This window comes from Coregonus clupeaformis, chromosome 18 (genome assembly GCF_020615455.1).
Source record: "Coregonus clupeaformis isolate EN_2021a chromosome 18, ASM2061545v1, whole genome shotgun sequence".
Classification (NCBI taxonomy): domain Eukaryota; kingdom Metazoa; phylum Chordata; class Actinopteri; order Salmoniformes; family Salmonidae; genus Coregonus; species Coregonus clupeaformis.
In genome coordinates this window covers 55668349-55740437 of record NC_059209.1, presented here as the reverse complement: position 1 = coordinate 55740437, position 72089 = coordinate 55668349, and the positions used below count along the sequence as shown (strand labels likewise).

General features: G+C 41.8%; 2 protein-coding genes and 1 pseudogene across 4 annotated transcripts; 2 read left to right on the top strand and 1 right to left on the bottom strand.

The window, feature by feature from the left end:
- Positions 1-915, bottom strand: part of LOC123481157 — a 10064-nt pseudogene extending 9149 nt beyond the window's left edge.
- Positions 916-17774: 16859 nt separating this feature from the next.
- On the top strand, positions 17775-22741 carry LOC121551407 (aspartate beta-hydroxylase domain-containing protein 2-like). 3 transcript variants are annotated; one of them, XM_041864044.2, is made up of 4 exons: positions 17775-17972; positions 20830-22039; positions 22330-22443; positions 22601-22741. In XM_041864044.2, the coding sequence occupies exons 2-4, from the start codon at positions 21175-21177 to the stop codon at positions 22708-22710; spliced, it is 1089 nt and encodes a 362-aa protein (XP_041719978.1). In that variant the 5' UTR covers positions 17775-17972; positions 20830-21174; the 3' UTR covers positions 22711-22741. The 3 variants fall into 3 exon arrangements, with proteins under 3 accessions (XP_041719978.1, XP_041719979.1, XP_041719980.1); XM_041864045.2 differs by lacking the exon at positions 17775-17972 and adding an exon at positions 18268-18477; XM_041864046.2 differs by lacking the exon at positions 17775-17972 and adding an exon at positions 18268-18509.
- A 2737-nt stretch (positions 22742-25478) lies between these two features.
- LOC121550667 (calcium-binding protein 1-like) lies at positions 25479-50390 on the top strand. Its single transcript, XM_041863013.1, has 7 exons — positions 25479-26291; positions 47829-47859; positions 47975-48118; positions 49408-49517; positions 49638-49712; positions 49822-49894; positions 50365-50390. Exons 1-7 carry the CDS (start codon positions 25593-25595, stop codon positions 50388-50390), a joined length of 1158 nt encoding a protein of 385 aa, XP_041718947.1. The 5' UTR covers positions 25479-25592.
- Positions 50391-72089: the final 21699 nt, after the last annotated feature.

The window sequence follows — 72089 nt, the reverse complement described above, 5'->3', positions numbered from 1 at the left end:
CTGATTCAGGCAGTCTGTCAAGTGACAAGCACACTATGCTGGTTTATAAGCAAGGATTTTCATTCCTTGGTATAAAGTCATTATTTAATGATGACATTTAGAGCCACTACAGTCATATATATGATTGATTTCCATAAGTTACCATTCCTCTCCAGACCCCAAACTCCTGTTCAGACATGTGAAACTGCCCTGGTACCTCCTCCATGGGCTTGTTTCATGTCTGAAGCCTGCCTCCCTTCTGACAGGCTGTCTGCTAATGTCTGGCTGCTTCTGGTTCTCCTCTCACTGCAAGAGGCAGATGGTTTTGTGGCTTGCTTTTGACTTCTCCCCTTTTCAATAAAATATGATTATAAATGCACTAAACTGGACAAATGGCCAAGGGTCCCATGGATCTTTTAACAGGACGTTGCCATGTGCTGTGCTGGAGCCAAGACCACACACAGTGAACAGCTTTGTTTTTTATACCACTAATCAGGTTGTTATACATACTGTAAACCAACATCATCTTCATTTGTAAACATAAAAGGGAAAACTTCCACAGAAAACAAGATCAAAACAAGGAAAAACCTAATCTCCAAACTAACTGGCTCAACATGGGGTTACACTACCACCCTTCAGGTTGTGGTATCACAGCACTAGCACTCTCATTCTCAACAGCAAAATAGACTTTAAAACTGGAGGAGAGGGTATCACTTTTTGAGTTTAAAGCTCTGATAGAGGAAAATGTTGTTGACAATTGGGATTGTTTTTAATGTATTGTGTTCTTGTATGTACCAGAGGAATTAGGGTTAAGTGCCTTGCTAAAGGGCACAGGCAGCTTTTTCACCTAGTCGGCTCAGGGATTCAAACCAGCAACCTTTCGGTTACTGGCCCAACACTCTTAACTGCTAGGCTACCTGCCTCCCTCTTGGCCATGTCCCAGGAAATTAGCTTTAAAACTGTAACATGTTCTCTCAGCCTCGTGTATGTGCAAACTGGAAACCACATATCCGGAGGCCACATCTATTGTAGCTGGGGACTTTAACAAAGAAAATCTGAGGAAAAAGCCACCAAAATTGTATCAACATATCTCCTGTGCTCCATGCGCAACACGGAACCTGGATCATTGATACTATACCTTCTGGGATGGCTACAAGCCCTCCCTTCATCAAATCAGATCACACCTCCATTCTGCTCCTCCCCACTTATAGGCAGCAATTTTATAAAGGAAGCTCCTATGGTAAGGACTGTTCAATGTTGGTCTGACCAATCGGAATCTATGCTTCAAGATTGTTTTGATCACATGGACTGGGAAATGTTCCGGGTCGCCTCTGAGAATAGTATCGATGTATATACTGATTTGGTGACTGGGTTAATCAGGAAGTGCATAGAGGATGTTGTTCCCACTGTGATGATAAGATCTTATTGAGTGGTACAAAATCCCTCCTGAGATGTGTGCAAACCTGGTGGCCAACTACAAGAAACGTCTGACCTCTGTGATTGCCAACAAGGGTTTTGCCATCAAGTACTAAGTCATGTTTTGCAGAGGGATCAAATACTTATTTCCCTCATTAAAATTCAAATCAATTTATAACATTTTTGACATGCGTTTTTTCTGGATTTTTTTGTTGTTATTCTGTCTCTCACTGTTCAAATAAACCTACCATTAAAATTATAGACTGATCATGTCTTGTCAGTGGGCAAACGTACAAAATCAGCAGGGAATCAAAAAAAAAAATCCCTCACTGTATGTACATAGTTCAATGACTCTATGGTCACTTTAATAATGTTTACAAACTGTTTCACCCACTTTTTTATTTATTTTTATTTTATTTTACTGACAGCCAGGGGCACACTCCGACACTCAGACATCACAAACACAGTATTTGTTTTTAGTGAGTCCGCCAGATCAGAGGCAGTAGGGATGACAAAGCATTATATAGATAGGTGCGTAAATTGGACCATATTGCTGTCCTGCCTGAGTATTTGAAATGTAATGAGTACATTTGGGTGTCAGGGAAAATGTATAGGAGTAAAACGTACATTATTTTCTTGAGGAATGTAGTGGAGTAAACGTAAAAGTTGTCAAAAATATAAATAGTAAAGTATAGTACAGATACCCCCAAAAAACGACTTAAGTAGTACTTCAAAGTATTTTTACTTATTTACTTTACACCCCTGCCTTTCTAACTATTTTCTTCTGGATTATGTGTGCATAGTTTTTTTTATTGCTAGGTATTACTGCACTATTGGAACTAGAAACACAATCATTTCGCTGCACCTGCGATAAAGATTTGCAAATCTGTGTACACAACCAATAAACTTTGATTTGATTTGTTTGAAAATTGAGAAAGAGGAGCAGTTGGATAGTTTTTCGTGCCCGAAGTTGACCGTTAAAGGTAATTTCCTGCAATTCTACACATTTTGCCATTGCTTATGACATGTTCATATGCTATCTATATTATTGTATTTTTTTTAAAGACATTATTGGGGGGAACAAATCGTCCTGGTAATCTGAAGATCAATTAAACTGAGCAACTTTATTTTTATAGTTGAAAAAAAAAAGATTTTGTTGCATTACTTGAGCTTAAAATATTTAATGCTTAAACAATTCAAGTATTTGTTGTTCTAGACCTTCACTTTTTAAATGTTGTTTTATGTTCTAAATGTAGAGAGGATTATAGAGTAGGTGGGGAGCGACCAATGGGTGGGTTTCCCTGTGGATCCTGCTTTTTATTTTACATCCATTGGCTGGTTTATCAACACTAAAAATAACCATAAAAAAAACAAAAAAACAATGGCAACACTAGCTGCCTTGATATTCTAACAAGAAACCATATTGATATAGCAATGCTCCAAGAAACACACCTGCTCCAAAGGAACTCACATAGAACAGAGAACCATTTGTACAAACTGCCTGCTTTTTCATCAGCCCCAAACAAAACTAAGGGTGTAATCATAATGATACATAAGAAACTCAAAATCACCATCCTTGGTAAAGGCGAAGACCAAGAAGGCAGAATCACTTTCCTTAAATGTATCCATAATGGAAAGAAAAGTGTCTTTATTATTGTTTATGCTCCAAATTAAATTGTATTTGTCAAATGCGCCGAAAATTCTTACTTGCGAGCCCTTAATCAACAATGCAGAGTTTTTTTTTTTAATAAGTAAGAAATATTTGCTAAATAAACTAAAAGAAAAATAGAGTTGTGCAAAAAAACAAACAAAAAAAAACAAGGGGGTTTATGCAAATAGTCCGGATAGCCATTTGATTAAATGTTCAGCAGTCTTATGGCTTTGGGGTAGAAGCTGTTAAGGAGCCTTTTGGTCCCAGACTTGGCACTCTGGTACTGCTTGCCGTACGGTAGCAGAGAGAACAGTCTATGACCTGGGTGGCTGCAGTCTTTGACAATTTTTAGGGCCTTCGTCTGACACCTCAGGGGCACCCGTGTTGAGGGTCAGGGTGGCGGATGTGTTGTTGCCTACCCTCAACACCTGGGGGCGGCCCCCAGTCCTGTGTTCCAATGGCACGTTGTGTTTGCTAATCCAAGTTTATCATTTTAAAAGGCTAATTGATCATTAGAAAACCGTTTTGCAATTATGTTAGCACAGCTGAAAACGGTTGTGCTGATTAAAGAAGCAATAAAACTGGCCTTCTTGAGACTAGTTGAGTATCTGGAGCATCAGTAATTGTGGGTTTGATTACTGGCCAGAAACAAATAACTTTCTTCTGAAACTCGTCAGTCTATTCTTGTTCTGAGAAAGGAAGGCTATTCCATGCGAGAAATTGCCAAGAAACTGAAGATCTCGTACAACGCTGTGTACTACTCCCTTCACAGTACAGCGTAAACTGGCTCTAACCAGAAAAGAAAGAGGAGTGGGAGGCCCCGGTGCACAACTGAGCAAGAGGACAAATACATTAGAGTGTCTAGTTTGAGAAACAGACGCCTCACAGGTCCTCAACTGGCAGCTTCATTAAATAGTACCGACAAAACATCAGTCTCAACGTCAACAGTGAAGAGGCAACTCCGGGATGCTGACCTAGGCAGAGTTGCAAAGAAAAAGCCATATCTCAGACTGGCCAATAAAAATAAAATATATTGCTTTTTCTTTGCAACTCTGACTAGAAGGTCAGCATCCCGGAGTCGCCTCTTCACTGGTGACGTTGAGACTGGTGTTTTGTGGGTACTATTTAAGTGACCCCAAACTTTTGAACGGTAGTGTACATTTAGAATACATTTAAAAGATAATACATTTTTTAGCGGAGAATTAATCAAGGATTCTAATATTTTAACTAGGCAAGAAAGTTTAGAATAGGGCGATAATTATTTAGGTCACAAGGGTAACCACATCAAATCAATTTTTATTTGTCAAATGCTCCGAATGCAACAGGTGTAGACCTTACCGTGAAATGCTTACTTACGAGCCCTTAAACAACAACGCAGAGTTTTTAAAAAGTAAGTAAAGAAATGTGCTAAGTGAACTCATGGAAAAATAGTAACAAAATAAAAATAACAATACAGTGGCTTGCGAAAGTATTCACCCCCCTTGGCATTTTTCCTATTTTGTTGCCTTACAACCTGGAATTAAAATGGCTTTTTTTGGGGTTTGTATCATTTGATTTACACAACATGCCTACCACTTTGAAGATGCAAAATATTTTTTGGGGTGAAACAAACAAGAAATAAGACAAAAAAACAGAAAACTTGAGCGTGCATAACTATTCACCCCCCCAAAGTCAATACTTTGTAGAGCCACCTTTTGCAGCAATTACAGCTGCAAGTCTCTTGGGGTATGTCTCTATAAGCTTGGCACATCTAGCCACTGGGATTTATGCCCATTCTTCAAGGCAAAACTGCTCCAGCTCCTTCAAGTTGGATGAGTTCTGCTGGTGTATAGCAATCTTTAAATCATTCCACAGATTCTGAATTGGATTGAGGTCTGGGCTTTGACTAGGCCGTTCCAAGACATTTAAATGTTTCCCCTTAAACCACTCAAGTGTTGCTTTAGCAGTATGCTTAAGGTCATTGTCCTGCTGGAAGGTGAACCTCCGTCCCAGTCTCAAATCTCTGGAAGACTGAAACAGGTTTCCCTCAAGAATTTCCCTGTATTTAGTGCCATCCATCATTCCTTCAATTCTGACCAGTTTCCCAGTCCCTGCCGATGAAAAACATCCCCACAGCATGCTTCACTGTGGGGATGGCGTTCTTGGGGTGATGAGAGGTGTTGGGTTTGCGCCAGACATAGCTTTTTCCTTGATGGCCAAAAAGCTCAATTTTAATCTAATCTGACCAGAGTACCTTCTTCCATATGTTTGGGGAGTCTCCCATATGCCTTTTGGCTAACACAAAACGTGTTTGCTTATTTTTTTCTTTAAGCAATGGCTTTTTTCTGGCCACTCTTCCGTAAAGCCCAGCTCTGTGGAGTGTACGGCTTAAAGTGGTCCTATGGACATATACTCCAATCTCCGCTGTGGAGCTTTGCAGCTCCTTCAGGGTTATCTTTGGTCTCTTTGTTGCCTCTCTGATTAATGCCCTCCTTGCCTGGTCTGTGAGTTTTGGTGGGCGGCCCTCTCTTGGCAGGTTTGTTGTGGTGCCATATTCTTTCAATTTTTTAATTATGGATTTAATGATGCTCCGTGGGATGTTCAAAGTTTCAGATATTTTTTTATAACCCAACCCTGATCTGTACTTCTCCACAACTTTGTCCCTGACCTGTTTGGAGAGCTCCTTGGTCTTCATGGTGCCGCTTGCTTGGTGGTGCCCCTTGCTTAGTGGTGTTGCAGACTCTGGGCCCTTTCAGAACAGGTGTATATATACTGAGATCATGTGACACTTAGATTGCACACAGGTGGACTTTATTTAACAAATTATGTGACTTCTGAAGGTAATTGGTTTCACCAGATCTTATTTAGGGGCTTCATAGCAAAGGGGGTGAATACATATGCATGCTCCACTTTTACGTTATTTTTTTTTTTCATTTCACTATTTTGACTATTTTGTGTACAGTTGAAGTCGGAAGTTTACATACACTTAGGTTGGCGTCATTAAAACTCGTTTATCAACCACTCCACAAGTTTCTTGTTAACAAACTATAGTTTTGGCCAGTCGGTTAGGACATCTACTTTGTGCATGACACAAGTAATTTTTCCAACAATTGTTTACAGACAGATTATTTCACTTATAATTCACTGAATCACAATTCCATTGGGTCAGACGTTTACATACACTAAGTTGACTGTGCCTTTAAACAGCTTGGAAAATTGTGGATGTATTTCAAGGCCTACCTTCAAACTCAGTGCCTCTTTGCTTGACATCATGAGAAAATGAAAATAAATTAGCCAAGACCTCAGAAAACAAATTGTAGACCTCCACAAGTCTTGTTCATCCTTGGGAGCAATTTCCAAATGCCTGAAGGTACCACGTTCATCTGTACAAACAATAGTACGGAAGTATAAACACCATGGGACCACGCAGCCGTCATACCGCTCAGGAAGAAGACGCTTTCTGTCTCCTAGAGATGAACGTACTTTGATGCGAAAAGTGCAAATAAATCCCAGAACAACACCAAAGGACCTTGTGAAGATGCTGGAGGAAACAGGTACAAAAGTTTCTATATCCACAGTAAAACTAGTCCTATATCGACATAACCTCAAAGGCCGCTCAGCAAGGAAGAAGCCACTGCTCCAAAACTGCCATAAAAAAGCCAGACTACGGTTTGCAACTGCACATGGGGACAAAGATCGTACTTTTTGGAGAAATGTCCTCTGGTCTGATGAAACAAAAATAGAACTGTTTGGCCATAATGACCATCGTTATGTTTGGAGGAAAAAGGGGAATGCTTGCAAGCCGAAGAACACCATCCCAACCGTGAAGCACGGGGTGGCAGCATCATGCTGTGGAGGTGCTTTGCTGCAGGAGGGACTGGTGCACTTCACAAAATAGATGGCAACATGAGGAAGGAAAATCATGTGGTTATTTTAAAGCAACATCTCAAGACATCAGTCAGGAAGTTAAAGCTTGGTCGCAAATGGGTCTTCCAAATGGACAATGACCCCAATCATACTTCCAAAGTTGTGGCAAAATGGCTTAAGGACAATAAAGTAAAGGTATTGGAGTGGCCATCACAAAGCCCTGACCTCAATCCTATAGAAAATTTGTGGGCAGAACTGAAAAATCGTGTCCGAGCAAGGAGGCCTACAAACCTGACTCAGTTATACCAGCTCTGTCAGGAGGAATGGGCCAAAATTCACCCAACTTATTGTGGGAAGCTTGTGGAAGGCTACCTGAAAAGTAGACCCAAGTTAAACAATTTAAAGGCAATGCTACCTAATACTTATTGAGTGTATATAAACTTCTGACCCACTGGGAATGTGATGAAATAAATAAAAGCTGAAATAAATCATTCTCTCTACTATTATTCTGACATTTCACATTCTTAAAATAAAGTGTTGATCCTAACTGACCTAAAACAGGGAATTTTTACTAGGATTAAATGTCAGGAATTGTGAAAAACTGAGTTTAAATGCATTTGGCTAAGGTGTATGTAAACTTCCGACTTCAACTGTATGTCCATTACATGAAATCCAAATAAAAATCCATTTAAATTACAGGTTGTAATGCAACAAAATAGGAACAACGCCAAGGGGGATGAATACTTTTGCAAGGCACTGTAAAGAGGCTATATACAACGGGTGTGTGTGTGTGTGTGTGTGTGTGTGTGTGTGTGTGTGTGTGTGTGTGTGTGTGTGTGTGTGTGTGTGTGTGTGTGTGTGTGTGTGTGTGTGTGTGTGTGTGTGTGTGTGTGTGTGTGTGTGTGTGTGTGTGTGTGTGTGTGTGTGTGTTGGAGTGTCAGTGTAGTATGTGTGGGTGAGTGGTTAGAGTCCAGTGAGTGTACATCGAGCCTGTGCAAGAATGAATGACATTCTGGACATGCGGGACAAATCTAATAAGACCAATTACAATCCACTGGCAACCAAGGCTCTTCAACATATACTCTCTGATTTCAACCTCATTGTTGTCTGGCGAGCTCATAATCCTAAAGCAAAAGAGTACACTTTCTATTCAAACAGGCACAAAACATTCTCCCCAATCCATTTCCTACAATTATCTACTCCTCTATTTTCTTTAATCAAGAAAATAGAAATTTGACATATGAGCCTATCTGATCGTCATGCTTATTACTGCCAGATAAAAGAGCCACAAGATGGTGCTTAATGTTTCCTTACTACAAAACCCTACTTTCTGTGAACAAATTCATAATGATTTTTTAAAATTCAGTAGATGATACTCAGATTTTATGTGATGCCATTAAAGGTTTTATTAAAAACAAAGCAACTGCATTTGCATCTTGGCTGAACAAATCACAATTAAAGAAGATATCAGAATTGGAAAAGTTGTTAATGATGTTAGAGCGTCCTCAGCAAACACTTTTTTCAGACCAGGTAGCGACTACTCTCTTCAAAGTCAAGACAGAACTTAATCTATTGATAAGACAGGGAACAGAATTTGCCATCTATTGAGTTAGACTCAACCATTACTTCCATGGTAATCGACCCAGTCGTCTACTGGCTAACAAGCTTCGCAGTAATGATCAATTTGCAGATTTTGCAGCTATTTAATCTGAACCATGTGAATTACTATCAGAACCCAAATTAATCAACCAAAGATTCTCCCGTTTCTATAAAGAATTGTACACCTCTGATTGTAAATCCAGACCAAGCCAGATCGAGTCCTTTTTCAAAGATATAAGAACTCCTCTTCTTTCAATTGAGGAAGCCGGCTTGCTGGGAGCCCAAATCTCTCTCCATGAACTCAAAAGTCATAGGATAACATGAATAAAGGCAAATCACCTGGTTGTGATGGTACTCCTCCTGAGGTCTTTTTAAAATGTTGGAACCAACATTTTAGAACCAATTAGGTCCACTGTTACTTGAAATTATTGCCACAGCCATTCCCAAAGGTTCAATTGGAAGGGATGTGAATAAAGCACTAATGTCGCTTTTATTTAAAAAAGGTAAGGACGCCACCCAGTGCTCTCACTATCGCCCTCTATCTTTGATAAACACAGATCTTGAACTATTTTCTTAAACTCTGTTGTCCCGTCTCAAAACGTACTTACCCAAATTGGTACATCTGGACCAAAGCGGGTTTGTTAAAAGACTATTATCCTCAGATAACCTCTGTCATCTATTACATATCTTACATTCTTCATCAGAAACCAAAGCTCCTTGGGCAGATCTATCTCTCGATGCAGAAAAAGCTTTTGATACACTAGAATGGCCATATCTTTGGTTGGTTTTGGAACATATGGGACTTGGCTCCAATTTCATTAATATGATTAAAATACTATATGCCAATCCCTCAGCCATAGTAAAAACAGGCAATACCTGCTCTGTTCCGTTCAGAATAACTAGAAGTAGCAGACAAGGTGATCTCATCTCACTTCTGCTAATTTTATTGTCTATGTAGCCCCTGGCCCAGGCAATTCGACATTCAAAAGAAATTAAACCAACATCTCTCAATTCTACCGATCACGTCATCTCATTATACGCCGACGATATCTTACTTTATCCAGACAATGTATCTCAATCCCTCCCAAAAGCTTTGAAGATCATAGACAAATTCAGCTCCATTAATTGTTTTATTTTATTTAACCTTTATTTAACCAGGTAAGCCAGTTGAGAACAAGTTCTCATTTACAACTGCGACCTGGCCAAGATAAAGCAAAGCAGTGCGATAAAAACAACAACAACACAGAGTTACATATGGAATAAACAAAACATACAGTCAATAACACAATAGAAAATCTATATACAGTGTGTGCAAATGTAGTAAGTTATGGAGGTAAGGCAATAAATAGGCCATAGTGCAAAATAATTACAATTTAGTACTAACACTGGAGTGATAGATGTGCAGAAGATGATGTGCAAATAGAGATACTGGGGTGCAAATGAGCAAAATAAATAACAATGTAAATAACAATATGGGGATGAGGTAGTTGGATGGGCTAATTACAGATGGGCTGTGTACAGGTGCAGTGATCGGTAAGGTGCTCTGACAACTGATGCTTAAAGTTAGTGAGGGAGATAAGTGTCTCCAGCTTCAGAGATTTTTGCAGTTCGTTCCAGTCATTTGCAGCAGAGAACTGGAAGGAATGGCGGCCAAAGGAGGTGTTGGCTTTGGGGATGACCAGTGAGATATACCTGCTGGAACGCATACTACGGGTGGGTGTTGCTATGGTGACCAATGATCTAAGATAAGGCAGGGATTTGCCTAGAAGTGATTTATAGATGACCTGGAGCCAGTGGATTTGGCGACTAATATGTTATGAGGGCCAGCCAACGAGGGCGTACAGGTCACAATGGTGGGTAGTATATGGGGCTTTGGTGACAAAACGGATGGCACTGTGATAGACTAGGATAGTCAGTTTTACGAGGGCATGTTTAGCAGCATGAGTGAAGGAGGCTTTGTTGCGAAATAGTAAGCCGATTCTAGATTTTACTTTGGATTGGAGATGCTTAATGTGAGTCTGGAAGGAGAGTTTACGGTCTAATCAGACACCTAGGTATTTGTAGTTGTCCACATATTCTAAGTCAGACCCGCCAAGAGTAGTGATTCTAGTCGGGCGGGCGGGTGCAAGCAGTGTTCGATTGAAGAGCATGCATTTAGTTTTACTAGCGTTTAACAGCAGTTGGAGGCCATGGAAGGAGTGTTGTATGGCATTGAAGCTCATTTGGAGGTTTGTTAACACAGTGTCCAATAAAGGGCCAGATGTATACAATATGGTGTCGTCTGCGTAGAGGTGTATCTGAGAGTCACCAGCAGCAAGAGCGACATCATTGATATACACAGAGAATAGAGTCGGCCCGAGAATTGAACCCTGTGGCACCCCCATAGAGACTGCCAGAGGTCCAGACAACAGGCCCTCCGATTTGGGGGGGGCAAGTTGCAGCGGAGGATGCAGAGCTGGTGGCCGGGGTAGGGGTAGCCAGGTGGAAAGCATGGCCAGCCGTAGCAAAATGCTTATTGAAATTTGAAAGATTTATCGGTGTTGACAGTGTTTCCTAGCCTCAGTGCAGTGGGTAGCTGGGAGGAGGTGTTCTTATTCTCCACTTTTTGGAGTTAGTGCTACAGGATGCACATTTCTGTTTGAAAAAGCTAGCCTTTGCTTTCCTAACTGATTGTGTATATTGGTTCCTGACTTCCCTGAAAAGTTGCATACGCGAGGGCTGTTAATGCAGTACGCCACAGGATGTTTTTGTTATCAAATAAATCTAACCAAATCTGCTCAAGACCCCGATGGAGGACTCCATCTCTACTTAAAGAATCCCAATTGTTTCCCATTTTAAATATTTGCGAATAGATACAGTGGGGGAAAAAAGTATTTAGTCAGCCACCAATTGTGCAAGTTCTCCCACTTAAAAAGATGAGCGAGGCCTGTAATTTTCATCATAGGTACACGTCAACTATGACAGACAAAATGAGAAAAAAAAATCCAGAAAATCACATCATAGGATTTTTTATGAATTTATTTGCAAATTATGGTGGAAAATAAGTATTTGGTCAATAACAAAAGTTTCTCAATACTTTGTTATATACCCTTTGTTGGCAATGACACAGGTCAAATGTTTTCTGTAAGTCTTCACAAGGTTTTCACACACTGTTGCTGGTATTTTGGCCCATTCCTCCATGCAGATCTCCTCTAGAGCAGTGATGTTTTGGGGCTGTCGCTGGGCAACACGGACTTTCAACTCCCTCCAAAGATTTTTTATGGGGTTGAGATCTGGAGACTGGCTAGGCCACTCCAGGACCTTGAAATGCTTCTTACGAAGCCACTCCTTCGTTGCCCGGGCGGTGTGTTTGGGATCATTGTCATGCTGAAAGACCCAGCCACGTTTCATCTTCAATGCCCTTGCTGATGGAAGGAGGTTTTCACTCAAAATCTCACGATACATGGCCCCATTCATTCTTTCCTTTACACGGATCAGTCGTCCTGGTCCCTTTGCAGAAAAACAGCCCCAAAGCATGATGTTTCCACCCCCATGCTTCACAGTAGGTATGGTGTTCTTTGGATGCAACTCAGCATTCTTTGTCCTCCAAACACGACGAGTTGAGTTTTTACCAAAAAGTTATATTTTGGTTTCATCTGACCATATGACATTCTCCCAATCCTCTTCTGGATCATCCAAATGCACTCTAGCAAACTTCAGACTGGCCTGGACATGTACTGGCTTAAGCAGGGGGACACGTCTGGCACTGCAGGATTTGAGTCCCTGGCGGCGTAGTGTGTTACTGATGGTAGGCTTTGTTACTTTGGTCCCAGCTCTCTGCAGGTCATTCACTAGGTCCCCCCGTGTGGTTCTGGGATTTTTGCTCACCGTTCTTGTGATCATTTTGATCCCACGGGGTGAGATCTTGCGTGGAGCCCCAGATCGAGGGAGATTATCAGTGGTCTTGTATGTCTTCCATTTCCCTAATAATTGCTCCCACAGTTGATTTCTTCAAACCAAGCTGCTTACCTATTGCAGATTCAGTCTTCCCAGCCTGGTGCAGGTCTACAATTTTGTTTCTGGTGTCCTTTGACAGCTCTTTGGTCTTGGCCATAGTGGAGTTTGGAGTGTGACTGTTTGAGGTTGTGGACAGGTGTCTTTTATACTGATAACAAGTTCAAACAGGTGCCATTAATACAGGTAACGAGTGGAGGACAGAGGAGCCTCTTAAAGAAGAAGTTACAGGTCTGTGAGAGCCAGAAATCTTGCTTGTTTGTAGGTGACCAAATACTTATTTTCCACCATAATTTGCAAATAAATTCATTAAAAATCCTACAATGTGATTTTCTGGATTTTTTTTCTCAATTTGTCTATCATAGTTGACGTGTACCTATGATGAAAATTACAGGCCTCTCTCATCTTTTTAAGTGGGAGAACTTGCACAATTGGTGGCTGACTAAATACTTTTTTCCCCACTGTATATTTCCTTCCTTAGATAAAACCATGGTCAGAAACTTTAACAGAACACTCAAATCAATTCAATCCAACCTCAGTAGATGGACTAATATCCCAGTTGCTTTAACAGGCAGAATATCTATTGTCAAAATGAATATATTGCCACTGCTGAATTTCTGTAGTTCAATGATTCTCTTGTCTCCCCCTTCTGGCTATTGGGATAAAATCCATATTGCAGTTTCAAAATGTATATGGCAAGGTAAGCATGCATGGATAAAATTAACAAACTTGCGAAGAGGGAAAGAAGTAGGAGGACTATCCGAACCAAACTTTAAATTGTATTTTCAGGCACTAGTATTTCTGCCCATCCTAAATTGGTTTAGATATGATACTTCCGCCCCCTGGCTTAGTATATAGAGAAATATGGTGTCTTCTATTACCCTGCACTGATACATCCCTTAAACATTGTAAACTCCGCTTTGGTCCTATTGTTGCTCACACCATTTCTATTTGGTGCAAAATTGAAAAACAATGTAACTGGGAATCAAAATGGCATGCCGATAATATTTCACAATAATGCCTTGCGATCTGGAGGGTAGCCTTTTGCATCCCCCCAGTGGTCCAAATGAGGAATCTGTACCCTTGCCGATATCATGGACAGTAATGGTTTGAGATTATTTCAAGATTTGAAAGACACATACACATTACCAGGCAAATCCTTTTTTCTATATTTACAACTTATGGAGTCCCTTGGGAAACCCAACTACCGAACCATCCAATGATGGGATTTATAAATAAATTATCTGGGATCCCGAAAGGACTCATCTCTATAATATATAAACAACTTTTGGAAAGCTCATATTCTGAGGTAGCCATTAAAAAAGTAGGGTCCACAGATCTAATTGAATCTGAAAAACCCTTTAACTGGAACAGAATATGGAAAAATATTACCTTGGCATCCCGTAAACCGAACCATCAACTTATACATTTTAAGTTTGTTCACAGACTGTATTTAACACCAAGGAAACGGTTCACTGTATCCCCTTTCAGAGATGATTACTGCCAGCAGGCAGCACTGCCGCAAAAAAATATGTTGGCTCTTGGATGGCAATCACCTCACTCTCTCCCAATTCACCAGTGGATACAGTTACTGTTAGAAGTTATAACATGGTGATAATTATAAATGGTGCTAGTCAAGGAACAATTGAGGCCTGGACAAATATACTTGACTCTGTAAAGAATAATCTCAGCTAAAACTCAACACATACAAATAAACAATCCATAAAGTTCAACACATACATACAAACAATATATATTCAGTGCATTCGGAAACTATTCAGACCCCTTGACTTTTTCCACATTTTGTTGCGTTATAGCCTTATTCTAAAATTGATTAAATCGTTTTTTCCCCCCATCAATCTAGACACACTACCCCACAATGACAAAGCAAAAACAGGTATTTAAAAATAAATAAAACATGGTAGTATCACATTTACATAAGTATTCAGACCTTTTACTCAGTACTTTGTTGAAGCACCTTTGGCAGCGATTACAGCCTCAAGTTTTCTTTGGTATGACGCTACAAGCTTCGCACACCTGTATTTGGGGAGTTTCTCTCATTATTCTCTGCAGATCCTCTCAAGCTCTGTCAGGTTGGATGGGGGGGCGTCACTGAACAGCTATTTTCAGGTTTCTCCAGAGATGTTCGATTGGGTTCAAGTCTGGGCTCTGGCTGGGCCACTCAAGGACATTCAGAGACTTGTCCCGAAGCCACTCCTGCGTTGTCTTGGCTGTGTGCTTAGGGTCGCTGTCCTGTTGGAAGGTGAACCTTTGCCCCAGTCTGAGGTCCTGAGCTCTCTGGAGCAGGTTTTCATCAAGGATCTCTCTGTACTTTGCTCTGTTCATCTTTCCCTCGATCCTGACTAATCTCCCAGTCCCTGCCGCTAAAGAACATCCCCACAGCATGATGCTGCCACCACCATGCTTCACCGTAGGGATGGTGCCAGGTGTGACGATTGGCATTCAGGCCAAAGAGTTCAATGTTGGTTACATCAGACCAGATAATCTTGTTTCTCATGGTCTGAGAGTCCTTTAGGTGCCTTTTAGCAAACTCCAAGCTGGCTGTCATGTGCCTTTTACTGAGGAGTGGCTTCCGTCTGGCCACTCTACCATAAAGCCCTGATTGGTGGAATGCTGCAGAGATGGTTGTCCTTCTGGAAGGTTCTCCGATCTCTACAGAGGAACTCTGGAGCTCTGTCAGTGTGGCCATTGGGTTCTTGGTCACCTCCCTGACCAAGGCCCTTCTCCCCCGATTGCTCAGTTTGGCCGGGAGACCAGCTCTAGGAAGAGTCTTGGTGATTCCAAACTTGGTGGTACCCTTCCCCAGATCTGTGCATCGACACAATCCTGTCTCTGAGCTCTAAGGACAATTCCTTCGATCTAATGGCTTGGTTTTTGCTCTGACATGCACTGTCAATTGTGGGACCTTATATAGACAGGTGTCTGCCTTTCAAAATCATGTCCAACCAATTGCATTTACCACAGGTGGACTCCAATCAAGTTGTAGAAACATCTCAAGGATGATCAATGGGAACAGTATACACCTGAACTCAAGTTCTATTCTCATAGCAAAGGGTCTGAATACTTATGTAAATTAGGTATTTCTGTTTTTTTCTAAAGGTTAATTCAATCCATTTTAGAATAAGGCTGTAACGTAACAAAATGTGGAAAAAGGGAAGGGGTCTGAATACTTCAGAAAGTATTCACACCCCTTGGCTTTTTCCACATTTTGTTGTGTTACAGCCTGAATTTAAAACTGATTAAATTGAGATTTATTGTCACTGGCCTACACGCAATACCCCATAATGTCAAAGCAATTAAAAATGAAAAGTTGAAATGTCTTGAGTCAATAAGTATTTAACCCCTTTGTTATGGCAAGCCTAAAAAAGTTCAGGAGTAACAATTTGCTTAACAAGTCACATAATAAATGGCATGGACTCACTCTGTGTGCAATAATAGTGTTTACATTATTTTTGAATGTCTACCTCATCTCTCTACCTCACAAATACAATTATCTGTAAGGTCCCTCAGTTGAGCAGTGAATTTCAAACACATATTCAACCACAAAGACCAGGGAGGTTTTCCAATACCTCGCAATGAAGGGCCCCTACTGGTAGACAGGTTAAAAAAAAGAAAAAGACATTGAATATCCATTTGAGTGAAGTTATTAATTACACTTTGGATGGTGTATCAATACACCCAGTCACTACAACGATACAGGCGTCCTTCCTAACTCAGTTGCCGGAGAGGAAGGAAACCGCTCAGGGATTTCACCATGAGGCCAATGGTGACTTTAAAACAGTTATAGAGTTTAATGGCTGTGATTGGAGACAACTGAGGATGGATCAACAACATTGTAGTTACTCCACAATACTAACCTAATTGTCAGAGTAAAAGAAGAAAGCCTGTGCAGAATAAAAATATTCCAAAACATGCATCCTTTTTTCAACAAGGGACTAAAGTAATACTACAAAAAAATTGGAGACATGTTTGCTGGGTGGGGTTGGGGGAATGGGATGGGAGGTTGGGGGTGGAGTGCCACCTCTTTTTTGTTATATTTTCCTGTTCATACTGAATTTATTATCACTTAAACTTTGTATGTAGTTTGTAAAAAAACATACTTTTTTTTGGGGGGGGGGGGGGGGATTGGCAACCTACAGTTACATGTTTTATAAACGTATAATTTGAAATAATAATGTACCTGTAACCCCCCACAACAAAAAGTAACAAAATAAAATCTAGAAAAACATGCCAAAATGCTATACGAAATTAGCCCTGGAGCATTTAATAGTACCATAAAACAAAACAAAAAGAGGTTGGAGATTTGTATTACATATTTGAATAATCTAATGTTAGAATTAAACAATTAAGGCCTTGCTTGGACCTTGTGGGGGGGGGGGCACTCAAAACAGTGCTACGCCACTGATGAGAAAATGTCGAATTACGTGAGGCTTATTTAATGGAATAGAAGTTTCGTAATATTTAGGCTGTTACAAATGTACTGATATAAGTGGATGCACGTGGCATTCCGGCAACTTTGAGAAAAATTGCTTGAAGTGCATTTGAACATAACATGTTGGAGGCGATGAAACAACAGACCACCATTCATTTTCAATGTAAGGAAGTGAGGACCAAAATTGGGGAAAGCTGAACTTTATGCAAATACTCTGCGATATCGCGACTCTATTGACCAATCGAAGTTCACTATAGCTTCCAGCCCCTACTGGATTGGCTGTTGATACCTAGCACTACCTAGCCTGTTTGCTAGCACCCACATGAGGGTGAAGCAAGAGTGGCTATCCACATAACACATTGGGGAAGATGAAACAACGGAGCCCCATTCATTTCCAATTGAGGGAAGTGAAGTGGGCGGGGGAACTCTGGGCGATGCGAGTTTAAGATTAAGGTAAGGCATAAGGTTAGCAGTGTTGTTAAATTTAGGGTTAAAGTTATGGTTAGGTTTAAAATCAGATTTTAAGAAGACTAATAGTAGAAATTGGCGGGGTTTAGCCATAATTATGACTTAGCCATAATTACTGCACTGTCGGAGCTAGAAGCACAAGCATTTCGCTACACCCGCAATAACATCTGCTAAACACGTGTATGTGGCAAATAAAATTTGATTTGATTTGATTTGTGGCTGTGGTAACTAATGAGGACCCTCTGAGTTGTGCCTGTTGGTCACACGATTATCTGCCGTCTCATTGGTTAGAATGGTCCCACCTGATCTCGCCTCCTCCTGCCTGCCTTCCATATTTGGGGACATGTATTTCCATTGTTAGAGCAGTCACTCGACTATCTTGTCAATATAATAGATCATCTTTGCTACTGTTAGTTTACTATAAATCGCTAAATTGATTAGGGCCTAGTTATGATTGACATGTAATAATACACTTATAGCCTACCTAGATAAAGAGTTCACTAGCTGCTTGGTAACATGGCAAACATGTAGGCTGGTCTAGATATCTTACAAAACCATGAAAATTGGGTGAGTTATTATTATTATCATTATTATTATTTCGAATATCATTATGTTGCATTTGTCCGGAGTTGTTTTTATGCGCTACAAGTGTAGCTGTTATTGGCAGATCGTTAATACACAGTGTGAATCCCTGAGCATCTGTCGTGGATTTATGCGAGTGAATCATGATACGATGGCCGACTAACTACAGCTTTATGTATGCAAGCATGATGGCATTAGAGGCAGGAATATTAGAGAAATTGAGAGTGGGAGAGAGAAATTGAGAGCGAGAGAGAGAGAGAGAGAGAGAGAGAGAGAGACACGAGTGTTATGGATGGTTGTCCCCATTCAGGGTTTGTTCAATTACGACAGTTCCTGGAGGCAAGACAGCAGACAGCGAGCGAGCGAACTGTGTAGTTGTGCTAGAGAGGTTCTGTGGAGGCGTGCGTCTCGGTAGACTGTCATCTGGGCTGTGTTCATGAGAGGAGATGGCTGTTCTGTCTGTCCAAGCAGGTTTGCCGGACCATTTTTGGTGAGATGGTTGTGCAGGAGAAGCATAGGGAGGTCTGTACAGTGTGAGCTCTGCTTATGCGTGTTTATGTTTACTGCATAGTTTGCTTGTTACAGTGTATCTTTTCGTCTGTGTGTGAGTGCTTAATACTGCAGTTACTATGTTCATGTATCTATGCTGCTTATCCTTCGTTCTGTTCATGCACATCATGGTTGTTTACATTGATGATCCTGTTTCACTTTCCTAATGTTTGCCAGTACAGTGTAGGGCTATTCTAGAAAACCCTATGGAATCTCGTTTTGTATACCTAGCCTTAGAGCCACACTCTGACCATTGATTCATGTAGGCCGATGTCAATACTGTCTATTCATGTTTCATGCATAATCTTATCCAAATGCGTGATCTTGTCTCTCTCCCTCTCTCTCTTGCTCTTTCAAATTCAATTTCAATTTAAGGGGCTTTATTGGCATGGGAAACATATGTTTACATTTCCAAAGCAAGTGAAATAGATAATAAACAAAAGTGAAATAAACAATTAAAAAAATTAACAGTAAACATTACACTCACAAAAGTTCCAAAAGAATAAAGACATTTCAAATGTCATATTATGTGCAAATAGTTAAAGACAAAAGGGAAAATAAATAAACATAAATATGGGTTGTATTTACAATGGTGTTTGTTCTTCACTGGTTGCCCTTTTCTTGTGGCAACAGGTCACACATCTTGCTGCTGTGATGGCACACTGTGGTTTTTCAACCAATAGATATGGGAGTTTATCAAAATTGGGTTTGTTTTCGAATTCTTTGTGGGTCTGTGTAATATGAGGGAAATATGTGTCTCTAATATGGTAATACATTTGGCAGGAGGTTAGGAAGTGCAGCTCAGTTTCCACTTCATTTTGTGGGCAGTGTGCACATAGTCTTCTCTTGAGAGCCAAGTCTGCCTATGGCTGCCTTTCTCAATAGCAAGGCTATGCTCACTGAGTCTGTACATAGTCAAAGCTTTCCTTAAGTTTGGGTCAGTCACAGTGGTCAGGTATTCTGTCACTGTGTACTATCTGTTTAGGGCCAAATAGCATTCTAGTTTGCTCAGTTTTTTTGTTAATTCTTTCCAATGTCAAGTAATTATCTTTTTGTTTCTCATGATTTGGTTGGGTCTAATTGTGTTGCTGTCCTGAGGCTATGTGGGGTCTGTTTGTGTTTGTGAACAGAGCCACAGGACCAGCTTGCTTAGGGGACTCTTCTCCAGGTTAATCTCTCTGTAGGTGATGGCTTTGTTATGGAAGGTTTGGGAATCGCTTCCTTTTAGGTGGTAGTAGAATTTAACGGCTCTTTTCTGGATTTTGATCATTAGCGGGTATTTGCCTAATTCTGCTCTGCATGCATTATTTGGTGTTTTACGTTGTACACAGTGGATATTTTTGCAGAATTCAGCATGCAGTGTCTCAATTTGGTGTTTGCCCCATTTTGTGAATTATTGGCTGGTGAGCAGACCCCTGACCTCACACCCATGAAGGGCAATGGGTTCTATAACTGATTCAAGTATTTTTAGCCAGATCCTAATTAGTATGTCGAATTTTATGTTCCTTTTGATGGCATAGAAGGCCCTTCTTGCCTTGTCTCTCAGATCGTTCACAGCTTTGTGGAAGTTACCTGTGGTGCTGATGTTTAGGCCGAGGTATGTATGGTTGTTTTGTGTGCTCTAGGGCAACGGTGTCTAGATGGAATTTGTATTTGTGGTCCTGGTAACTGGACCTTTTTTGGAACACCATTATTTTTGTCTTACTGAGATTTACGGTCTCTCTCTCTGTGTGTATGTGTGTGTGCGCGCGTTAGTGTGTGTGTGTGCATGTGTTAGACAGAAAGACAGAAAGAAAGATAGATGTTGGTGTTTAAATGCAGCAATGTGACTCATGGCTTTGTACAGTGCAGTGCGGAGGTGTGTGAAGAACTGAATTTTAAATGCCATCTGTGTGTGAGTGTGTGAGTATGTGAGTGTGTGCGCATGGTGCACTGTGTGTGTCCAGAGCTGAGTGTGGGGGTGGGAGTTTGTGTAAAGGGTGGTGCAGAGGGTGGGAGTTAGCTGGTTTAATACGGAACTAAGTGGGGGAGGTAATGTGGAAAACTGAGCTTGCAATGAGCTCTGCATGTTGGTACTCTGCTTCTTTATTAGATGCTGCCTAACATTTTTTGTTTAATATGGAACTAAATGGAGGAGGTAATGTGGAAAACGGAGCTTGCAATGAGCTCTGCATGTTGGTACTCTGCTTCTTTATTAGATGCTGCCTAACATTTTTTGTGTATCTGTTTGTGCAGTGCCTATGTCTAATTACCTTTTCCCTGTCTTTCCCCTCCCTCTCAATCTCTGATGCAGAGACCAGATACCCTGAGGTGTGTTGTCTGTCTGTATTTGTCTAAAATGAACAAGGGAGGGAGCAGCACAAATATCACACAGCCAGGCGCCATGCAGGGGGAACCCTCCCCTCATCCCTGAGTGCTGAAATTTCAGGACTGGAGCCTGAGTGTGTCATATCAGGTAGTGTCAGACTGCATCCAGAAGGGGGAATGATAAGAGCTTCCTGAAAGTAGCCTTTGAGAAACCCTGTGGAACATTTTCCTCTAATAGCCATTTTCAAGCAGTGTCAGACAGGGTTGGTCATTGACCTTCTCAACGGTAGTTTCTTCAGACCAGACTCAGTCGTTTTAGCGAAGAGCCAGAATGGAGTGGTCACTAGAGAGGGTGAGGGAGATGGTGGCTGGAGGGATGCAGTCTATGAGGGACTGTGAGTCCAGTGCCTTTGGCACAGCCATGTGTCTGCTGCTGCTCTTTGTGTGGTACTGTTACAGGGTAGGTCGTGAGCACAGCTCCTCTCCCCTGCGTGGGGGGTACAGCACTGAGCCCAGTCGGGTGGGAGGAGCTGGGGGGGCCTTGATGAGCACAGAGGGAGATAGCAGGGCTAAAGGCAGGCCGGTGTCAGGGGTGGAGGAGCAGAACGGCTTTGCTTACTGCCAGTCCACTGAGTCCTATCGCTGCACCAAAACAGGGGAGGGTCTCAATCAGAAGCTGTACCACAGCCTGCAGGATTACGCCAAACGCTACACCTGGTCAGGCATGGGCAGGGTGCACAAAGGGGTACGAGACCAGGGCCGCTACCTCACCAGCCGGCCCACCATCCAGAGGCCAGAGGTGTTCTTCCTCCCTGACCTGCCTTCAGCACCCTTCTTCTCCCGGGATGCACAGAAACACGACGTGGAGCTGCTGGAGAGGAGCTTCCCTGCTCTGCTGGCTGAGTTTGAGAGCATCTACCACGCCCCCCCAGCGCGGGCTGGCTCTTCCCTGCCTCTGGGCTGGAAGGCCAACAGCACCCCCCATGGCCAGTGGTGGACCTTCTACTTGTTGAACCAGGGCACTCCGCTGGCCCTCAATGCCAGGAGGTGCCCTCGGGCCTGGAGGGTGCTGGGCCAGCTGCGCACCTTTATCGCCAACAACGTGTTTGGAAACGCCTGCTTCTCTGTGCTAACACCCGGAGCCCTGATCACTGAGCATTACGGCCCAACCAACGTCAGGCTGCGCTGCCACCTGGGTAAGAGGGGGAGGGAGCTTCCTGGAGGGCTACAACACTGTTAAATATAGGGATTTCAAAGATGCACCTGGCTCCCTGTGTGTGTTCACCTGTGGCTCTGTGAAATTATTACAATGATAATAATGATGTTTACTATTGTAGGATGGATTTAAAGTTTGCTTTGCATGGCAACATATACAGCTGACATTTTAGAATATATTCATACAGTATGTGTTTGTGTCATGTAATATTTTCCCTGGTTTCCTTAGTAATTACAGTATATAGACTGACTTGCTGCCTGTCTTCTGTAGGTCTTAGAGTGCCCTCTTCCTGTGAGCTGGTGGTTGGAGGGGAGCCACAGTGCTGGTCTGAGGGGAGCTGTCTGCTGTTTGATGACTCCTTCCTCCACAGGGCCTTCCATGAGGGTGAGAGGGGGACAGCTGTGTGTGTGAAGGTGGTGAAAGGGGTTGCCTTTTTCAAGTTGTGTGTCTGTGTGTTTGTACTATTCTGAGAAAGTGTTATTAAGCTGATATAAAGGGTTGATTGGAGGAAGACATTAATCTGTGTTTTTTCTATGTTCAGGCGGCCCAGGGGACGGCCCCAGGGTGGTCTTCATGGTGGACCTCTGGCACCCTAATGTGGCAGCTGCTGAGAGACAGGCTCTGGACTACATCTTCACCCCCGGGCGCTGAGAGGACAAAGAGTGTGTGTGTGTGTGTGGGGGGGGGGCAGCGGAGGGGATGAAGAGAAACAGAGCTACAGAGAGAAAAACAGAGAGGTAAAGAGCGACGGAGAGAATGTGTTTCAGAATTTAAGGGAGTTGTTGAAAAAAGTAGAGAAGAACAGTGTGAGTGGGGTGGGAGAGAGCACTTCTTTGTCTCTTGTCCCGTTCCCACACTCACTGTGTACATATTCTCTGTCTTGTTCAAATCTGCTTTCTCCCTGTAACTATCCCTTAGCACCTACTGACTTTGACCAAACAGCCATAATGTAAAATGTGAATGTTTACAGCCCCAATCCTTATCTCCGTGATTATCCCTGCCCATGTGTGATAGTTTACTGTGCTCTCCTATAGAAATCAATACAGCTTTCACAAAAACATGGTTGGATAAGCACATACAAAATGTTTTTTAGAGATCCAATGATTTGCTTGAGTCTGCTTGTGTTGTTGCTACACAGGAGAAATGGTTGTATTTGGTAAATTATCTAATTAATTAATGGTTGTAATATGGTTGTATTTGATATCAACTTTGTATTTCTGTAAATAGAGTTGGAGTACAAAACATATCAGAGGTTTTGAAATATAATTGTCTTACAATCAATAGTTAAGTTATTGTGTGGTCTTAATTTACTGGTACTGTAACGTCATCTTCTCTCCCAAGCATTTGTCATTTTGATACATTCAGTTTTAGATATCTGAAATGTTTGTCAAGTGGTTTGGCTATTGTTCAGTGACATTTTATATCATTCTGTGATTTCTCAGCTGCATATCAAATTTATGGTGATATTCTACCCCAATAGATTCATATTTGTGGCATTTGTACTCATTTTGAACAGTATTTAATAAATGGCAAATTATCTGAATCAGCCAACTTCTGTCTTGAATTCAGAATCTCATTTGTGCATGGTAACACTGTTGTAACAGCTTGTGTATTCAGTGTGTCTGTATGTCAATTCCCTTGGGTATAAGGTTGTTCTGCAGTTTATATTAGTGGCACCAAGAGGCGTACGTGTGCCATATTTCAGTATGAGCAGATGGAGAGGAGATAAATATGGAGATTCAACTGAAGCAAAGCAAGGCCAGTACACCAACACACCTACTCAACCTGAGCAGCAGAGGAGGAATTATAATGTACTGTATAGCTGTGAAGTCCAATAATAAAATAAAATAAATAATGGTTACTGGAATTGCCACCTGTTCTGGGGCTGCTACTCTTCTACATATGACAAAGTAGTTTGAGTAGTTTCTTAGGCTGTTCTGTAATTTGGCCAATCTGCATAAAGGTGCAGTTTGTTAGTTTGTGAAAATGGGCCATATATTACCCTGCAGCTCAGATGTCTAGAGTGAGAGTTCAGTGAGTAGTCAAGTGAATCAGTGGAGGAGAGGCGGGACTATTCAATTATAAATTATCCAATATACTGTGTGTGTGTATCTCTGTGTGTGTGTGTGTGTGTGTGTGTGTGTGTGTGTGTGTGTGTGTGTGTGTGTGTGTGTGTGTGTGTGTGTGTGTGTGTGTGTGTGTGTGTTTGTGTGTGGCGGGGGGGGGGCTAACCTGCTGTTAGGGGAAATGTGCTACCTCCTGTGCCATAAAGGTTAGACCTTTGGGAGAGGCCATTTGCTTAACAATGATGCTTGCATAAAATAGCCTACTGAGTATAAATAAACACAACTGAGTTGATAAAGCTAGCCTAGAGGAAGGATAATTTGAATGAATTTGAGCACACTTTTGATAAGATAAACAAATCAATATTTGCATAGCAACATCAGTATTCATGAAAGTAGACAATTATTATCTACATTCATTTTGGAGCTTTGCCCTCTTGTTAAATCAATAGAGATGTACAGTAGCTTGCAACTGAGAGATGGGCATTGACATTTACTGCTGAACTATGACCCATTCCATTTGAAGACAGCATAGTCTACCACCAGTGGTGGGAAAAGTATCCAATTGTCATACTTGAGTAAAAGTAAAGATACCTTAATAGAAAATGACTCAAGTAAAAGTGAATGTCACCCAGTAAAATCCTACTTGAGTAAAAGTCTAAAAGTATTTGGTTTCAAATATCCTTAAGTATCAAAAGCAAATGTAATTGCTAAAATATACTTAAGTATCAAAAGTAAAAGTATAAATAATGTCAAATTCCTTATATTAAGCACACCAGACGCCACCATTTTCTAGTTTTTTTAAATTTAGGGATAGCCAGGGGCACGCTCCAACGCTGAAACATAATTTACAAACTAAGCATGTATTTAGTGAGTCCGCCAGATCAGAGGCAGTAGAGATGACCAGGGATGTTCTCTTGGTAAATGTGTGAATTAGACCATTTTCCTGACCTGCTAAGCATTCAAAATGTAACGAGTACTTTTTGGTGTCAGGGAAAATGTATGGAGTAAAAAGTACCTACTTTTCTTTAGGAATGTAGTGAAGTAAAAGTAAAAGTAGTCAAAAATATAAATAGTAAAGTACAGATACCCCCAAAAAACTACTTAAGTAGTACTTTCAAGTATTTTTACTTAAGTACTTTACACCACAATCATTTATGGGCACGGTGTTTGGTCCTCCCACAACGAAACACACCGTACATTTCAAGGTGCCAGGAACGTTCATATTAGTGACAGGTGACGAGACGTGAACATCGTGCTATGATTTTCGTTACGCGTCTGCGCGCGCCCTGCATCAGCGGCGGGGCCACATAGCAATCAGGTGGTAAAATGCAACTTTTAAGTACAGCTTTTGAAGGCAGCTATGGTTTTGTTGTTACCTTACGACCGCCGACAATGTGAGAAAATACACAACCAAACCGCAATGAGTGGGACTACGGGTTGAAACGAGACTAGGAGCAAGAAGCAATCATGAGCTCCTCTTTTCCCAAATCCGAATCTCAGACGTCCTTGCTGAAATCTTCCTCGGCAAGCGGAAGATCGACACACTTCCCTGAACGCACGAAAGGAACCAACCGAAGTCATCATCATCACCGTCCAGCTGCAATTCAAGTGAGCAGCAATGCCGCAGAGGAGTCATTCTGTTCGGCAGAGTGCGACGTTAGTGCTCGGAGACCCCTGTGCCACCCCTCGCTACTCGGTACCCGGAATACGGCAACGACCCGAGCTAGTAAGAACCAGTCTCACGCCCCGCACGGCCACATACCCGCTGCCAACTCCCAGGATGACCCATCTGAGCAACATGGTGTGGGCCGAGGTGTGAGAGAACGCTGCAAGTTATCAAAGCATTACCGACACCACCGGAAAACGACCCGGGACGACCCACCACCTGCACCTGCAAACCACCACAGCCACACTCACCCTACCCACTTAGACCCCAGAATACAGCCCCACTCTGATTGCAAAGATGACACCGCGCTATTCTTTGAATCGAGGGACCATACTAGGGCCAGTTCGTCCGCTAGCGGGAATGCCAGCATCCCTTCCCCAGCTTCCTCATCGCCTATCCCCGTGTCCAGTCAATCCTCTCACCACTCCGGAAGGTCCAGTGGTGCATCCTTTGAATCCGACATCAATTTGCGCCCAATTCTCAGCTCGGTTTTTGGGCAGGTAAGGCCCCTTGCCTCAGACATAATAAACATACATGTTTTAATTTAAAGTATTTCTGAATTATGAAAAATTATGATTCACTTTGAATCACTGATTATATGGATACGCTTATTCAAATAGTTTGGTCATTATGATTAAACAGATTAAATTGTGCCGAGGACAGATAGGAATAGGCTATATTTCATAATCAATAAGGCCCATCTAGCCGTGTAATGTAGGTTATTTCTTAAGAGGGAGTAATAGGCCTAGCTTTATCAGGGTATTGATCTCAGATAGAGAGGTAGTAGTCTGAACATAATTGATAGTGCATGGAAACTAGTATTTGAGGGTCACAATTAATGTCTTACAGTGGAATCTTACAGCCATTGAACATGCCTCACTGAGCCTAGTAAATCAATTACATTAATAATGGATGAGCTTGTCTGTGAAAGTGCAGAGGGCTTCAGTGAATCATCTTATCAGAGCTCCTCTGTCAGGGAACTGTGAATAGGAAACCATATAGGCTATCCTCATTGTAAGTTTCACATCAAGTCATCCAGAAAAGCAATGCACACATTTGGAGCACACAGAGCACACATTGTTCTCCTCACCTGTACCATGATGTCACAGGTGATTTAGCCATACATATCAGATTTTTCTGGCATTGTAATATATTCACAGCTACACACATTGCTGTATAAAGCCATGTCTGGATTGATGGTTTCTCGGTATGGATGTACAGTGCATTCGGAAAGAATTCAGACCCCTTGACTTTTAGAACACCTACTCATTCAAGGGTTTTTCTTTATTTTTACTATTTTCTACATTGTAGAATAATAGTGAAGAAATCAAAACTATGAAATAACACATATGGAATCATGTAGTAAACAAAAAAGTGTTAAAAAAATTAAAATATATTTTATATGAGATTCTTCAAATAGCCACCCTTTGCCTTGATGACAGCTTTGCACACTCTTGGCATTCTCTCAACCAGCTTCATGAGGTAGTCACCTCGAATGCATTTCAATTAACAGGTGTGCCTTCTTAAAAGTTAATTTGTGGAATTTATTTCCTTCTTAATGCATTTGAGCCAATCAGTTGTGTTGTGACAAGGTGTAAGTATTCAGACCCTTTGCTATGAGACTCTAAATTGAGCTCAGGTGCATCCTGTTTCCATTGATCATCCTTGAGATATTTCTACAACTTGATTGGAGTCCACCTGTGGTAAATTCAATTGATTGGACATGATTTGGAAATGCACACACCTGTCTTAATAAGGTCCCACAGTTGACAGTGCATGTCAGAGCAAAAACCAAGCTATGAGGTCGAAGGAATTGTCCATAGAGCTCAGAGACAGGATTGTGTCGAGGCACAGATCTGGGGAAGGGTACCTGCAGCATTGAAGGTCCCCAAGAACACAGTGGCCTCCATCATTTTTAAATGAAAGAAGTTTGGAACCACCAAGACTCTTCCTAGAGCTGGCCGCGCTGGCCAAACTGCACAATCGGGGGAGATGGGCCTTGGTCAGGGAGGTGACCAAGAACCCGATGGTCACTCTGACAGAGCTCCAGAGTTCCTCTGTGGAGATGGGAGAACCTTCCAGAATGACAACCATCTCTGCAGCACTCCACCAATCAGGCCTTTATGGTAGAGTGGCCAGACGGAAGCCACTCCTCAGTAAAAGGCACATGACAGCCCGCTTGGAGTTTGCCAAAATGCACCTAAAGGACTCTCAGACCATGCAAAACAAGATTCTCTGGTCTGATGAAACCAAGATTGAACTCTTTGGCCTGAATGCCAAGCGTAACGGTGAAGCATGGTGGTGGCAGCATCATGCTGTGTGGATGTTTTTCAGCGGCAGGGACTGGGAGACTAGTCAGGATCGAGGGAAATATGAACGGAGCAAAGTACAGAGAGATCATTGATGAAAACCTGCTCCAGAGCGCTCAGGACCTCAGACTTGGGCAAAGGTTCACCTTCCAATAGGACAGCGACCCTAAGCACATAGCCAAGACAACGCAGGAGTGGCTTCAAATCAAATCAAATGTATTGGTCACATACACATGGTTAGCAGATGTTATTGCGAGTGTAGCGAAATGCTTGTGCTTCTAGTTCCGACAGTGCAGTAATATCTAGCAAGGAATAACTAACAGTTCCACAACAAATATCTAATACACACAAATCTAAGTAAAGGAATGGAATAAGAATATATAAATATATGGATGAGAAATGTCATTGTCAGAGCGGCATAGGCTAAGATGCAATAGATGGTAAAGAATACAGTATATACATATGAGATGGGTAATGCAAGATATGTAAACATTATTAAAGTGGCAGTATTACGGTGACAAGTGTTCCATTTATTAAAGTGGCCAGTGATTTTCAAGTCTGTATGTTGACAGCAATGCCTCTGTGCTAGTGATGGCTGTTTAACAGTCTGATGGCCTTGAGATAGAAGCTGTTTTTCAGTCTCTCGGTCCCAGCTTTGATGCACCTGTACTGACCTCGCCTTCTGGATGATAGCAGGGTGAACAGGCAATGGCTCAGGTGGTAGTTGTCCTTGATTATCTTTTTGGCCTTCCTGTGACATCGGGTGCTGTAGTTGTCCTGGAGGGCAGGTAGTTTGTCCCCGGTGATGCGTTGTGCAGACCGCACCACCCTCTGGAGAGCCCTGCGGTTGTGGGCGGTGCAGTTGCCGTACCAGGCGGTGATACAGCCCGACAGGATGCTCTCAATTGTGCATCTGTAAAAGTTTGTGAGGGTTTTAGGTGACAGGCCAAATTTCTTCAGCCTCCTGAGGTTGAAGAGACGCTGTTGCGCCTTCTTCACCACACTGTCTGTGTGGGTGGACCATTTCAGTTTGTCAGTGATATGTACCGAGGAACTTAAAATTGTCCACCTTCTCCACTACTGTCCCGTCGATGTGGATAGGGGGGTACTCCCTCTGCTGTTTCCTGAAGTCCACGATCATCTCCTTTGTTTTGTTGAGTGAGAGGTTATTTTCTTGACACCACACTCCGAGAGCCCTCACCTCCCTGTAGGCTGTCTCATTGTTGGTAATCAAGCCTACTACTGTTGTGTCGTCTGCAAACTTGATGATTGAGTTGGAGGCGTGCATGGCTACGCAGTCATGGGTGAACAGGAAGTACAGGAGGGGGCTGAGCACACACCCTTGTGGGGCCCCAGTGTTGAGGATCAGTGAAGTGGAGATGTTGTTTCCTACCGTCACCACCTGGGGGCGGCCCGTCAGGAAGTCCAGGACCCAATTGCACAGGGCGGGGTTGAGACCAGGGCCTCAAGCTTAATGATGAGCTTGGAGGGTACTATGGTGTTGAATGCTGAGCTATAGTCAATGAACAGCATTCTTACATAGGTATTCCTCTTGTCCAGATAGGATAGGGCAGTGTGATGGCGATTGCATCATCTGTGGACCTATTGGGGCGGTAAGCAAATTGAAGTGGGTCTAGGGTGACAGGTAAGGTGGAGGTGATATGATCCTTGACTAGTCTCTCAAAGCACTTCATGATGACAGAAGTGAGTGCTACGGGGCGATAGTCATTTAGTTAAGTTACCTTTGCATTCTTGGGTACAGGAACAATGGTGGCCATCTTGAAGCATGTGGGGACAGCAGACTGGGATAGGGAGAGATTGAATATGTCCGTAAACACCCCAGCCAGCTGGTCTGCGCATGCTCTGAGGACGCGGCTAGGAATGCCATCTGGGCCGGCATGGGCCGGCTTCGGTACAAGTCTCTGAATGTCCTTGAGTGGCGCAGCCAGAGCCCGCACTTGAACGTGATGAAACATCTCTGGAGAGAACTGAAAATAGCTGTGCAGCGATGCTCCCCATCCAACCTGACCGAGCTTGAGAGGATCTGCAGAGAAGAATGGGAGAAACTCCCCAAATACAGGTGTGCCAAGGTTGTAGCGTCATGCCCAAGAAGACTTGAGGCTGTAATCTCTGCCAAAGGTGCTTCAAAAAAGGACTGAGTAAAGGGTCTGAATACTTATGTAAATGTGATATTTCAGTTATTTGTTTTGTATACATTTGGATTTTTACAAATAAAAACTTGTTTTTGCTTTGTCATTATGGGGTATTGTGTGTAGGTTGATGAGGTGGGAAAAAACAATTTAATACATTTTAGAATAAGGCTGTAACGTAACAAAATGTGGAAATAGTCAAGGAGTCTGAATACTTTCTGAATGCACATGGGAAGGAGAAAGTCAGAGAGAGAGAGAGAGAGCAGAATGGTTCTGAAGTGTTCATTTGTATTAGACTGAAATCAATGCTATTATTTGCATATTCATATGTACATTAATCAAAAAGCTATGATGATATCTGTTTTGTATTTTACTCTTTGAAGGTAGCCTAGTCACTTTGAAGTATCTTGTCAATGTTAAAGGATCTTAGATGCGCCACACAGATGTCACTGCACGCCGAGCAGGTGTTTTCCAAACGCGTCGGATGTGTTTATAGATATTGTAGTTATTGCCCAGAAATAAATAGTAAATTATTATTCATGCACAGAGTTTAAGCTACATAGTGACATAAGCCTTCACATAGTCGATTTACTAATGTTTAGATAGGCCTTTCTATAGAGTTTAAGGAATTGGTTTAGCTTGGTTGTGTAAATGTCATAATACATCAACTAATGTTGATGCTTATAAGCCACATGGTATACTACCTACATTCAGGCATTATAATTACACTTTACAGTAGAGGGCACTCTGATAATGTATAGTATTCCTCAAAATGAAACATGCTGAGATCAGAAAACATTAATATAGTGGTGAATGATTTGTGTCCCTGCTCCGTAAACATAATAATGTGCTGGCGCTGACCCTTCTGCAGACTGGGGTCTTTAGTGTTCATAAAGTGGAAGTTGGTACTGGTCTCTTAATGGGAGTGTGGCATCATGTAGTGGGCTCTTGACTTTGTAGATGGCTCTTAACTTGTATAGTAATGGTGTGTTGTGATATGCTATTTCTCATACTTTGGTTATTATCATTTCAATAAGTATCCTGTGGAACAGGTGCAGCTGAAGCTTTGGTGCTTCTAACAAGGAAGTCAGTGAGTCTGTATGACAACCTTCAGCTCAGCAGCCAATGTATTTCCATAGTTGTTTTGTCTCTCAGATGTTTTCTCTGTCATCTGGACTGTGAGTCAGTCAGGAAGTGTGTGCCAGTGAAACATAAGCTGAATATGAATCAGCTCTTTATGACACAGTAATTGAGAGGTAGTGAGACACAGGGAGAAGCGTAACACATGGACTATCAGATCCCCATATAGCATGTGTTATTTGGACACAATGTTTCTGAGACAAATAAAGCAGACATCTCATTCTACCTATTCACTTTTTTTCTAACAGACCATTAGAGAATGTTCTAAAATGAATGCAATGCTCCAATGCTCTCCCTCTTTCCCTCCATCCCTCCCTCTCTCTTCCTCTCCCTCCATGGTTTTCTCACTGTCTTCTGTGATGTTCTCTGTGCATTTTCCTCCGTATATCTGTTAGGTCAGTGTGACCTAGTCATAGTCTACAGAGGGGAGGATATGGGAGGGGGAGAGGACATGGGAGGGGGAGAGGGTAGGAGAGTGGAGGATAAAGGGATGATGGGAAATAGGGGGTATGAGATAGAGAGCCAGGCAGGGGCGGTGTGTTCATTAGGGCGATATGGGCGACGCACTGCCAAACGGGAAAAGGAAGGGATTTTTTTTCTAATCAATTATATCACGGCAACAGTAGTTATCAGTGTTCTAATCTAGACGTCTGATCTGCCACTAAATGTCCAATCAGGCTAAAGTCGTGCTTCAAATGGCCCGCCCCTTTTGGGGCGATTTCAGTCAGGTTGAAAATCGCCCCAGAAGTCTCTCATAGACTCTCATGTAAAATCTTTTTTTTTCAAATATCAGAGCTTTCAATACAATCTCTATGGGTTCCGGGAGGGCTTGCACTTACGGCGCTTTCGTCATACGTAACATAACCATGAACGTAACTAAGAAAAGAGCGGGTAGCAGCGTCAATCAATTCACGTACTACTGTCAAGATGGCTAGCGTTCAGTGCAACTCGATTGTCTCTTTGAAAGAAGTTCCTTTTTGTCGGCGAACAAATCAAGATAAATTGGCAACGAAACAATTAGGACCTCCCAGACCAAATTTAATAATTCAACAGGTTTCTACTAAAGGGGGAAAGTCCTACACCCGAGGATTTTCCAAAAATTGGTAAGAACGAAAAACCTGGCTAGCAGGCTGCGATGTAGCTAATGCAGTCTTCTGCTACCCCTGCTTACTCTTTCACCCTGAAGGCGGCACGGCAGACAGCACCGCTTGGACAGCGACTGGTGTAACGGACATGCACCATCTTTCAGAAAAGATTAAGAAACATGAGCTGTCAAAGACCCACATGGATAGCTGTTTGAGATTGTCTGCTTTGGGGAGAGTGAACATTGCCACTCAACTGGATGAGGGATACAGGCTAGCTGTCCGCCGCCACAACGATGAGGTTAGCAAGAACCGCCACATCCTCAGCCGGCTAATCCAGTGTGTGAAGTTTTGCGGAGTGTTTGAGTTAGCTTTGCGAGGCAAAGATGAAACTGAGGGCTCCACCAACCCTGGTATTTTTCTTGGACTTGTCAACTTTGTGGCACAATTAGATGAGGTGTTTTATGGAAATGCATATTGTTTATGCAGTGTTGAGGAATGTGAAAGAACACCCTTGATTATTTTTACTGTGATAACTTATTTTGCTTTTGTAAGCCAACACTTTTGAGATCAGTCAATAAATGCTTCTGGTATTGACTTATATGCTGCCCTGTCTTCATGTTGTTGCTGGACATATCTTTTTTAAAATGTGTGTAGGTCACCTAAATCATCAGAAAAATTGCCCCCCCTGAGAATTTTTTCAGGAGCCGCCACTGGAGCCAGGTGACAGTTGAGCAGAAAATATATGAATCTCTGACCTACCTGCACATTTACCATGAATTTAGAGCAGGGGCGTCATGCACCCCAACATTCTGAGGGGGCACAAAGTACCTGAGGATGAGAATTTTGCCATTTTCAAACACTTGAAACAGCTTTTTCCTGCAATCTAGAGCCATAATCATTATGCTTAATTCTATGTAAAAAATTAATAATCTGCATATCTAATGCATACCTCTTGAGCTTCCTGTATCCTCCTGACTTTTTTATTTTTTAAGAAACTAAATATGCTTCTCTGCATCTCTGCAAAAAATCTGAGTAAAAGATTGAAAGGAATGTGTGTCTTACTCAGTACATTTAGTAATTGCTTGCTTTTCTAAAATCTACAAACCTTGCCAGCAGACATGCCAGTTAAGATAGTTAGACAAGCTAGCTACTCTAACTTGATTGATAGCCTGAAATGGCATCTTGGTAGCTGGTTGGGAGATTGGGAACCTATCTGGGCTAGCTAAAGCCATCTTCATAAAATTACTAGGTGGCTAGTAGTATTTCAGAGAAACAACAGCAACAAAAATATACACTACCGTTCAAAAGTTTGGGGTCACTTATAAATGTCCTTGTTTTCCATGAAAACATACATGAAATGAGTTTGAATAGGAAATATAGCAAAATGCATAAGAAATGTAGTCATTGACAAGGTTAGAAATAATGATTTTTAATAGAAATAATTATTGTGTCCTTCAAACGTAGCTTTCGTCAAAGAATCCTCCATTTGCAGCAATTACAGCCTTGCAGACCTTTGGCATTCTAGTTGGATTGGCTTGATGGGCACTTCTTACGTACCATACGGTCAAGCTTCTCCCACAACAGCTCAATAGGGTGGAGATCCGGTGACTGTGCTGGCCACTCCATTATAGACAGAATACCAGCTGACTGCTTCTTCCCTAAATAGTTATTGCATAGTTTGGAGCTGTGCTTTGGGTCATTGTCCTGTTGTAGGAGGAAATTGGCTCCAATCAAGCGCCGTCCACAGGGTATGGCATGGCATTGCAAAATGGAGTGATAGCCTTCCTTCTTCAAGATCCCTTTTACCCTGTACACATTTCCCACTTGACAGATGGCATCAAGCACTCCTCCAGCATCTTTTCGTTTGGTCTGCGTCTCACAAATGTTCTTCTTTGTGATCCGAACACCTCAAACTTCGATTCGTCTGTCCACAACAAATTTTTCCAATCTTCCTCTGTCCAGTGTCTGTGTTCTTTTGCCCATCTTAATCTTTTCTTTTTATTGGCCAGTCTGAGATATGGCTTTTTCTTTGCAACTCTGCCTAGAAGGTCAGCATCCCGGAGTCGCCTCTTCACTGTTGACGTTGAGACTGGTGTTTTGCGGGTACTATTTAATGAAGCTGCCAGTTGAGGACCTGTGAGGCGTCTGTTTCTCAAACTAGACACTCTAATGTATTTGTCCTCTTGCTCAGTTGTGCACCGGGACCTCCAACTCCTCTTTGTATTCTGGTTAGAGCCAGTTTGCGCTGTTCTGTGAAGGGAGTAGTACACAGCGTTGTACGAGATCTTCAGTTTCTTGGCAATTTCTCGCATGGAATAGCCTTCATTTCTCAGAACAAGAATAGACTGACGAGTTTCAGAAGAAAGTTATTTGTTTCTGGCCATTTTGTTCCTGTAATCAAACCCACAAACCGACAGCCCCGAAACCTGATGGATCTGGAGAAGGTCTGTATGGAGGAGTGGGCCAAAATCCCTGCTGCAGTGTGTGCAAACCTGGTCAAGACCTACAAGAAATGTATGATCTCTGTAATTGCAAACAAAGGTTTCTGTACCAAATATTAAGTTCTGCTTTTCTGATGTATCAAATACTTATGTCATGCAATAAAATGCAAATTAATTACTTAAAAATCATACAATGTGATTTTCTGGATTTTTAGATTCCGTCTCTCACAGTTGAAGTGTACCTATGATCAAATTTACAGACCTCTACATGCTTTGTAAGTAGAAAAACCTGCAAAATCGGCAGTGTATCAAATGCTTGTTCTCCCCACTGTAGATTAATCATCACCTGAGCGAGGGAGTAAGGTTATATCTGAGCTTTTGTAAGAATAACTTATACCATTTGCGTGATTCTGTGTCATCCAATGTGTCATCCAATTCTCCTTGCCTATCTCCCAAATTAGCTGCATATGTTGCTGGTTTGACATTTATAGCCTATTCATGAACAATTGAAGGAAATGGCTCAATAAATTAGTAGGGCCTGCCCTGTTGTATTATTGTCACAGTGATAACTGTGACATCAATGGCAGTGCAACCAACCACAGCAAAGTGCCCCCTCTGCTACGGCTGAGAGAAAAAGCTATAGAGGTGTAGAGGTCTACTGCTTCATCCAGCAGTACTGTACAGTCAGGGATCATTTTCATGGCTCGGCAGTTGAGAGAAAGTGGAATTAAAAACACTAAATGACACGGCAGTATACAGTATAATAATCCATTAATGAAACCATTTATTACTACTAGTCCCACCTAGTTAAACCTGCATTAAACCATGGTAAAAACATTGTTAAAATACTTTTGTTAATTTCCATCTTAATTTTGTTGTATATTTGCTTGAACATTCTTGATGTTGTTTAGTCAAGCTTGCATTGTTTATGTGCCAGAAAATGGTATCCTGCTGCTTTGAGTCAGATGTGGCTTTTTATAATGAACACCTGCTGCCTAAATATCTCTGCACAACCCTGCTGCTGATTAGAATTGTGTATGTTTGTGTAGGTACAGTATGTGTTGTGAGTTTTGAGAGAGACGGAAGGAGAGAAAGTGGGAAAAGGATAGGCATCTTCTCTCTGCATTTTTTGTTTCAGCTTGTGCATTTAATGGGAAATTTGAGCTACTGTACTGCCCTACCAAGCAAAAGAGCTGTAACTGCTCATAGAGTGAAACTGAGAAAAAGGACTTCCATTTTTTTTTTCTTGTTCAGCCAAATGATTTGTAGGCAGAATATTGGAGATCTGTTGTCTTATTATGAGGTTATTTTTTATACATATTGACCCTGACCTCTGATATGACCTTTCACCCTAGACGGCAGTCACTGCCTTCTTGTATTTGTATTTATTATGGATCCCCATACTCTTCCTGGGGTCCAGCAAAAATTAAGGCAGTAATATACATTATAATACAATTCTTGCTTGGTACACCCACTGGAATACATTTCCATGACAATTTTTCAAATATATTTCATATATTAATATATTTATTTGTATGTGGCTGTCAGTGTTATATTTAAGTGATAATGCCCAAGAAGCTGGTGTTTGGAGGATAAATTAGCATGGGTGTTGTTAGGCCCGAGACAAAGTTTGTTCTAAATGTTCCACTGCCATACTGGCTGGCAATGGTCTTATCCCTTGCTTGCTAGCTAGACAACTACGGCTAACTTACAGTTATGTCAAACAGTACAGCCAGAATAACAACAAAGTAGCTTTGTTTAAGCTGTTTTCTAGTGACATTTATTTGGATACACCCATAACAATGAGCTAATGAGGTGTGATTTCGCCTGGATTGAACATTTGCTCTCTCCTCAGGACACTGTTGTTTAGAGGAGCTAGCCAACAACACAGCTAACACAATCATTTCAAACTGAAGCTGGAAAGACTGCAAACTAGCTACACTTCATTTCATTTTACCTTTTTTCAATTGACATTTCTTTGTATATATCCATAAAAAGTATGCCAGCTGATTCATGATTTCGACTGGCTGAGAAAAGCTGCCTGCCTGCCTGTCTGTCTCGTCCCGACTCCCGACACGTTCATTACTATGGGACAGTTTATACAAACCTCCGCTGTTGTAAACTAAATGTTAGTCTAAAAGAAATGTGAGATAATGTCTAGATGCATTTTATTGTGGAGATCAAGTTTATAAATTGCTTGGCTGGGCTGATGAGACAGTGGATTGCGCAGTCAGATGGAACAGAGTAAATAGGCATTTTAACGTCATAGATTTAGCCAGTGGTAACTTGTGGAATAGACACCGGCTGGAATGCAGTTTTAACCAATCAGCATTCAGTATTAGACCCACCCGTTGTATGAAGTTTGATACTTGTATCAGCAAAGAACAATAAATAATACCCAGGTAAACCGTAGACACTGCAGCCCAAAGCTCAATGAAACCAAGGTATAAAGGCAGTAACTGACATTGAGTGATGGCCGTTACTGCCCTTTTGCTTGGTTTCACTGTAACTATTTGCAGTTACTACAAACATGACCCGCCTCTCTCTCACAATCACTCTTACACTTAGTAACTCTATCCACATGGGTCTACCTCAAACCTGTGTTAGCTCTTCTCTCCTCCAAACTATAGCCTCTCAGAGAGAAAGACCCTTGTGGTCTTTTTGACTCTGGTGCAAACCGTTGTTTTCAACCATGTGTAAAATCTCCTCTTAGAAGCCTCTCCAAGAAGGTAAGCTTGTATTTGATGTGATGCACTGTAGCACATGTGCCCTACCTCTCCAGCTGTCTATCCTCTATGTCTCTGTGCCTGTTCCCATGTGCTGGACTATTTCACAATTTGTACAATATGATAGTTGGAACAATAATGAAATGTAAAAATATTTTTTATTGCATGTAATTGTGGAACTGATTTTAGGGGACATTCATATTTACAGTTGGGGTGTGAAACTGTTGCTCTGATTAGGATACTTAATTTTGTTACTATGCACTGCATATTTATTTTTAATCTACCACCTGACAATTGTGTTGAAATACACTACCGGTCAAAGGTTTTAGAACACCTACTCATTCAAGGGTTTTATTTGTACTATTTTCTACATTGTAGAATAAGACATCAAAACTATGAATTTTTTTATTTTTTATTTCACCTTTATTTAACCAGGTAAGCCAGTTGAGAACAAGTTCGCATTTACAACTGTGACCTGGCCAAGATAAAGCAAAGCAGTGCGATAAAAACAACACAGAGTTACATATGGGGGAAAACAAAACATAAAGTCAAAAAATACAACAGAAAATATATATACAGTGTGTGCAAATGTAGCAAGTTATGGAGGTAAGGCAATAAATAGGCTATAGTGCAAAATAATTACAATTAGTATTCATTAACACATATGGAATCATGTGAAATAACACATATGGAATCATGTAGTATCCAAAAAAGTGTTAAACAAATCAAAATATATTTTATATTTGAGATTCTTCAAAAAGCCACCCTTTGCCTTGATGACAGCTTTGCACACTCTTGTCATTCTCTCAACCAGCTTCACCTGGAATGCTTTTACAACAGTCTTGAAGGAGTTCCTACATATGCTGAGCACTTGTGGGCTGCTTTTCCTTCACTCTGCGGTCCGACTCATCCTAAACCATCTAAATTTGGTTGAGGTCAGGGCATTGTGGAGGCCAGGTCATCTGATGCAGCACTCCATCACTATCCTTCTTGGTAAAATAGCCCTTACACAGCCTGGAGGTGTGTTGGGTCATTGTCCTGTTGAAAAACAAATGATAGTCCCACTAAGCCCAAACCAGATGGGATGGCGTATGGCTGCAGAATGCTGTGGTAGCCATGGTGGTTAAGTGTGCCTTGAATTCTAAATAAATCACAGACTGTGTCACCAGCAAAGCACCCCCACACCATAACATCTCTTCCTCCATGCTTTACGGTGGGAAATACACATGCGGAGATCATCCGTTCACCCACACCACGTCTCACAAAGACACAGCGGTTGGAACCAAAAATCTCCAGACCAAAGGACACATTTCCACCTGTTTAATGTCCATTGCTTGTGTTTCTTGGCCCAAGCAAGTCTCTTCTTCTTGTTGGTGTCCTTTAGTAGTGGTTTCTTTGCAGCAATTCAACCATGAAGGCCTGATTCACACAGTCTCCTCTGAACAGTTGATGTTGAGATGTGTCTGTTACTTGAACTCTGTGAAGCATTTATTTGGGCTGCAATTTCTGAGGCTGGTAATGAACTTATTCTCTGCAGCAGAGGTAACTCTGGGTCTTCCATTCCAGTGGCGGTCCTCATGAGAGCCAGTTTCATCATAGCGCTTGATGGTTTTTGCGACTACACTTGAAGAAACTTTCAAAGTTCTTGAAATGTTCCGTATTGACTGACCTTCATGTCTTAAAGTAATGATGGACTGTCGTTTCTCTTTGCTTATTTGAGCTGTTCTTGCCATAATATGGACTTGGTCTTTTACCAAATAGGGCTACTTCTGTATACCCCCCTACCTTGTCACAACACAACTGATTGGCTCAAACGCATTAAGAAGGAAATAAATTCCACAAATTAACTTTTAAGGCACACCTGTTAATTGAAATGCATTCCAGGTGACTACCTCATGAAGCTGGTTGAGAGAATGCCAAGAGTGTGCAAAGCTGTCATCAAGGCAAAGGGTGGCTATTTGAAGAATCTCAAATATAAAATATATTTTGATTTGTTTAACACTTATTTGGTTACTACATGATTCCCTATGTGTTATTTCATAGTTTTGATATCTTCACTATTATTCTACAATGTAGAAAATAGTAAAAATAAAAATAAAAACCCTTGAATGAGTCGGTGTTCTAAAACTTTTGACCGGTAGTGTATATTACTAGAATAAGAACAAGTCACTTGATTTATTACATTCATACAGTAAAGTACATTACAGTCTGCAGACTGCACAGCACTTCAACTATGTATATTAGTTTACAAAGCGATGGAGAGTGTTTTTATGCTGTTTGCCTACTCATGTCAGGCCATGTTTTTACAATTATATTTCACTCATGACAGCAAATTCACAATTTTAGCTCATCTAGTACTTTCACAATGTCTCTCCAATTACATATTACACCCCTACATGGTCTGCCTCTTGAAACATGCTCTGTCATAGAAAAAGGTATTTGAACCAAACCTAAATTGCAAGTGAAGTCTTTGGCACTAATGGTCAGTCCTGGGCATCATTGTACAATGACAGTCGGCAGATCCAGGTTCTAGTAGAACATTAAGAGATAAATGGAATACACGTGTGATTGCAGTCCTAGTTCACTGAGTGTCTTCTCTTCCATCCTTAGTCTATTCTCTTCTCCCACCCTCATCCACTAGTCTCTCTCCCTTCTCCCCTCGTGTGTGTGTATTTACTGTCGTTTTGACAGTGTATAGGTCTCAATTGCCAGTCTACACAATGTGACCAGTAAACTGTTACAATGAATGAATGGGAAGTTGGCCACACGCTTTTTTATTGATGTGGATATACTCTCCGACCACCTCTCTCTCTCCCCCCTTTCTATCTCTCCCTCTCTCAAACAACACAAACACACACATAAACACTAAAACATTCACATTTAGAACATATTTTACTGATAGCAATGACAGCAAGTGTCACATTACTAATACAAGCATTGTAAAAGTCTCCTCTGACGTGCCAACAGGCTTGCTAACAAACCCCATCCCGCTGGCAGCATTAGCAGATATACTATAACTATAGCAATCAGTCATGTTCTGTAAAATGTCAATAATTCACTTGAATAAATGAGAAAGCGGGAGTAGGATGAGTGGGAGTAATTTATTAAACAGGAAAGGGATTTTGGGTTTGAAAGCTGTCGATAATTCCTGGTAGACTAGCACAAATAAAATGTGATAAAAGGTAACAGCACACGCTAATGACTGATAAGTATGACAACATGACTGAGATGCAGCATGACATAATTAACAGGTCAAAGGCAGGGCCCTAAACACATTGAACAGGTCATTCATATTTATTTATTTGACAGTGACAATGTACATTAACATTTCTGCTGGATAGTTTTCATCTGTAGTCCCTGGGCAAATTTGTATCTGTAGTCCCTGGGCAAATAGATAAAAACAATTTTTCACTAAGTAAATTAAATAAATACAATAAATTACTTTTTTTAAAACAGTCCCTAGATGGGCTAGCTAGAAGTAAGACATTAAAAATAATTATAATAACAAATAATAATTATGAGAAAAAAATACAATAAATACAAACAATCAAATAGACAAATGTCAAATAGATATTATGCACTGCAGCCCTTACAAAGTTTTTAAAACGAAATTAGAGACACAAAACACCTCTCAAATCTACCTCTGTATTCATTCTGTCCCATAGCTGCTGACTGCTACGGGTCTCTAAAAGCCGATGCGGCCTCTGCAGTGGTCAGAACATTCATACTTCTTGCGCTTCGGGGAGCTTTCATACGCATCCAATAAATTGCTCTGCACCACTTAAAACGCACCACTCGTAGTGATTCAGAGCTAATCTCTATAGCCAGCCAGATAATTACAAGCAACTGGCTAAACGAAAAGACAAGACCTTACCTCTTCTGAGATGTTGGAGTCAGTTTGCCGGTGCTTGACATAGGAGCTCAGCCAAGAAATGATTAAGTAAAAAGGCGGCACCATTTTCCCGCCTGCATCTCCACTTCAACCCTTCATTATTTTTTTGTCCCGCAACTGCCTGTCTCCACTTCTTGTGGCAAGCTTCCCCTTTCATAGATGCGGTAAAGAGGTAAATGGAACTCAACCAAACCATTGTAAATGCCATGGAAACGCTTTGGGGAAAGATGCGGTGGGGGAAAGATCCTGAATCTCCTCACTGCCCCCCAGCAAAATTACCCTACATTTAGGCTAGTGTTTATATGTGTATTTCACACTATGTTGAAGTAAAAATCTGAGTATAATGCTTGTATGGATGTCAAGCCCAATACATGTTCGTGTCAATCAACTGCATTACAGTTAAAAACACCTTTGACTACCAACACCGATTTCTGTATTCTAGTTATGCTACCAGCTTATACGAACGGGAGTTAGCATTTAGCAGTCACTTCTTCTAAACCTGAAAAGGGACAACTTCTAAATGTTATGCAGCGAAAACAGCCAAATATATCCAAATCGGACATTAGTAACCATAATGTGGGCTTGTTACAATACCTCAGTCATGACGGATTTTATGAATATACACTTTGTTAGATCAGATTTGTTGAATGTGCGCTAATCCAGCGTCCTTCTATCCCTCACGGTCTGTGTTCCATTGACCTCTTTACCGCATCTATCCCCATTACCTCCCTGATTTCTTTCCAGGATTTAAAACAGATTTTCGTGTCTTTCAAATCCCTACATGAAATCACTACATGAGGTATCATGAAGATGTTTATATTTGCGAACTTGTTCTGATAGCCTTTCGTCAAAGTTCTCCATGTTTGTTGTGAAGGAAGTTGTAAGTGAGTTTGTGTTTATACAGGATGTACCGCCCCCACCTACCGTCAACCAATCATGTCAATTAGGAGCTATACGGAGATATACGGAGTCCTCCGCATTGCCGGATCAAGCATAAATCACGTTTAACTGCCCCCCCTATACCTGAACCCCTGGCCACCCTGGAAAGTTGGTCCAGGAAGAGGCAGTACAGACGGGTGCAGTCCTTCGAGGAAAGGGGCCTCGCCCTTACAGGGGCCTATCAGGAGCCCCTCATGGCCCTAGCGCAAAACTGCGATCTCATTCACATCATTATGGGGCCCACCTGCATCTTCCTGCGCAAGCCATGGATTACAGGCAACATCCGCACTGAGCTAAAGGCTAGAGCTGCCGCTTTCAAGGAATACGGCCGCTTACAAGAAATCCCAATATGCCCTCCGACGAACCATCAAACAGGCAAAGCGTCAATACAGGACTAAGATTAAATCCTACTACACCGGCTCTGATGCTCGTCGGATGTGGCAGGGCTTGCAAATTATTACGGATTACAAAGGGAAGCCCAGCCGCGAGTTGCCCAGTGACACGAGCCTACCAGACGAGTCAAATTACTTCTATGTGCGCTTCGAGGCAAGCAACACTGAAGCATGCATGAGAGCACCAGCTGTTCCGGACAACTGTGTGATCACGCTCTCTGTAGCTGATGTGAGTAAGACCTTTAAACAGGTCAACATTCACAAGGCCGCAGGGCCAGACGGATTACCAGGACGTGTACTCAGAGCATGCGCTGACCAACTGGCGAGTGTCTTCACTGACATTTTCAACCGCTTCAAGTTCCTTAGTGTCCACATCACCAACAAACTATCATGGTCCAAACACACCAAGGCAGTCGTGAAGATTGTGCATTTGGAAATTATTCAAATATTTTCCACATTTTGTTACATTACAGCCTTATTCTAAAATTGATGAAATTATTTTCCCCCCTCATCATTCTACACACAATACCCCATAATGAAATTGTGCAAAAAATAAATAAATAAATAAATAAGGAAATATCACATTTACATAAGTATTCAGACCCTTTACTCAGTACTTTGTTGAAGCACCTTTGGCAGCGATTACAGCCTCAAGTCTTCTTGTGTATGACGCTACAAGCTTGGCACACCTGTATTTGGGGAGTTTCTCCCATTCTTCTCTGCAGATCCTCTCAAGCTGTCAGGTTGGATGGGGAGCGTCGCTGCACAGCTATTTTCAGGTCTCTCCAGAGATGTTCGATCAGGTTCAAGTCCGGGCTCTGGCTGCGCCACTCAAGGACATTCAGACGCTTGTCCCAAAGCCACGCCTGCATGTCGCCCCAGTCTGAGGTCCTGAGCACTCTGGAGCAGGTTTTCATCAAGGATCTCTCTGTACTTTGCTCTGTTCATCTTTCCCTCGATCCTGACTAGTCTCCCAGTCCCTGCCGCTGAAAAGCACCCCCACAGCATGATGCTGCCACCACCATGCTTCACCGTAGGGATGGTATTGGCCAGGTGATGAGTGGTGCCTGGTTTCCTCCAGACGTGACGCTTGGCATTCAGGCCAGAGAGTTCAATCTTGGTATCATCAGACCAGATAATCTTGTTTCTCATGGTCTAAGAGTCCTTTAGGTGCCTTTTGGCAAACTCCAAGCGGGCTGTCATGTGCCTTTTAATGAGGAGTGGCTTCCGTCTGGCCACTCTACCATAAAGGCCTGATTGGTGGAGTGCTGCAGAGATGGTTGTCCTTCTGAAAAGTTCTCCCATCTCCACAGAGGAACTCTGGAGCTCTGTCAGAGTGACCATCAGGTTCTTGGTCACCTCCCTGACCAAAGCCCTTCTCCCCTGATTGCTCAGTTTGTCCGGGCGGCCAGCTCTAGGAAGAGTCTTGGTGGTTCCAAACTTCTTCCATTTAAGAATGATGGAGACCACTGTGTTCTTGGGGACCTTCAATGCTGCAGAAATGTTTTGGTACCCTTCCCCAGATCTGTGCCTCGACACAATCCTGTCTCGACCTCATGGCTTGGTTTTTGAACTGTGGGACCTTATATAGACAGGTGTGTGCCTTTCCAAATCATGTACAATCAATAGAATTTACCACAGGTTGACTCCAATCAAGTTGTAGAAACATCTCAAGGATGATCAATGGAAACAGGATGCACCTGAGTTCAATTTCGAGTCTTATAGCAAAGGGTCTGAATACTAAATAAGGTATTTCTGTTTTTAATTTGTAATACATTTTCAAAACAATCTCAAAACCTGTTTTCGCTTTGTCATTATGGGGTATTGTGTGATCGATGAAGATACATTAAAAAAAAATATATTTTAGAATAAAGTTGTAATGTAACAAAATGTGGAAAATGGAAGGGGTCTGAATACTTTCCGAATCAACTGTATACCCCATGGGTCCTCAGATCCTCAAAAAGTTATACAGCTGCACCATCGAGGGCATCACCGCCTGGTATGGCAACCACTTGGCATCCGACCGCAAGGCGCTACAGAGGGTAGTGCGTACAGCCCAGTACATCACTGGGGCCAAGCTTCCTGCCATCCAGGACCTCTATACCAGGCGGTGTCAGAGGAAGGTCCTAAAAATTGTCAAAGACTCCAGCCACCCAAGTCATAGACTGTTTTCTCTGCTACCATATGGCAAGTGGTACCGGAGCGCCAAGTCTAGGTCCGAAAGGATCCTTAACAGCTTCTACCCCCAAGCCATAAGACTGCTGAACAGTTAATCAAATGGCTACCCGGACTATTTGCATTGACCCCCTTTTTTACGCTGCTGTTACTTTTGTTTATTATCTATGCACTTTACCCCTACCTACATGTACACTACCAGTCAAAAGTTTGGACACACCTACTCATTCAAGGGTTTTTCATAATATATTTACTATTTTTTACATTCTAGAATAATAGTGAAGACATCGAAACTATGAAATAACACCCAAAAAGTGTTAAACAAATCAAAATATATTTTATTTGAGATTCTTCAAATAGCCACCCTTTGCCTTGATGACAGCTTTGCACACTCTTGGCATTCTCTCAACCAGCTTCATGAGGTAGTCACCTGGAATGCATTTCAATTAACAGGTGTGCCTTCTTAAAAGTTAATTTGTGGAATATCTTTCCTTCTTAATGCGTTTGAGCCAATCAGTTGTGTTGTGACACGGTAAGGGGGGTATACAGAAGATAGCCCTATTTGGTAAAAGACCAAGTCCATATTATGGCAAGAACAGCTCAACTAAGCAAAGAGAAACGACAGTCCATCATTACTTTAAGACATGAAGGTCAGTCAATACGGAACATTTCAAGAACTTTGAAAGTTTCTTCAAGTGCAGTCGCAAAAACCATCAAGCGCTATGATGAAACTGGCTCTCATGAGGACCGCCACAGGAATGGAAGACCCAGAGTTACCTCTGCTGCAGAGGATAAATTCAGTCGAGTTACCAGCCTCAGAAATTGCAGCCCAAATAAATGCTTCACAGAGTTCAAGTAACAGACACATCTCAACATCAACTGTTTAGAGGAGACTGTGAATCAGGCCTTCATGGTCGAATTGCTGCAAAGAAACCACTACTAAAGGACACCAATAAGAAGAAGAGACTTGCTTGGGCCAAGAAACACGAGCAATGGATATTAGACTGGTCGAAATGTGTCCTTTGGTCTGGAGTCAACATTTGAGATTTTTGGTTCCAACCGCCGTGAGACGTGGTGTGGGGAATGGATGATCTCTGCATGTGTATTTCCCACCATAAAGCATGGAGGAGGAGGTGTTATGGTGTGGGGGTGCTTTGAGGTTGACACTGTCTGTGATTTATTTAGAATTCAAGGCACACTTAACCAGCATGGCTACCACAGCATTCTGCAGCGATACGCCATCACATCTGGTTTGGGCTTAGTGGGACTATCATTTGTTTTTCAACAGGACAATGACCCAACACACCTCCAGGCTGTGTATGGGCTATTTTACCAAGAAGGAGAGTGATGGAGTGCTGCATCAAATGACCTGGCCTCCAGAATCCCCCGACCTCAACCCAGTTGAGATGGTTTGGGATGAGTCGGACCGCATAGTGAAGGAAAAGCAGCCAACAAGTGCTCAGCATATGTAGGAACTCCTTCAAAACTGTTGGAAAAGCGTTCCAGGTGAAGCTGGTTGAGAGAATGCCAAGAGAGTGCAATGCTGCTATCATCAAGGCAAAGGGTGGCTATTTGAAGAATCTCATATATAAAATATATTTGGATTTGTTTAACACTGTTTTGGATACTACATGATTCCATATGTGTTATTTCATAGTTTTGATGTCTTCACTATTATTCTACAATGTAGAAAATAGTAAAAATAAAGAAAACCCTTGAACGAGTGGGTGTGTCCAAACTTTTGACTGGTACCGTACATATGACCTGGACTAACTCATACCCCCGCACATTAACTCGGTACCGATACCCCATGTATATAGCCTCGTTATTGTTATTTTATTGTTTTACTTTTTAAACTTTTGTTCATTTAGCATTTTCTTAATCTGCATTGTTGGTTAAGGGCTTGTAAGTAAGCATTTCACGATAAAGGTCTACACCTGTTGTATTTGGTGTATGTGACAAATCACATTTGATTTGATGTGTGTGGCATGTGTGTGTACACATACTCTGATGAGACTGCAAACAGGGGCTTACCTGGGGCTACTGTACTCCTTGTTCAACACTCTTTATTTAACATTTTATGTTTGTGTTGTGAATGATGTCAAAGGAAACACCTGCGGTCTGTGTGACTTAGGTTATTGGCAAGGACTCACCAGATTAATTGTGGCTTCTGATGGCTGCTTGATGTTTAGCCGACAGTATCTCTTTGGGCCTCTCAGTTTTCTGTGTGAGTGGTTCCGGTCAGACAGTTCTTTGGGCCTGACGTCAGAGTTGACGCTGTGTTTACACTTCTCTCTGCTCCTGCAGGTTAACCCCTAAGGGTTCTGGGATATGTCTCTCTCCCTCTCTGTCCTCTGTATCCTTTAAAGGTTGCTTTCATTGTAAGCAAGAGCTGACAAAAGAACACAGCTACATTCTTTTGCAGACTGAAAGAGAGGCGTTTCCCAGTTGTGCTGTGTGTCTGATGACGGGGGGAGCAGTCTGAACAGGTGTCATTAAGATGTTTGAAAACATTCCAGTGACTTCATTCTTTACTAAATAGCTATCGTCCCTTGCTTGAGTTTCACCAGAATAGATTATCATTGAGAAGACCGCTGATTCACCTTTCAAAGTCACTTTGTTCCTGGCATTGTTAGCATCAGATAGTGTAAGAATATAATAGGATGGACTTTTACTATTGTTGTCTCTAAATTACATAATCATGATCTAGATTTTTTTATTAATTGTTAATAACTGAATTTTATTGGCAGTTCTGATTACACTGACACTATCTTCTTTGCCCTAATAGGACAGAAAGCTGAGGCCAGAGGAGATTGATGGTAAGGTGTTTTTCATTTACGTTCCTGTGCTTGTCTCTGTAGTTGTTTATCTGGTAGTGGCAGTAGTAGTTTTCAGATCACTGCAGAGTAATCTTTCCCTGTATTCTCTCTGCAGAGTTGCGGGATGCTTTTAAGGAGTTTGATAAGGACAAAGACGGCTTCATCAGCTGTAAAGACCTGGGAAACTGTATGAGAACCATGGGATACATGCCTACTGAAATGGAGTTGATAGAACTGAGCCAACAGATCAACATGAATTGTAAGAGTGTGAAAGTATGTGGACACCTGCTCGTCAAACATCTCATTCCAAAATTAATATGGAGTTGGTCCCCCCTTTGCTGCTATAACAGCCTCCACTCTTCTGGGAAGGCTTTCCACTAGATGTTGGAACATTGCTGCGGGCACTTACTTCCATTCAGCCACGAGCATTAGTGAGATCGGGCACTGATGTTGGGCAATTAGGCCTGGCTCGCAGTCGGCGTTCCAATTCATCCCAAAGGTGTTCAATGGGGTTGAGGTCAGGGCTCTGTGCAGGCCAGTCAAGTTCTTCCACACTGATCTCGACAATTCATTTCTGTATGGACCTCGCTTTGTGCACGGGGGCATTGTCATGCTGAAACTGGAAAAGGCCTTCCCCAAACTGTTGCCACAAAGTTTGAAGCATAGAATCGTCTAGAATGTCATTGTATGCTGTAGCGTTAAGATTTCCCTTCACTGGAACTAAGGGGCCTAGCCCGAACCATGAAAAACAGCCCTAGACCATTATTCCTCCTCCACCAAACTTTGGGGCAGGTAGCGTTCTCCTGGCATCCGCCAAACTCAGATTTGTCCGTCGGACTGCCAGATGGTGAAGCGTGATTCAACACTCCAGAGAATGCGTTTCCACTGCTCCAGAGTCCAATGGCGGTGAGCTTTACACCACTCCAGCCGACGCTTGGCATTGCGCATGGTGATCTTAGGCTTGTGTGCGGCTGCTTGGCCATGGAAACCCATTTCATGAAGCTCCCGACGAACAGTTTTTTGCTGACGTTGCTTCCAGAGGCAGTTTGGAACTCGGTAGTGAGTGTTGCAACTGAGGGCAGACGACTTTTACGCGCTACATGCTTCAGTACTCGCCGGTCCCGTTCTGTGTGCTTGTGTGACCTACTACTTCGCAGCTGAGTCGTTGTTGCTCCTAGACATTTCCACTTCACAATAACAGCACTTACAGTTGACCGGGGCAGCTTTAGCAGGGCAGAAATTTGACAAACTGACTTGTTGGAAAGGTGGCATCCTATGACGGTGCCATGTTGAAAGTCACTGAGATCTTCAGTAAGGCCATTCTACTGCCAATGTTTGTCTATGGAGATTGCATGGCTGTGTGCTCGATTTTATACACCTGTCAGCAAGGGGTGTGGCTGAAATAGCCAAATCCACTAATTTGAAAGGTTGTCCACATACTTTTGTATAAATAGTATATTTGCAGTACAGGTACTTTACACCATGGTTTGCTAATTCCCTCCCCTAACATCTTCTTCTTTCTCCCTCGTTCCTTCTCTTTTTGTAAAGTGGGAGGTCATGTTGATTTTGAGAATTTTGTGGAGTTGATGGGCCCCAAACTTCTCGCTGAAACTGCAGATATGATTGGTGTGAAAGAACTAAGAGATGCCTTCAAAGAGGTGAGAAACTAGATTGCCAGAGAGAGAGGGAGGGTGATATGGAGAAAAGTAGTTATGTTGTCTGTCTAATATTTCATGCTCTGGATTATGAATGTGATCATTTGTTTTTTCCTCTTGAAGTTTGACACCAATGGTGATGGAGCTATAAGCACCGCTGAGCTGAGAGAAGCCATGAGGAAGTTGCTGGGACAACAGGTGAGGTTACAGAATCAAGTATGTCGTAGTAGCTTAATCGATGTATGCATCGCTACTGAAAACGGTTTGTTTTGCACACACTTATTCCTCCTTTGTTACTGGACTGTAGGTTGGCCACAGGGACTTAGAGGATATCCTGAGGGACATTGACTTGAATGGTGATGGGCATGTTGACTTTGAGGGTAAGCTGATGCAGGGTTTGTTTATCTATACCAGCAGAATAATTAAATCACAGACAATATTGTAATAGCTAGAGACTTTGCTACTTATGCTGTATGCAAGGTAGTCTCCACCTGATGGGACAGGAGTGCTTCATGAACGCTTGATGTCGACTGGTCTTCCTTACTCTTCGCTCTCATTATATTTACTTTCTTTTATCCACTTTCTGGCAAAGCTTCAAATAGCTTTGACTTTTGCAAACTGTGTTCCAACAATGTGTGGTGTCCTCCATCATAAACAATTATGGGTCAAATCACTGTGAGTCAAATATAGACATGTGTAGCAACATATGATATTATCCACTTCCACACAGAGAGACACACAGTCTGCATGTCCTATGCATATTTTACCACACACACACACGCCAGACAAACACACACACACACTGTCTGAATTTCTAATATTTGACAGATCTTATCCTTTCTTTTCACAGAGTTTGTACGAATGATGTTCCGCTGAGAGGAGGAGTGGTCAATATGGCTTCAAGTTATTTATGCTGAATGTGAACCTCTGCCATTTTGTCATCATCATCGAATGAGCAAAGCAGAGGAAATACTAGGACCTCTGAGCAATTTTTTCCTGAGAGAAACTGGAATTAAAGCCCTTACATCTAAGGAGAAATGGATGACCACTTCTCCCCAAAATAGTGTTCTTCTCTAAAAGGCCCACAGTCCAACTGAGGCAAATTCTACTGTAGCTTACAGACTGACCTGCTTATGGTTTCCCACACTTTTAACCCTCCACAAACTGTATACACTTGTGTGTAGCCTGCCGTTAAGGCAAGTTTTGTTTCTCGACCTTTAAAGGGCAATCCACAGTTGAAACAATAACGCTTCTGTTTTGGTAAAAGGCTAAGGAATAAGCCTGGAGAAATGTAACCACTCTGAAATTTGACCATCCATGATATCAAAATTCTAGTTTTAACCATGTTTGAGGCTATACAGTGTTTGTTTAAATTGAAATTGTTTACAAACATTGGAGTAAAACAAGCTTATATTTTGGGTTCTGATTGGGTACGACAGTTGAACCACGCTCATGAGGCATTTATAAGTTATATTCTTCAAGAATCAATGGGTATACAGTATATAATTAATTTTGAAGTCCAGAAATGGATGTAGCAAATGTAGATTTTCCCTTTAAATGTCAATATTACTTGTGACTACTGGTACATTCTTCAAGTTTGGGTAATGGAGTAAGAAAAACAGAGAGTGTTATTTGTGTATAAATGTGACTGATCACAAATGGTTTTGAATGTATGTACAGTGAGGGAACAAAGTATTTGATCCCCTGCTGATTTTGTACGTTTGCCCACTGACAAAGACATGATCAGTCTATCATTTTAATGGTAGGTTTATTTGAACATTGAGAGACAGAATAACAACAAAAAATCCAGAAAAACGCATGTCAAAAATGTTATAAATTGATTCGCATTTTAATGAGGGAAATAAGTATTTGACCCCTCTGCAAAACATGACTTAGTACTTGGTGGCAAAACCCTTGTTGGCAATCACAGAGGTCAGACGTTTCTTGTAGTTGGCCACCAGGTTTGCACACATCTCAGGAGGGATTTTGTTCCACTCCTCTTTGCAGATCTTCTCCAAGTCATTAAGGTTTTGAGGCTGACGTTTGGCAACTCAAACCTTCAGCTCCCTCCACAGATTTTCTATGGGATTAAGGTCCTTCACGGCGTAGTGTGTTACCAATTGTTTTCTTGGTGACTATGGTCCCAGCTGCCTTGAGATCATTGACAAGATCCTCCCGTGTAGTTCTGGGCTGATTCCTCACCGTTCTCATGATCATTGCAACTCCACGAGGTGAGATCTTGCATGGAGCCCCAGGCCGAGGGAGATTGACAGTTCTTTTGTGTTTCTTCCATTAGCGAATAATCGCACCAACTCTTGTCACCGTCTCACCAAGCTGCTTGGCAATGGTCTTGTAGCCCATTGCCTTGTGTAGGTCTACAATCTCGTCCCTGACATCCTTGGAGAGCTCTTTGGTCTTGGCCATGGTGGAGAGTTTGGAATCTGATTGATTGATTGCTTCTGTGGACAGGTGTCTTTTATACAGGTAACAAGCTGAGATTAGGAGCACTCCCTTCAAGAGTGTGCTCCTAATCTCAGCTCGTTACCTGTATAAAAGACACCTGGTAGGCAGAAATCTTTCTGATTGAGAGGGGGTCAAATACTTATTTACCTCATTAAACATTTTGACATGCGTTTTTCTGGATTTTTTTGTTGTTATTCTGTCTCCCACTGTTCAAATAAACCTACCATTAAAATTATAGACTGATCATTTCTTTGTCAGTGGGCAAACTTACAAAATCAGCAGGGGATCAAATACTTTTTTCCCCTCACTGTACTTGTTATATCTAATGACCAAGAACTCCACCAACACGTTACCGGTGACCAAGAACTCCACCACCACGTTACCTGTGACCAAGAACTCCACCACCACGTTACCTGTAACCAAGAACTCCACCACCACGTTACATGTGACCAAGAACTCCACCACGTTACCTGTGACCAAGAACTCCACCACCACGTTACCTGTGACCAAGAACTCCACCACCACGTTACCTGTGACCAAGAACTCCACCACCACGTTACCTGTGACCAAGTACTCCACCACCACATTACCTGTGACCAAGAACTCCACCACCACGTTACCTGTGACCAAGAACTCCACCACCACGTTACCTGTGACCAAGAACTCCACCACCACGTTACCTGTGACCAAGAACTCCACCACCACGTTACCTGTGACCAAGTACTCCACCACCACGTTACCTGTGACCAAGAACTCCACCACCACGTTACCTGTGTGAACAGGAGAGTGCATAGTTTTGAGTGTTTATGTCCCACGGATGTGGGTATTTGTACACCTATTTTTACTGTCCTAGTACCCACCATCTCCTTGTTTATAAATTATTTGTTTTATACTGCTTAATTTGGATGTCCTCTTTGTGTGATCCTGGTAGTGAACGAAATAACACAAAAAGCAGCAGCAATTTTACACTATCATTCATTTGATTAACTGGTCCCTGACACTGTGTGATCTTTTGTGATGTGATCACTGTGTTTACCCAGTATCATAAAAGCACCGAATCCTGTCTATAATGCAGTGGGTTTATGGAACGGACAAGCAAGAGCTAAGAGGACCTCAGCAAACAAGCCAACCCCAGATCTGGAAAATAGTAGCTTTTCTTCACATTTAAGTGCAGTGTACTCAAAACATGATGGTTTATGTGTACAGTATCTTGTCTGTCTGTCTGTCTGTTAGTCATAGTTTGTCCTTTTGCTGTTGTTATGCATAACAAAGAGACAAACCTAATTTGAATTACAGTATGTACACTACCGGTCAAAAGTTTTAGAACACCTACTCATTCAAGGGTTTTCCTTTATTTTTACTATTTTCTACATTGTAGAATAATAGTGAAGACATCAAAACTATGAAATAACACATATGGAATCATGTAGTAACCAAAAAAGTGTTAAACAAATCAGAATATATTTTATATTTGAGATTCTTCAAATAGCCACCCTTTACCTTGATGACAGCTTTGCACACTCTTGGCATTCTCTCAACCAGCTTTCTGAGGTAGTCACCTGAAATGCATTTCAATTAACAGGTGTGCCTTCTTAAAAGTTAATTTGTGGAATTTCTTCCTTCAATGAGTAGGTGTTATAAAACTTTTGACCGATAGTGTATCTGTATTTTGTGTGTGACACAGTAAATTTAATACATTGTCTAATGTATAAAGTAGGCTACAGAATCTACAAAAAATACAGTGGGGGAAAAAAGTATTTAGTCAGCCACCAATTGTGCAAGTTCTCCCACTTAAAAAGATGAGAGAGGCCTGTAATTTTCATCATAGGTACACGTCAACTATGACAGACAAATTGAGAAAAAAAATCCAGAAAATCACATTGTAGGATTTTTTATGAATTTATTTGCAAATTATGGTGGAAAATAAGTATTTGGTCACCTACAAACAATCAAGATTTCTGGCTCTCACAGACCTGTAACTTCTTCTTTAAGAGGCTCCTCTGTCCTCCACTCGTTACCTGTATTAATGGCACCTGTTTGAACTTGTTATCAGTATAAAAGACACCTGTCCACAACCTCAAACAGTCACACTCCAAACTCCACTATGGCCAAGACCAAAGAGCTGTCAAAGGACACCAGAAACAAAATTGTAGACCTGCACCAGGCTGGGAAGACTGAATCTGCAATAGGTAAGCAGCTTGGTTTGAAGAAATCAACTGTGGGAGCAATTATTAGGAAATGGAAGACATACAAGACCACTGATAATCTCCCTCGATCTGGGGCTCCACGCAAGATCTCACCCCGTGGGGTCAAAATGATCACAAGAACAGTGAGCAAAAATCCCAGAACCACACGGGGGGACCTAGTGAATGACCTGCAGAGAGCTGGGACCAAAGTAAAAAAGCCTACCATCAGTAACACACTACGCCACCAGGGACTCAAATCCTGCAGTGCCAGACGTGTCCCCCTGCTTAAGCCAGTACATGTCCAGGCCCGTCTGAAGTTTGCTAGAGTGCATTTGGATGATCCAGAAGAGGATTGGGAGAATGTCATATGGTCAGATGAAACCAAAATATAACTTTTTTGGTAAAAACTCAACTCGTCGTGTTTGGAGGACAAAGAATGCTGAGTTGCATCCAAAGAACACCATACCTACTGTGAAGCATGGGGGTGGAAACATCATGCTTTGGGGCTGTTTTTCTGCAAAGGGACCAGGACAACTGATCCGTGTAAAGGAAAGAATGAATGGGGCCATGTATCATGAGATTTTGAGTGAAAACCTCCTTCCATCAGCAAGGGCATTGAAGATGAAACGTGGCTGGGTCTTTCAGCATGACAATGATCCCAAACACACCGCCCGGGCAACGAAGGAGTGGCTTCGTAAGAAGCATTTCAAGGTCCTGGAGTGGCCTAGCCAGTCTCCAGATCTCAACCCCATAGAAAATCTTTGGAGGGAGTTGAAAGTCTGTGTTGCCCAGCGACAGCCCCAAAACATCACTGCTCTAGAGGAGATCTGCATGGAGGAATGGGCCAAAATACCAGCAACAGTGTGTGAAAACCTTGTGAAGACTTTCAGAAAACATTTGACCTGTGTCATTGCCAACAAAGGGTATATACCAAAGTATTGAGAAACTTTTGTTATTGACCAAATACTTATTTTCCACCATAATTTGCAAATAAATTCATAAAAAATCCTACAATGTGATTTTCTGGATTTTTTTTCCTCATTTTGTCTGTCATAGATGACGTGTACCTATGATGAAAATTACAGGCCTCGCTCATCTTTTTAAGTGGGAGAACTTGCACAATTGGTGGCTGACTAAATACTTTTTTCCCCCACTGTATATGTGTCTAGGCCTTTTTTCAATGTCCCAGGACTATGCTGTGAAGCCAGGAAGTAAAATACATTACAATACAAGACAAACATGTAATAAGCCTAGCCTATACTAGGCAACTGTGAAATAAAGAAGTGTTTCACAAGGACATTTGGATTGACACCAAACCTTCCTTTTTAAATTGCATAATGTACAAACAATACATAGCAATAAACCTACGTCTAGGCATAATCAATATACTGTACACTGAACAAAAATATAAATGCAACATGTAAAGTGTTGGTCCCATGTTTCATGAGCTGAAATAAAAGATCACAGAAATGTTCCATACGCACAAAAAGCGTATTTCTCTCAAATTTTGTGCACAAATTTGTTTACGTCCATGTTAGTGAGCATTCCTCCTTTGCCAAGATAATCCATCCACAATCCATGTGTGGCATATCAAGAAGCTGATTAAACAGCATGATCATTACACGGGTGCACCTTGTGCTGGGGACAATAAAAGGACACTAAAATGTGCAGTTTTGTCACAACACAATGCCACAGATGTCTCAAGTTGAGGGAGTGTGCAATTGGCATGCTGACTGAAGGAATGTCTACCAGAGCTGTTGCCAGAGAATTTAATGTTAATTTCTCTACCATAAGCCGCTTCCAACGTCATTTAAAAAATTTGGCAGTACGTTCAACTGGCCTTACAACCGCAGACCACGTGTAACCACGCCAGCCCAGGACCTCCACATCCGACTTCTTCACCTGCGGGATCGTCTGAGACCAGCCACCCGGACAGCTGAGGAAACTGTTGGTTTTCACAACCAAAGAATTTCTGCACAAACTGTCAGAAACCGTCTCAGGGCAGATCATCTGCGTGCTGGTCATCCTCACCAGGGTCTTGACCTGACTGCAGTTTGGCGTCATAACCGATTTCAGTGGGCAAATGCTCACCTTTGATGGCCACGGGCACACTGGAGAAGTATGCTCTTCACGGATTAATCCCGGTTTCAACAGTACCGGGCAGATGGCAGACGGCGTGTATGGTGTCGTGTGGGCGAGCGGTTTGCTGATGTCAACGCTGTGAACAGAGTGCCCCATGGTGGCGGTGGGGTTATGGTATGGGAAAGCATAAACTACGGACAATGAACAAATTAGCCTTTTATCGATCGCAATTTGAATGCACAGAGATTCCGTGACAAGATCCTGAGGACCATTGTCGTGCCATTCATCCGCCGCCATCACCTCATGTTTCAAGATGAAAATGCACTGCTCCATGTCGCAAGGATCTGTACACAATTCCTGAAAGCTGTAAATGTCCCTGTTCTTACATGGCCTGCATACTCACCAGACATGTAACCCATTGAGCATGTTTGGGATGCTCTGGATCGACATGTACGACAGCGTGTTACAGTTCCCGCCAATATCCAGCAACTTCGCACAGCCATTGAAGAGGAGTGGGACAACATTCCACAGGCCACAATCATTTACATTTACATTACATTTACGTCATTTAGCAGACGCTCTTATCCAGAGCGACTTACAAATTGGTGCATTCACCTTATAGCCAGTGGGATAACCACTTTACAATTATTATTATATATATTTTTTTGGGGGGGGGTGGGGTAGAATGATTACTTATCCTATCCCAGGTGTTCCTTAAAGAGGTGGGGTTTCAAATGTCTCCGTAAGGTGGTGAGTGACTCCGCTGTCCTGGCGTCGTGAGGGAGCTTGTTCCACCATTGGGGTGCCAGAGCAGCGAACAGTTTTGACTGGGCTGAGCGGGAACTGTGCTTCAGCAGAGGTAGGGGAGCCAGCAGGCCAGAGGTGGATGAACGCAATGCCCTCGTTTGGGTGTAGGGACTGATCAGAGCCTGAAGGTACGGAGGTGCCGTTCCCCTCACAGCTCCGTAGGCAAGCACCATGGTCTTGTAGCAGATGCAAGCTTCAACTGGAAGCGGAGGAGCGGGGTGACGTGAGAGAACTTGGGAAGATTGAACACCAGACGGGCTGCGGCATTCTGGATGAGTTGTAGGGGTTTACTGGCACAGGCAGGGAGCCCAGCCAACAGCGAGTTGCAGTAATCCAGACGGGAGATGACAAGTGCCTGGATTAGGACCTGTGCCGCTTCCTGTGTAAGGCAGGGTCGTACTCTCCGAATGTTGTAGAGCATGAACCTACAGGATCGGGACACCGCCTTGATGTTAGCGGAGAACGACAGGGTGTTGTCCAGGGTCACGCCAAGGCTCTTCGCACTCTGGGAGGAGGACACAACGGAGTTGTCAACCGTGATGGCGAGATCATGGAACGGGCAGTCCTTCCCCGGGAGGAAGAGCAGCTCCGTCTTGCCAAGGTTCAGCTTGAGGTGGTGATCCGTCATCCATACTGATATGTCTGCCAGACATGCAGAGATGCGATTCGCAACCTGGTTATCAAAAGGGGGAAAGGAGAAGATTAGTTGTGTGTCGTCTGCGTAGCAATGATATGAGAGGCCATGTGAGGATATGACAGAGCCAAGTGACTGTCATATCGGTGTATAGCGAGAATAGGAGAGGGCCTAGAACTGAGCCCTGGGGGACACCAGTGGTGAGAGCACGTGGTGCGGATACAGCTTCTCGTCACGCCACTTGGTAGGAGCGACCGGTCAGGTAGGACGCAATCCAAGAGTGAGCCGCGCCGGAGATGCCCAGCTCGGAGAGGGTGGAGAGGAGGATCTGATGGTTCACAGTATCAAAGGCAGCAGACAGGTCTAGAAGGACAAAAGCAGAGGAGAGAGAGTTAGCTTTAGCCTTGCGGCAAATCAACAGCCTGATCAACTCTATGCGAAGGAGATGTGCCGCACTGCATGAGGCAAATGGTAGTCACACCAGATACTGACTGGTTTCCTGATCCACGCCCCTACCTTTTTTCTAAAGGTACCGGTGACCAACAGATGCATATCTGTATTCCCAGTCATGTGAAATCCATAGATTAGGGCCTAATTTATTTATTTTAATTGACTTGAAAGAGAGCAACCCAGCTCTGCGTATTTTACAGGTTTGTGACACACTGACACCGCCCCCGGTTAGAGGGGAATAAAGCAGCCCAAGAGTTAACACACACAGGAACTTTATTCATACACAGGAGAAGACGAATATAGGGATGCACATGGGGATGAAAAGTGGGAGAGGTAGTGGAATGGTAATGGTTCTATAATGGACAGAAACAGAGGTAATGAATACACACATACTGAATGAATACACCAGGGCACAAATGCACAGATACAGAATATACAGTGCATTCGGAAAGTATTCAGACCCCTTAACTTTTTCCACATTTTGTTACGTTACAGCCTTATTCTAAAATGTATTAAAATTGTTTTTCCCCCTCATCAATCTACACACAATACCCCATATTGACAAAGCAAAAACAGGTTTTAAGACATTTTTGCTAATTTAAACAAAATAAAAAATGGAAATACAACATTTACATAAGTATTCAGACCCTTTACTCAGTACTTTGTTGAAGCACCTTTGGCAGCGATTACAGCCTAGAGTCTTCTTGGGTATGACGCTACAAGCTCGGCACACCTGTATTTGGGTAGTTTCTCCCATTCTTCTCTGCAGATCCTCTGTCAGGTTGGATGGGGAGCGTTGCTGCACAGCTATTTTCAGAGATGTTCGATCAGGTTCAAGTCCGGGCTCTGGCTGGGCCACTCAAAGACATTGAGAGACTTGTCCCGAAGCCACTCCTGCGTTATCTTGGCTGTGTGCTTAGGGTCGTTGTCCTGTTGGAAGGTGAACCTTCACCCCAGTTTGAGGTCCTGAGCGCTCTGGAGCAGGTTTTCATCAAGGATCTCTCTGTACTTTACTTCGTTCATCTTTGCCTCGATCCTGACTAGTCTCCCAGTTCCTGCCGCTGAAAAAGATCCCCACAGCATGATGCTGCCACCACCATGCTTTACTGTAGGGATGGTGCCAGGCTTCGTCCAGACGTGACTCTTGGCATTCAGGCCAAAGAGTTCAATCTTGGTTTCATCAGACCAGAGAATCTTGTTTCTCATGGTCTGAGAGTCTTTAGCTGCCTTTTGGCAAACTCCAAGCGGGCTGTCATGTGCCTTTTACTGCGGAGTGGCTTCTGTCTGGCCCCTCTACCATAAAGGCCTGATTGGTGGAGTGCTACAGAGATGGTTGTCCTTCTGGAAGGGTCTCCCATCTCCACAGAGGAACTCTAGAGCTCTGTCAGAGTGACCATCGGGTTCTTGGTCACCTCCCTGACCAAGGCCCTTCTCTCCCGACTGCTCAGTTTGGCCGAGCGGCCATCTCTAGGAAGAGTCTTGGTGGTTCTAAACTTCTTCCATTTAAGAATGATGGAGGCCACTGTGTTCTTGGGGACTTTCAATGCTGCAGAGATTTGTTGGTACCCTTCCCCAGATATGTGCCTCGACACAATCCTGTCTCGGAGCTCTACGGAAAAGTCCTTAGACCTCATGGCTTGGTTTTTGCTCTGACATGCACTGTCAACTTTGGGACCTTATATAGACAGGTGTGTGCCTTTCCAAATCATGTCCAATCAATAGAATTTACCACAGGTGGACTCCAATCAAGTTGTAGAAACATCTCAAGGATGATCAATGGAAACAGGATGCACCTGAGCTCAATTTCGATTCTCATAGCAAAGGGTCTGAATACTTATGTAAATAAGGTATTTCTGTTTTTAATTTTAATACATTTGCAAAAATTTCTAAAAACCTATTTTTGCTTTGTCATTATGGGGTATTGTGTGTAGATTGCTGAGGATTAAAAAATCCATTTTAGAATAAGGCTGTAACATAACACAGTGGAAAAGGTCAAGGTGTCTAAATATTTTCCAAAGGCACTGTAGCAGTAAAGACTATAGATTGCATATGCCACCTGCAGAGTATTACACAGCACAGTAAACTTAGAGGGGCAACATACAATAGGCAATAGTAGTAACTAACTATGAAGAACAGGCTCTCAGGCTCCGGTCCCAGACTCTCAGGCTCCGGTCATGAAGTGGAGTTTGCAGCTCAGGGTTGTGAGGTGCTGATAAGTCACCAACAGGGAATTTGTAACGTGACTGATTTCCTTATACAGTGGGGAGAACAAGTATTTGATACACTGCCGACTTTGCAGATTTTCCTACTTACAAAGCATGTAGAGGTCTGTAATTTTTATCATAGGTACACTTCAACTGTGAGAGACGGAATCTAAAACAAAAATCCAGAAAATCACATTGTATGATTTTTAAGTAATTCATTTGCATTTTATTGCAGGTCTGGAGACTGGCTAGGTCACTCCAGGACCTTGAGATGCTTCTTACGGAGCCACTCCTTAGTTGCCCTGGCTGTGTGTTTTGGGTCGTTGTCATGCTGGAAGACCCAGCCACAACCCATCTTCAATGCTCTTACTGAGTGAAGGAGGTTGTTGGCCAAGATCTCGCGATACATGGCCCCATCCATCCTCCCCTCAATACGGTGCAGTCGTCCTGTCCCCTTTGCAGAATTTGTTGTTGAAAAGGCTGAAGTAATACCACAGCCTGCGTCTGCACAACTTGCTGAACTTGTGGGGCTAACAGAAGCCTGCTTGTTAGCAGAAGGAAAGCGAGTGACGATATACACTGATTCTGCATATGCACATAGTGTATGTCATTTGTTTGGGGCAGTGTGGAAAGGTCGAGGGTTTAAGAAAATGGATGGTTCTCCAATACAACATCATGCGCAAATAATGAAATTGTTGCATGCTATGATGAAGCCTAAAGAGATAGCGATAGCTAAGTGTGCAGCTCATAAAACCGATGTGTCAAAAGTCACACAAGGGAACAAAGCTGCTGATGAAGCTGCAAAAGCCGTCACAGGAGCGGACAAATTGGGCAAGGTTTTTCTGGTCACTCATGGAGTGGACTTGGAAGACAAAATTACGCTTAAGGATGTGATTTTGATGCAGGAAGCTGCTTCTACGATCGACAAACAGTTATGGCTAGACTGAAGTGCCGTCAAAGATGCTACTGGTCTTTGGAGAAACCATGAGGGGTTGATAGTAGCGCCTCTAGACCTATTAGGTCTGATGATTCAGGAAGCACATGGGTTAGCTCATGTTGCAAGGGGGGAGGTTAGGAGAAAGATCACAAAGGAGTATGGTTTTTGGGCACCATATTTGCTTGAACAGGTTGACTATTTCATAGGCAGGTGCACAATCTGTCTGAAAAATAATGTTCGCAGGGGTGTGACTGTTCTTCCTGGTCACATTCCTACACAGAGAGGTCCTATGCGTGAGTTGGTTATCGACTTTGTTGATATGATAAAACCAGTTGATGGGAAAAGATACATGCTGGTGGTTGTAGATAGATTTTCACGATGGCCTGAGGCCTGTCCAACCAAGCTCAATCGGTTGCCAAGTTCTTGTGTAAAGAAATCATAAGCAGGTGGGGACTTCCCGATCAAATATCCTCAGATAATGTGAAGGAATTTGTGGATAAATCAGTGAAATTGATGTTGCAAAAATTGGGAATTAAGCAGTTTATCACCCACAAAGTCAAGGGATTTGTGAAAAAATGAACTGGATAGCGGCGCTTCCTTTAGCATTAATGGTGTGTCGCTCAAGTGAGTTGCTTGATCTACGTATGACACCCCATGAACTGGTCACAGGAAGAAGGATGCCTACGCCTTGTTTGCGAACAAGCGGAAAGGGTCCAAGTTTGGCTCTTTTGGAAGATGAAATGAGAGCGTACGTTACATATATGGCCAATTTTCATAAAAAGTTGTCCACATATGTTTCTGACAGGCAAAGAAAAGAAGAGGTGCAGGAGAAGCTTGATGAGCAAAAAAGGAGTACGGTGCAACCTGGGGACAAGGTGTTCGTGAAGGTATTTAGAAGGAAGTGGTATAACGAACGTCGTGAGGGACCATTTTAAGTTGTTCGTAGTACTGGAACGGCTGTCCAGGTTAAAGGGTCTCCAACGTGGTATCATTTGTCACATTGTGTTAAAGCGCCTAGAGAAGAGGTGCCACGCGCAGAGAGACAGGATGTTGAAGGCTCAAGAGAGCAGGATGAAGATCGGGAAGAACAGGCAGAAGGAGAGATGCATGACAATATCCAGAGTCAAAACCCAGAAGGAGAGATTGTCCATGCTGTGGACAACGTTGATGATGATGTGTACACTTCTGATGATGCCAGAGATGACTCTGCAATGGATGGACAGGAAAGGAGATTTGGGGACATTGATTTTCAATGCGTCCCAGAAACAACAGGGCATATTTCAGTGGATGTGAAACCGCAGAGATCACCAAGGGCAACTCTGTTACAGGAGAAGCTGGTGATTCGGTTAGACGAAGTAGCCCCAGACCAGTTAGGAAAAAAGTCAGACCAAAACGTTACGAAAAGTAGGGTTGAAGTAACTCTAGGAAAGTCAGCTCAGTTCCCATGTCAGTGTACGAGAGAGAACAGTGGTGAAGGGAAATTTAGAGTTCAGTGGGAAGATAGCTATGGCAGGAATTTAGATCTGTTAGGAGCAGTTGCATTGAGAAAGTATGCGTTGCTGAATGATAAAAGAAGACTGAAGATTGAGGGTGATTGCAGTCTCTATGTGTACAATTCCCAGCAGGAGGATCAAGGTGATTATAAATGTATTTTTTATAATCCACAGTTTGAAAGTGAGGGATTAGAGACTGAGAGTTAATGTAGTGACACTAGTGGTGATAGATGGAAATACAAGTAAAGAGCTCAAAGCTGTAGGGTTAATAGATGAATCAACAACAATGACATCAACACTTCAGCCTAATACAACAACAATGAGAAGCAATTCAACTCTTTTAACGTTGACAGTTATTAAAGCTATATATGTATCACATTTGATAACAATGGCGCCTCAGAAAATCGCTCCAACACCAATTTTAGAAAAAAAGACTGTCATTAGGGTTAGGATGGGTGGTACAGCTCATCTTCCTTGTAGATGTGAGAGACGGAGTGGGGGTGGTGACATTCCTCCCACGTGGAGAGATAATTATGGAGAAGAAGTGTTGTTATCAGGACCAGAAGTAGAAGCTGTGCCCCCTAGTCAAAGGAAGTATATTCTGTACAACGATATGAAGTGGAAGAGGGTTATGAGTGATTGCTCACTTCTTTTGCGTAATGTTACATGGGAAGATCAGGGAGAATATACTTGTACTTATTTAGAGCCAGCGTTCAAATTTGTTCCGGTTAAGAATGACTGGTTAGAAGGCTATGTAACTCGTAAGGTGACGCTTATGATGGAAGATTTAAAGTCTGTTGAAGTTTCCACAGTCACCAAAGGAGTTCAGGAGCAGTATATTACAGTAGTCACTCCAAGAGTAAATAATACACAGAGGATATCTGCCACTTTGCCCCTGGAAATAATTAAGAGTGTTAATACATCAACTAAAGCCACTATCTTAACAGTAACTCTGAAAGAGATGAATGTTACGACGGCGATAACACATTTCGGAAATGTGACACAGACACCAACAACAGCTTTTCTGAAATTAAAGGATGTAGTAAATGTGACTCAGAAGTCTATGATACAGGTGGAGATTGGTGTAAATGGTAGTAAGGATAGTGTTGAAATAGGAGAGCAGGTGGTAGCAGAGAATGATGAAGATTCATCTGAAATAGTGCAGAATTCTATCCCGGAGGTACAGGATGAGTTCTTTAATTTTGATGGAACACCAGAAGATATATCTGATCAATACCACTCGTTAGGGAAGAGAGAAACTAAATGGAAGGCATATGGATTTGATTCTTCTGTTTTGCAAATTAAAGATGGATGGGCAGGTAGGAATCTATGGTTCCAGCAGTTAACTCATTCTGTAAGATCAGTGAGGAATCTTGAGGGTCCATGTCTGTTGAGAATTCCAGCACCAGGCACATGGGGTTCAATCTTAGAGACGGTGGCTCAACCTCTATCAACTGCGTGTCAATCTTATGCTTTATCATGGCTGTTGTATCAGCAACAATCATTAACAGATATAATGATGTCGTTGTCGAAGCATTTGTTTAGGCCTAGGTGTAATTGTTCTTGGTTAAATGAATTACCCTATGTGAATTTGTTAGATCGGAAGGAAAATCAGTTAACAGCGATTCCTGAAGCACTGGAGGTAAAACCCATGAGGGCTAAAAGCTGTTTTTGTTCAAATAAAACATATGATGGACCAGGTATGTTTATGGGAGTATCAGATTGTGATGATTATATGATGACTTTGGGTATGCATGACCGTAAGGTTTGTGATGAGATATATAAAGTAACTTTTTCTGTTCCATTTAGTAAGAAGAGCAGGACTTTGATGGTAAAAGATTAGCTTTTGCCTGGCAATGTGAATATAGGGAATTTTCGAGATATTTGGTGGGTTTGTGGTGATAAAGCCTATATATTCTTACCCTATGGATGGACAGGATGTTGTCGACGTTGAAGCTTCCATATGAGGTTTATACCATTCAAAAGGGGGAAGCACCGGACACAGATCAATCTGATTCTAGGTCTGGAAATAGGGTGAAAAGGGAAATGGCGCAATTTCATAATCTGGAATCCTACCATTGGAGGATAAGTCTAGGAGAGAAGTGGGGACTTGGACTTTTTCCATGGTATGGTGTAACATTTTTGGCAGATCATATTGATAATATTACCTATACGTTGCAGGGTTTTGCAAACGAAACGATACGAGGGTTTAACCTTCTGTCAAATACTCAGAGAAGTCACCGACTGACGCTATTGAAACATGACATGGCTCTTGACTATATTTTAGCCAAACAAGGTGGCTTATGTGTGGCTATGAACTTGACGGGGGACGATTGTTATACTTTGATCCCCGATAGTTCCGATAATATCACTAGTGTTATAGATGCATTGAAGAGTATAAGGGATGCGTTTGGTCAATCTGAAGGAGCTGGATGGTCAGCGAAGGCTTGGTTGCAAGATCAGTTGGGCCCAGTGGGAGCAGTGATAGTTCAGATTTTAGTAGCAGCTCTTGTAGCGCTGTGTGTGATGTTTTGCTTTTGTACTTTGTTATTGACTTTTGCAAAGGCTATGATATTGAGATGGGTTGGAGTTGTGATGCCTGGACACAACACTCAGATGCCGTTGTTAACTGTTACTGATCTAGATGGAGATAAACAAGTGGGACTGGATGGAGTATTGATGGATAGATATCCATTTTGAATATCCGATCATTTTTCACGTCTTTACATATTATTGTGATATTTAGTATTTTCTTATGAATCAAAGGGGGGAAATGGAATGTGATTCATTTTATATATCATTCTTATATTATTTTTGATATTGATATTTTAATTTGCATGTGTTGTTTTGCAAAAGATACTGGTTGGTGTTTTCTTTTCTTCCAGAAGTATTTGGGGATGTGTAGAGTGGGATTCAAATACTCAAACATGGACAATATGAATGGACTGGAGGAAGTGGAACAAGGAAGGTGTGGAAATGTTCAGATTCCATCATCGACGTTACATTGAAAGTCGACACTGCTGAGGAGATGCAGTGTAGTGGACTACATTCCAGTGTCTGCAATGATATACAGTGGGGAAAAAAAGTATTTAGTCAGCCACCAATTGTGCAAGTTCTCCCACTTAAAAAGATGAGAGAGGCCTGTGATTTTCATCATAGGTACACGTCAACTATGACAGACAAAATGAGGGAAAAAAATCCAGAAAATCACATTGTAGGATTTTTTATGAATTTATTTGCAAATTATGGTGGAAAATAAGTATTTTGTCAATAACAAAAGTTTCTCAATACTTTGTTATATACCCTTTGTTGGCAATGACACAGGTCAAACGTTTTCTGTAAGTCTTCACAAGGTTTTCACACACTGTTGCTGGTATTTTGGCCCATTCCTCCATGCAGATCTCCTCTAGAGCAGTGATGTTTTGGGGCTGTCGCTGGGCAACACAGACTTTCAACTCGCTCCAAAGATTTTCTATGGGGTTGAGATCTGGAGACTGGCTAGGCCACTCCAGGACCTTGAAATGCTTCTTACGAAGCCACTCCTTCGTTGCCCGGGCGGTGTGTTTGGGATCATTGTCATGCTGAAAGACCCAGCCACGTTTCATCTTCAATGCCCTTGCTGATGGAAGGAGGTTTTCACTCAAAATTTCACGATACATGGCCCCATTCATTCTTTCCTTTACACGGATCAGTCGTCCTGGTCCCTTTGCAGAAAAACAGCCCCAAAGCATGATGTTTCCACCCCCATGCTTCAAAGTAGGTATGGTGTTCTTTGGATGCAACTCAGCATTCTTTGTCCTCCACACACGACGAGTTGAGTTTTTACCAAAAAGTTATATTTTGGTTTCATCTGACCATATGACATTCTCCCAATCCTCTTCTGGATCATCCAAATGCACTCTAGCAAACTTCAGACGGGCCTGGACATGTACTGGCTTAAGCACGGGGACACGTCTCGCACTGCAGGATTTGAGTCCCTGGCGGCGTAGTGTGTTACTGATGGTAGGCTTTGTTACTTTGGTCCCAGTGTGGTTCTGGGATTTTTGCTCACCGTTCTTGTGATCATTTTGACCCCACGGGGTGAGATCTTGCGTGGAGCCCCAGATCGAGGGAGATTATCAGTGGTCTTGTATGTCTTCCATTTCCTAATAATTGCTCCCACAGTTGATTTCTTCAAACCAAGCTGCTTACCTATTGCAGATTCAGTCTTCCCAGCCTGGTGCAGGTCTACAATTGTGTTTCTGGTGTCCTTTGACAGCTCTTTGGTCTTGGCCATAGTGGAGTTTGGAGTGTGACTGTTTGAGGTTGTGGACAGGTGTCTTTTATACTGATAACAAGTTCAAACAGGTGCCATTAATACAGGTAACGAGTGGAGGACAGAGGAGCCTCTTAAAGAAAAAGTTACAGGTCTGTGAGAGCCATAAATCTTGATTGTTTGTAGGTGACCAAATACTTATTTTCCACCATAATTTGCAAATAAATTCATAAAAAATCCTACAATGTGATTTTCTGGATTTTTTTTCTCAATTTGTCTGTCATAGTTGACGTGTACCTATGATGAAAATTACAGGCCTCTCTCATCTTTTTAAGTGGGAGAACTTGCACAATTGGTGGCTGACTAAATACTTTTTTCCCCACTGTACCAACAGTAGAATTACACTCAGAAACCCAGATTTGTTTACTCCATGCCATTGCTCCTTCACTTCAACTCCTTAGCTCTGCAATGATAATTAGTTTAATGGAAATCCCAAATTGGCTTTGCACTATGTTATAAGTTACGTCTATAAATTCCACTCCTTATGGGCAGTTGATTTCTTAAACCTTATCTCTATCAAATGATCCATCAACGTCTCAAACTCAGAAAACCTTTATTTAATATTTCCCACCCTTGACGTACGTCTACATTTGGGTGAGCAAGTTAATACATACATATTATTCAAATTTTTACTGTATCACCTCTAGTAATCGAAAACACACATGAAATTCATCCTATTTTCACATCTTCACATACACCATATAGAACGTCAGAAACTCCTAGGTACTCACATCAAACAATCCTTTCGTGTTTTTTAAACGATTCTCACTCAACCCAAATCAACTTCTTCAAACATACTCCCAGCGGAACCAAAAAACAGACTGTAGTTTCAAGGACACTGACCTTCCTGTCATTGGATCCTCACCGGTTCTCTAACCTTCAGGAAACCCCGTCAAAGTCAAGCCTCTCCTTAAAACATATACTTTTCCATTACACTCTAAAATAACCTCACGCTCTCCATACCATTCCTTGATATTATATGATGGGCATTGATGTACAGAACCACAATATAATGGTTTCAGATTAAAATTACTTTCTGCTCTTTGTTCATAAAATAGCCTATGTTGTCGCATTTTCTCCTCATCCTGTAGTCTCGCGTTACAATCTCGAACCCAATGTCCCCAGTGTTTACAATAATAGCAAGTATCCATGTCTCTGTTAAACCTCCTTCTGCCTCGTCTGGAATTACCATTGGACCTGCCTCTCCCTCGGTTATTATCGTTCCCCTGCTTCAATGAAAAATTCCATAATTGTATTTGCTAATCTATTGTTTAAATCGAAATTTTGATTTTGTTTGATTATTGTAAACATTTTATATTAATTTCCACACACTCTCTCGTATATCTAATTTTTTCAATGTTTATTCGTCCTGTATGACCTCTAAACCTTCTTTCTGCTGTTTCGAAAGCTCTACCAAAGCATTGTAACCACAATGCCCTGCATACCTCGCGCCACCGTTTTACCTCAAAGTTATCTGTTTTAGCTATATGAAACATATATTTTGACCTGATTTCAGGAATATTTTTTTCTTAGCCTGACCCCCATAAGATTCTATAAATAACCAATCATATATGTCGCTATCCTCATCTACGTCGACCTTTGTACTATAAGCTAGATGCTGAATAGAGTTCGCTAACTGTGGATAAATTCCTTTCATACTTTCAGAAAATGTTATAGCCAATGTGGACTGACTCTTTTCATAAAGTAGATTATGTTGGTCCATTGCCAAATTACGTAATTTCCTAACTGACTTTTCCTCCTTCCTAATTATATTTACTGGCCATTGTGCACTCATTAAATCCCATGCTTTATACATCTCTTTCATATAATCTAAATCCCATGTTGGGTTGCTTATGGCTGTATTATCAATTATATACTTTTGCGCTACTTTTAATTTATCCCTTTTAAAACTACCATCTTGAGGATAGTCATTATCTGTCCATGCTGACCTATCACTAAGATATGGTTCCACATGGAAAAACCCTAATTTAATTAACAACCATTTGCACATTGTCTTATTTTCACTACTTTTACAAGAGACTTGTTCTAAATGCGGATTTGCCTGTAATAATTTGGTCATTTCCGTTCTCTCTCTTCGAGGTAAATGAAGCTCTGATTTACACTTAATGGTGACTGTTTTTCCAGATACCGGTCTACTAAGCCGGCCATCCATTACTTCTATTAGTTCATGCAATATTAGTAATCAAATACTTGAATCAAATTCCCAACTTGATCTTTATCAAAATTTTGTTTGCCTATTTTGTCATTGGTGCCATGATTCAACATGATCGCTCTGAGCAATACCAAGGTATTCAAACCTAATGATGATACAACACATCAGATAACTTATTTCATGATGATACAACACATCAGAGGACTTATTTCATGATGATACTACACATCAGAATACTTATTTCATGATGATACAACACATCAGAGGACTTATTTCATGATGATACAACACATCAGAGGACTTATTTCATGATGATACAACACATCAGAAGACGTATTTCATGATGATACAACACATCAGAAGACGTATTTCATGATGATACAACACATCAGAATACTTATTTTATGATGATACAACACATCAGAGGTCCGTAACCTATCTCTTTAAGTTCTACACCCACTCCTTTATTCTCTTCTGTGTTTTTACTCATTACTCTTAACACACCCTGTTTTGAATCATAGCACCATGTCATTGTCTAATTAGATATTTCTCCTTACATCTATTTATGTACTCGAATATCACTAATATGTACCCCTAAAAAAAACAAATGTGAATTTTAAACGTTCGTTACAGCTCAGCTTTACCACAGATAAGCGGAATTTGACATAAAGAAAATGAAAGTCTGCTTACCTGTTAGTTCGGCTGTAAACTGCATCCTGTTTGTTTAGACGCCAATCTGTTATGATGAGTTTCTGGTATCAAGAACTTCAGGGTGCAAGGAAGTATTCAACCACTCAGATGGAGAGTTGATTCAGTCATTATTTAATGGTTACAGTACTGGATTCAATGACAAGCAGTACGGGTGTAGCCTCTTGTCATCTGAATGAATTACATAGACAAATCTCTCAGTTTATATAATTCCTTCCGAGCTACTTCTGTCCAACAGTTGCCAACCATTATTGAGTGTCACTCATCTACTACAATAGGATCCCCATACGTGGTATCATGTGGCACCCTAGCCAGGCCATTCCATCACGCACCCCTCCTAAGATTAGCACCAGTGGCCCGCAATCTATCTTGGCACACCGACCCTCTGTCACTCACCCGTGACATCAATAACACATGGCGTGTCCTTGTCCTCTCTATATGAGATCAACGACATTAACCAATACTGTATCAAAATACATATATCATATACCAAACCTTTTTTGATATACTCAGAGGACCATTATTAGCATGATTTAACCACTCCTATATAAATGGTAGATTATCAGACACTCAAGAAGAAGGTCTGATTTCATTATTACTGAAACAGGATACAAGTGGGAAATATAAAGATCCAGTCCATTTAAAAATGTTGGAGGCCCCTTACACTTCAGTGTTGTGATGCAAAAATTCTAGCAAAATGTATAGCGCATAGAATTAAAAAGGTAATGTCGGACATTATTCATTCTAAGCAGACAGGTTTTTTACATGGACGATACATTGGAGATAATATAAGACAAGTACTGGAAACAATAGAACACTATGAAAAATCTAGGAAACCAGGCCTGCTATTCATAGCAGACTTTGAAAAGGCATTTGATAAAGTACGACTGGAGTTTATATATAAATGCCTGGAGTATTTCAATTTTGGAGAATCTCTTATAAAATGGGTTGAAATCATGTATAGTAACCCTAGGTGTAAAATAGTAAATAATGGCTATTTCTCAGAAAGTTTTAAACTGTCAAGAGGAGTAAAACAAGGTTGTCCGCTATCGGCATATCTATTTATTATGGCCATCGAAATGTTAGCTATTAAAATCAGATCCAACAATAATATCAAGGGATTAGAAATCCAGGGCTTAAAAACAAAGGTGTCATTGTACGCTGATGATTCATGTTTTCCTTAAAATCCACAACTTGAATCCCTCCATAGCCTCATAGAGGATCTAGATACATTTTCTAACCTCTCTGGATTACAACCAAATTATGATAAATGTACTATATTCCGTATTGGATCACTAAAAATGTTTTACATTACCATGTAGTTTACCAATAAAATGGTCTGATGGTGATGTGGATATACTCGAAATACATTTCCCAAATTAAATAGATGATCTCACTCCAATCAATTTTAATAGAAAGTTAGCAAAAATAGATAAGTTCTTGCTACCACGGAAAGGTAAATACCTGTCAATTTGTGGCAAAATCACCCTGATTAACTCTTTAGTATTATCCCAGTTTACCTATTTGCTTATGGTCTTGCCTACGCCTAGCAAACAGTTTTTTTAAATTATATGAGAAAGAAAATTCCATTTTATTTGGAACCGCAAGCCAGACAAAATTAAACGGGCCTATTTATATAATGAATATGAATTCGGAGGACAGAAATGATTAAATATTAAAGCATTAGACCTATCACTAAAAGCTTCAGTCATACAAAAGTTATACTTAAATCCGAACTGGTTCTCTAGCAAATTAGTAAGATTGTCTCACCCCATGTTCAAGAATGGCCTTTTTCCCTTTATTCAGATTACAACCGCTCACTTTCAGTTATTTGAAAAGGAAATAATCTCCCAAATATCACAATTACTAAAACAAGCCATAGAAAGTTGGTTGCAATTTCAATTTAATCCTCCAGAAACAACAGAACAAATAATGCAACAAATAGTGGTTAAACTCAAATATACTAATTGATTAAAAAATAACATTATTTTTTGGAAAAGAAATTTAAAAAACGGTAGAATCTTTGTCAATTATATCATAGGTAGGACTGGTGGAGTTATGTTGCACATGCAGCTAACAAAAACATATGGAAATGTCTGCTCTACCCAAAATTACAACCAAAT

Coding starts and splice junctions, on each gene's coding strand:
- LOC121551407 (XM_041864044.2), top strand. CDS start 21,175: ATGGAGTGGTCACTAGAGAGGGTGAGGGAGATGGTGGCTGGAGGGATG. Junction 22,040..22,329: donor CAGGCTGCGCTGCCACCTGG/GTAAGAGGGGGA, acceptor TGTCTTCTGTAG/GTCTTAGAGTGCCCTCTTCC. Junction 22,444..22,600: donor CCACAGGGCCTTCCATGAGG/GTGAGAGGGGGA, acceptor TTCTATGTTCAG/GCGGCCCAGGGGACGGCCCC.
- LOC121550667 (XM_041863013.1), top strand. CDS start 25,593: ATGAGCTCCTCTTTTCCCAAATCCGAATCTCAGACGTCCTTGCTGAAA. Junction 26,292..47,828: donor TCAGCTCGGTTTTTGGGCAG/GTAAGGCCCCTT, acceptor TTGCCCTAATAG/GACAGAAAGCTGAGGCCAGA. Junction 49,895..50,364: donor TGGGCATGTTGACTTTGAGG/GTAAGCTGATGC, acceptor TTCTTTTCACAG/AGTTTGTACGAATGATGTTC.